Source organism: Lathyrus oleraceus, chromosome 6, assembly GCF_024323335.1.
Source record: "Lathyrus oleraceus cultivar Zhongwan6 chromosome 6, CAAS_Psat_ZW6_1.0, whole genome shotgun sequence".
NCBI classification, from domain to species: Eukaryota; Viridiplantae; Streptophyta; class Magnoliopsida; order Fabales; family Fabaceae; genus Lathyrus; species Lathyrus oleraceus.
In genome coordinates, this window is record NC_066584.1 from 291,439,181 (window position 1) to 291,511,269 (window position 72,089).

The 72,089-nt window shown below is 37.2% G+C and overlaps 1 protein-coding gene across 2 annotated transcripts; it reads right to left on the reverse strand.

Annotated features, from left to right (window-relative positions):
- Positions 1–28,374: 28,374 nt before the first annotated feature.
- LOC127098243 (uncharacterized) lies at positions 28,375–53,145 on the reverse strand. Of its 2 annotated transcripts, XM_051036779.1 has the most exons (22): positions 52,532–53,144; positions 51,987–52,049; positions 50,346–50,445; positions 50,122–50,245; positions 49,902–50,001; positions 49,750–49,827; positions 49,591–49,650; positions 49,366–49,470; positions 49,081–49,191; positions 45,448–45,489; positions 45,235–45,348; positions 44,972–45,156; positions 39,116–39,402; positions 38,138–38,259; positions 37,974–38,016; positions 37,792–37,883; positions 36,630–36,678; positions 30,697–30,767; positions 30,452–30,571; positions 29,658–29,758; positions 29,062–29,107; positions 28,375–28,863 (listed from the first exon to the last, which is right to left on the reverse strand). In XM_051036779.1, the coding sequence occupies exons 1-22, from the start codon at positions 52,703–52,705 to the stop codon at positions 28,813–28,815; spliced, it is 2,238 nt and encodes a 745-aa protein (XP_050892736.1). In that variant the 5' UTR covers positions 52,706–53,144; the 3' UTR covers positions 28,375–28,812. The 2 variants fall into 2 exon arrangements, 1 of the variants encoding a protein (XP_050892736.1); XR_007793319.1 differs by lacking the exons at positions 28,375–28,863; positions 29,062–29,107 and having other exon boundaries at positions 30,687–30,767; positions 52,532–53,145.
- Between the last annotated feature and the right edge of the window lie 18,944 nt (positions 53,146–72,089).

The window sequence follows — 72,089 nt, forward strand, 5'->3', positions numbered from 1 at the left end:
TTGATTTGTGAAGTTTTGGTGAATGATGATGACATATTTGGAAAGAGGGGATCAAATGTGACTTGTAGGAAAAAACCCCACCCAAATTGGCCAAATGGTTTGAGAGATATGGCCTTTTGAAGTTCAAGAATTTTTGAAAATGACTCGATCATAACTTGCCAACCATACATGGGAATTGAGTGTTCTTGGACTTTTTGGAAATGGGAGAACAAGATCTTCAACTTTCATGTTGGAAAAAAATTCATTTGAAGCTTGTATCATGATGTAAGTTTGAGGATCAAGACTTTCCATTTTTGGTAAATTTCAGTTACAGGTCAAGTTTCCTTTTTTGGAAATTTCTGATCTGGCTTCAAATTCTTCCATGATGATGTTTGACATGATATATGAAGACTATATGGACATGAATGAGACCTCTCAAACCAAATCCAACCATCAAAACCATAAAATCAGACACAGTTGACCAAGTTTGACTTTTTAGGGTTTCTGGCAAACCGTGCATTGACTGATGACTTCTGAACATCCAATCCTTGACCAAAACACTTCAAATGGATCCCCAAGTCATGTGAACATGTTGGACCAACCCTAGGGCCTTGGCTCCTTGAGAAATGCACTTGCTTGCTTGACTGACTGATCTCTTGACCAGTTTGACCTAATTTCTTGATTGGCTTGCACTTGAGGCAAATGGGACAATGCAATGCTATGCAGTGGACCATGTTATGCTATGACCTAATATGAAAATGTATGTACAATGATAGGTGCAAATTTGAGGTGCTACACTCGCCACCCGCGATCACTAATTTTCCATTCTTTACAAACTTTAACTTTTGGTGTAGAGTTGATGTAACTTCCCCAGCCTCATGAATCCACGGACGTCCTAAGAGACAACTGTAGGCGGGATGAATATCCATCACTTCAAAAGTGATCTGAAAAAAGCACAGACCTATCTTTATTGGGAGGTCAACCTCCCCAATTGCAGTCTTCCCCGAGCCATCGAATGCCTTCATAATAACTCCACTGAATCTTATTGGAGCACCTTAGTTTAGACAGTGTAGACTTAGGCAAAACATTCAGAGAGGATCAAGTATCCACCAGCACATTGGATGAGGCATCTTTTTGACGGTCCATAGAGATATGCAGGGCTAAATTGTGGTTCCTCCCCTGCTCGGGCAGCTCTTCATCACTGAAGCTCAAATTGTTACATGCGGTAATATTTTCCACAATGCCATCAAATTGATCAATCGTCACGTCATGGTCCAGATAGGCCTGATCTAGGACTTTCTACAAAGCTTCTCGGTGTGCTTCTGAACTCATCAGTAGGGATAATACGAATATCTTGGATGGAGTATGCAACAAATGGTCCACCATATTGAAATCACTTTTCTTTATCAATTTCAGCACTTCATCTTAATCAACATTCTGGTTCATAATACTGGATTGGTCGGTTTGTACAACAGGAGTTTTCTCTTGACTTGATTTCTCTATCACCACATCTCCAGTCCTCTTAGGAGCTGCAGTAGCGAATACCCTACCACTTCGGTGTTGGTGTAAGCCCTAGAGGCCAATACATTTTGGTACTTGTATCGAATAATAAAAGGCATTCTCTTTATTATGGTTGATTAATAAAGTCCCTGGAATAGATAGTCCGTTTAATGTATTAAGTGTGACTTAATCATGAGAACACATTAAACATAAGGACACTATTCCTAAAGTATCCGTAGTCGAGCTTTAGTGTGAAGTGGGATAACATTAAAGCATTAAGACTATTATGTTTGTAGACTGATGATCACATCTCATGGATCATGGATAAAGAGTTATCAAGTCTTAAACATAGGTATGAATATTAGGAGTAATATTTATACCGGATTGACCCGCTATGAGAATACTATATAGAAAGTTATGCAAGGTGTCATAAGTTATTCTCATGGTGATAATAGTGTATTCCACTCTTCGACCTGAAACCACTATGGATCCTAGATGTAGAGCCGAGTGCTTTATTGCTGATCCAACGTTATCCGTAACTGGATAACCATAAAGGCAGTTGATGGGTACTCCACAAAGCATGCTGAGGTAGATGGAATTTGCCCATCCTGCATAACAGGATAAATGTCTATGGGCCCAATATTGAACTGGACAAGGATGACACGGTCTATGCCTTGTGTTCAATATAGACATAAGGGCAAAAGGGTAATTATACACATAAGTATTATCACAAAAGGAATTGTCAGATCACATGACATTTTCGTGTCTTGGGTAGCAGTGATGTGTTGCTAGATACCGCTCACTGTTTATTATGTTAAATGCGTGATTTAATATAATTGCCAACGTCACGAAAACCTACAGGGTCACACACAAAGGACGGATTGATGAGAGATAGACTAACTAAGGAATGCCGTAAGGTACGGTGCCCTTAAGTGAGTTATAGAACATCGTAAGGTACGGTGTACTTGAGTAGAATACGAAATATAGTAAGGTACCATGGGCTTAAGTGATTTTGGGCATATTATAAGATATGGGCCAAAATACACTTAAGTGGGCTTTTAGCTTGAAGCCCACACAAGTGGTTCTATAAATAGAACCCTTGTGCAGAAGCAAAATTTTTGCGGTTGCATTATTTTCGTTTTTCTATCACTCTCTCTCTCTCACTCAAAGCCTTCATTCGTACCAGCTAGCACTGAGATTGAAGGAAACCGTTCGTGTGGACTGAGTAGAGACGTTGTCATCGTTCAACGTTCGTGATCGCTTCGTGGATTTGCATCAAAGGTTTTGATCGTCACAAGAGATCTGCACCAAAGGTTTCAACCGTCACAAGAGGTAAATATTCTATCACTGATCATGACCATTCGTAAGGATCTCTAAAGGAGAAATTTTTAATTTCCGCTGCGCTTTGGGTCGCAATTCTCCTTCATTCGGGTCACACCATTTACATCGGCGATGTTTAGAATAGACGAAAAAGAAAGAATAGGCACTTCTTTACCGTCTTCTACCATAGTAGCATTATACTTGTAAGGCACAGCTTTATCAGACTCGTAAGGCGTAGGGCCCGCCAAACGAATAACCAACGGAGAAACAATAGTCTTCTGACCACCATATGAAATCACACCTGGTTCTGGGATATTAAAATGGGGAACAATGACATTCACTTCATGCTCATCTTCATTTATGTCCCTCGTGACCTGAATAAGATTTTGTTCCAGCATCTCTTGTAAGTCTCTTTTCACAATAACATATCCTCGAGGATCTCTGGAACACACTTGAAAAGAAGCATGGCCATGCTCGTAATAACTCAACTCTCATAAAGTAGTGTGCATTTCAACCAAGGATCTTCTGATTAGATTGACGTCAAAAACTCGGTACTTTCTTGGGCATCCTTCGACCATATTTACAGTTGCACCCACATGTTTTTCTTAACGAATTAGCTTGTACATTGGGATTAGAATCTTCAAATGAAAATCCAAATCCCTCCAATCTTCGAAGATGATAATTGGCATGAACCATACCAAAATGACAGTCTAAGCGAATGCTTAGTACTTACACCCAACCACATGCCATGCCCGAAGAAACCAGACTTAGAGTTAAAAACACTACCAAAGAACCTAAGATATGAATTCCTAGACACTGAACTCAAAAGACCAGTAATAGTTAACGTTGACTTAGGACAGATGGAAACTGAAAACTTACTAGATGTCTTAAGAAAATATCCAACTGAGTTAGGCTATAGCATCGCTAACCTAAAAGGAATAAGTCCTTCTATCTGTATGCATCGCATTATGCTAGAGGAAGATTGCAAAACCTCTAGAGAACACCAGAGAAGGATCAACCCAATCTTAAGTACTGTAGTCAAAGGATGAAGTAAAGAAGTTATTAGATGCAGGAATCATATTACCGATCTTCGATAGTCAATGGGTTAGCCCCATTCATGTAGTACCAAGAAAGGGGGTGTTACAGTTGTTAAGAACGAGAAGGGTGAATCTATAGCACAAAGAGTTGTGACCGGAAGTAGAATGTGCATCGATTATAGAAAACTAAACAAAGCCACTCAAAAGGATCATTTTCCTCTACCTTTCATTGATCAAATGCTTGAACAATTGGCTAAGCATTCCCACTTCTGATATCTAGACGGTTATTCAGGATTCTTTCAAATTCCTATCCATCTTGACGACCAAGAGAAGACAACCTTCACATGCCCTTATGGTACATTCGCTTATCGACGAATGTCATTTGGACTATGCAACGCTCCCACAACATTCCAAAGATGCATGATGTCAATCTTCGCTGACTTTATAGACGACATTATGGAAGTCTTTATGGACGATTTTTCTATTTGTGGGCAGAGCTTTGAAGGATGTCTATCAAACCTTGAAATGGTACTTGAAATATGCGTAAAGGTGAATCTCGTCTTGAAATGGGAGAAATGCCATTTCATGGTCCAACAAGGAATCGTTTTAGGACACATAGTATCTGATAAAGGAATTGAAGTAGACAAAGCTAAGGTCGAAACCATAGAGAATCTTCAACCTCCGAAAACTGTACGAGAAATACGAAGCTTTTTAGGACACGCCGGTTTCTATCGACGATTTATCAAGGATTTCTTGAAAATTACCAAACCATTGACTGGTTTATTAATGAAAGACGCTGACTTTATCTTTGATGAGAAATGTTTAACAGTGTTTGAGCAATTAAAGACATCTTTAATCACCGTACCTATCATGCAACCACCTGACTGGAGATTACCTTTCGAAATCATGTGTGATGCGAGTGATTATGCCGTAGGCTTAGCGCTAGGACAAAGAAAGGATAAAAAACTTCATGTTATCTACTACGCAAGTAGAACATTAGATCCTTCTCAAATGAACTACGCCACCACTGAAAAGGAAATTCTAGCCGTTGTGTTCGCTTTAGACAAATTTCGTTCTTACTTAGTAAGAGCGAAAATCATCATCTATACTGATCACACTACTATTAGATATTTTCTAAGTAAGAAGGATGCCAAACCAAGACTCTTAAGATGGATCCTACTCTTACAAGAATTTGACTTAGAGATAAAAGATAAGAAGGGTACTGAGAACGTCGTAGCAGACCACTTATCACGAATCGAAGGGAATAAGCCTGAACAAATTCTAATCAATGATGATTTCCCTTACGAACGACTTATAGCCCAAATGGAAAGCGACATGTCTGAACTAATCTTAAATGATACCGAAACAGAAGAATCTGTGGAAGAAATTCATGCGAATGCAACTCTGCCATGGTATGCTGATTTTGTCAACTACCTAGCTGTTGGAGTACTTCCACCAGACTTATCATACCAACAAAAGAAGAAATTCTTTCATGATCTAAAGCAATACTACTGGGATGAACCTCTGCTTTTCAAAAGAGGTATCGACGGTATTTTTCGTCGATGTGTCCCTGAGGATGAAATAGACGACATAATCTTTCATTGTCATTCCGCCCCCTATGGTGGGCACGCAAGCACTTCAAAAACTTGTGCTAAGATCTTACAATCGGGCCTCTTTTGACCTACTCTATGGAAAGATGTCCATAATGCGGTTATAAAATGCTACCGGTGCCAACACACTGGTAACGTTTTAAGACGCGATGAAATGCCACAAACAGGCATCTTAGAAGTGGAAGTCTTTGATGTGTGGGGGATTGACTTCATGGGACCATTCCCATCTTCTTTTGGTAATAAGTACATACTCGTAGCTGTCGATTATGTTTCGAAATGGATCGAGGTTGTAGCTTCTTCGACAAATGACACACGAGTAGTGATTAAGTTGTTCAAGAACACAATCTTTCCTAGATTCGGTGTGCCAAAACTAGTCGTTAGTGACGGTGGCTCCCATTTCATATCGAATATCTTTGGAAAACTTCTTCTGAAGTATGGAGTCCGGCATCGTGTAGCAACATCTTATCACCCACAAACCAGTGGGCAAGTCGAAGTTTCGAATAGAGAAAATCAAACAAATTCTAGAAAAGACTGTCGGAATATCTAGAAAAGACTGGTCATCTAAACTAAACGAAGCTCTGTGGGCCTATAGGACAGTCTACAAGACCCCAATAGGGACCACCCCCTTTAAATTAGTTTATGGTAAATCATGTCATCTCCCTGTGGAATTAGAACACAAAGCTTATTGGGCAATTAAGACCCTAAATCTAAATTATACTTCCGCAGGCGAGAAGCGAATTTTGGACATTCACGAATTGGAAGAACTTCGACTAGACGCCTATGAGAATGCCAAGATATACAAAGAACGAACCAAAAAACGGCACGATAAACATATATCTAGGAAAGAGTTTAATGTATGTGACGTAGTGCTACTATTTAACTCAAGACTAAAGCTTTTTCAGGGAAAACTTAAATCTAGGTGGTCAGGCTCTTTCGAAATTACAAAAGTTTTTAAAAGCGGTGCGATAGAAATCAAAGGTAGAAATAGTGAACCGTTTATGGTAAACGGACAGCGATTAAAAAATTATCATAATATTGACAATAGAGACTATTCAAATAGCCTAAGACTTATAGAGTTGCTCGCTCAACCCCAAAACTAATATATCGCAACGTTATTGTCAAACTTACGACATTAAACAAAGTGCTTAGTGGGAGACAACCCGCCATTCTTTTTAATTTGTTATCTTTGTTTTTAAGCGTTTCCCTTCTTTGACTATTACTTGTATTTTGCTCCCTTTCATTGATTATATGCAATAATGTACTTGTTGCTTCTAGTTACTAACTTAGAAACATTGGATACTGATTAACAGGAGAATTTATAACTAGTTAGTAACTAACTTTCATCATGCAACCAGTAGATACAGTTTTCAGAGGCAGAGTTCAGAGAAGACACTATAACTATTTAGCTCAGAAGGATATGGCTTTATCCATATATTATGATGGACCTACCATGGATAGGTTAGGTATCCTAGATAGCATCTTGTTTATGTTTAACCAGCTAGGTTGGGAGAATGTTGCTATTAAGAGAAGGTTTGTCACATACCCTGAGCTTACCCTAGAATTCCTTAGCTCCCTAGTTTACAACCCCGAGCATGGTTACGAACTCAACAAAGGGTTGATTTCCTTTAGGATGTTTAGTATGGACTTCACTTATAACCATAGAGACCTTGCTGACCTCCTAGGATTTCCTAGTGGCCCATTTGTTTTCACTACCCGCCAGGAGGAATTAATTGATGACATCGACCTAGATTACTTTTGGGGTAGTTTAACTGGAGACTACCACCCTGGCCCACACGAGATGGACTCCCAAATGATACACAACCCTGCTATCCGCTACTTCCATAAAATACTAGCCCACACCCTATTTGGAAAAGAAGCGAACAACACCTTAGTGTCACGAGATGAACTTTTCATCTTACTGTGTGTCGACCAAGGTCGACATGTCAATGTTGTGACATTTATGATGGAAAGATTTGTTCACCTTGCAAAGAACAATCGCACCCCAATCATAATAGGCGGCCTAGTAACCATGATAGCTGATGCCATTGGACTTAGACGCCCACTTTACGAGCATACACCTTTTGAACACATCCGACCCATGGATATTGAATTTTGCTTCGATCGAAGAATCATAGGAAACCTTGGGCCGGATACTTTTGACTACCTAATTAATAACGAAGTTGTCCAGCTATTTACCTTACCAAACCATGAGAGAACAAGTGTTCATAACCGAAATAATTGGCTTTATCATTTAGATGAACACCACATTGCTCCACCATCACTTCCTGAGACACCGCCTATTTATGAGTATTTAGATGACCTTATCTCTGTTGATGAATCTGACCCTGAAACCCCTCCAAACTACTATAACCTAGATGAACCGGAACTTCCATCCTATGCCGAAAATCTGACCATAATCCTTACCCGTTTGGATGGTTTCCACACTGACATTACTAATGTGAAAGATGAAATAAAGAGCACGCGCCTTGATGTCTTAGGCTTAATGGATGTCGCCGTCGAACAGTTTGATCACTTGAACCGGGTTGTAGCTGCTTTGGGACAGAACCGTGGCTGATTACATCGACTGCTGAATTCTCCTACTCAGATTAAAGCAATGAGGACACTGTTATGTTTTAGTGTGGGGAGGGAGCACTTTTATTACTATTATTTCTTTTAATGTTACATTTAACTTTAGTCTTTTAATTTAATTTAAATAACATTGTTATTTCTTTTTGCTTCTACAATAAATTTAATTTACCTCCGTCAGTTTATTTTTACTTCTGTTAATTCCATACTGCTTTTATTTCCGTACTGTGTTTCTGCTATCGTTACTATTGTGTTACTGCTATTAAATTTTTTTATTTTTTGGCCTTTTTGAAAAAATTGTGACCGTTGCATGTGACGACCGTCACATGCAGTGTTACGCCCGTCACAGAGGCGTGACACCCATCACAGGAACGTCATGCCCGTCACACATTAAGTATATGACCGTTACACACGACTGTTGTATATAACCGTTACGCAAGATCGTTACGCGTTACGACCGTAACAACCCTGTGATGATCGTCACGGATCCAGAAGGTGGGCCTATAAAAACAGGCGCACTTCCCTTCTTCTTCCTCATATAATCAGTCTATTTTCCTTAACCATCCCACTCACACCACTATTTTCTCCATTAACCCTTTCATCACATCCTTTTAAGCGAGAAACGTGTGAGTGCCTTATAACTCACGAAATCCATCTCTTCCATCAAAACCTATATTTACAAATTCGCACACTAAATGGCCCGTCAAGAGTGAGCTGCTCCCGACCTTTCAAATATCGTATTCAGAGAGGGAGAGGCCGGTGAGTGACAGAGAGACAACTACCTCAGGTTCTATCAACGTTCAGTCCAAGCTACGAGGTATGTTGATAACGACTGTCTGGCGGAGTTGGGACTTTCAGATGGCGTGGAATGGATGCTGAACAACTCTAGTTTGACGCAGCTTTGCACCAACCCACAACCAACTTATGAGGCGCTGACCTTGGAATTCCTGAGTTCATTCTCCTATATTACCCCTCCTGGTGCAACTCAGTTTCTCACCGAAGCCTCCACATTTAGAATGTTCGGTACCGAGTATTCCCTAAACCAAACTCAAATAGCAAGAATACTTAGTTTCCGTCATGGAGAGGGAGTTCACTGCTGTATCCCGGACGGATGGTCGGGAATAGCATTTGGAGTGTGGCACAACCTCACCAACATGAACGTCACAAGCTGGGATACGCTCAACGCAACGTACATCCACAACCCGGCTATAAGATATTTCCACCAAGTATTAGGGCACACGGTTTTCGGAAGAGTCAACAATCACAAGGTAAACTCTAAGGAGCTCTTCTTTCTTCATTTTGTGTTCACCCCGGTGGCGTTCAATGCCACCCCATTCCTATTAGCCAACATACAGGTTGCATGCATGAGAGGCAGCACGGCGTTCTGTTTTGGAGGAATCATCACCTCCATAGCATTAGGCCTGAATCTGGGGGATAGGCTCGCCAACTTACCTGCCTTGCCAGCCGTGTTCCTCGACATCGACTATTGCCATTCCTCACACCTCATCAAGGTCAGAGACGACGGGAAATACCACCATGTGGTTCGGAACAAGATAGTTCGAAGCATCATTATGCCCAACAGGAACCGTACCGATCCGCGGAATATGGCGAATTGGATTTTTGATCTGAACGCTCCTGAGCCCAATGCAGAAGATCCTAATAATGGAGCGGATGAAGTTGAAGAGGAACTTGACCGACAAATGCCTCAGCCACCTCCTGAGTATGCTGTAGAGACAGAGCGCCGACCCGCCACCATGGAAGACATTTATGCTGAGATGTTACGACACAACCAGAGGATGGAGGAGCGCCAGGCAGAAATGATGCAAACAATCCAGTAGATACATAGGGATCAGCATGACTATGCGAACTGGCACGACCAGGGGATGGCGGAACTTTCCGAAGAGATGAGTGCCTTGACGCATCGCGTTGATGCCATCCAAGAGTACACTCAACATGTGGGGTTGGATCCTACCTAGTGTGGTAGAAGTGAGCGTGCACGAGCAAAAGTTAGAGCACGCAGAGCCCAACGTCATGACGAGGAGTATTGATCTTCATGTTTCTTCCCTTTTCATTCTTTATATTGTCGCATTAAGGACAATGCTTTGTTTAAATGTGGGAGGAAATCCTTGTCTTTTCTTTACTTGTTTCTATTTTTAGCCATAACAAAAAAAAACTGTCTTTATCTAATCGTTCATTCATTCATATCTAATTTTCCATAACAAAATTTTTGTTTTTAAGTTAAATGCATACCCTACGAGTATATAGGTTGTCCTACAGAGGTCATGTTAGGAAACTGAGAAAAATCTAACAGGATTGATACCGTCCTAACACCTTAGATCTCTCACTTTTGCGAGATCAATTTGAATACCCATTATACTGATACCTTAAGTCTCATTTCTAAATTAACCCCTAGTAGTTTATACTAGTAGTCACCACCGTCTTAAACACGAACCATGTGAAGAGCCGATGAATATAAGTGATTGATGCCTACGAATTAAGAAGATCCTTCATACTTTTGCTATCGACAAATTGAAAAATGCACCATATAAACGGTTGCAAGATGTACAAAAGGAAGGAACAGAAAAACCCAGTTGGTTGGTTCAGAGGTACCTGGTACTGGACTCGGTAGGGCGAACTACGGTTCGATCCCCCACAACCTTCAAATGTGATATATAAAGGGTTACCACACTAGTGTACCAGACCCCGTGCTAAAAAGGGATCAAAGTCACTAACCGGCTACTTCACTAAGTGCGTGTAAAGGAAAAGGGCTTAATGTGATTGTGCTAGAATGAAATCGGGTGAAATAGGAACGAGAAGCATTAGGTTGAGCTATAATAGCATGATTCGAACTGGTTTATACAAAGGAGAGATCTACGTTAATGCTTATTGCTTGTGTCGTCACTGTATCTTTAGTGTTTTACTTGAGTATCTGTCATCTTAACGAAGTACCTAGCAACCACGTACGAATTGGAAATGTGTTATGTATTCGCGTTTAACTAGTGTTTTCAAATTTTATTTGCTTGAGGACAAGCAAATATTCAAGTTTAGGGGAGTTTGATAATGCGAAAATACATCGTATATTTGCCTTGATTTGCACTCAAAAATCGTACCACTTTCATTTATATTCTGATTACTCCGTAAGTGTTCGAGTTGTTTTTGCAGGTATTTCAATTCCCATGCTTAAATGAGCAAAGTATAGAAAAGTAAGGAAAAGAAGAAGAAACAGAAGAGAAAACAGCAGAAAAGCAGAGAATACAAATCATGTGCATGTGACGACCGTCACAAAGCCTGTCACGACCGTCACGCCCTGGGTGTCACTACCGTCACAAGCCCATCACGACCGTCACAAGGCCAAAATCAGCGCATTGAATTTGTCAACAGAAGTGATCCACACGCCCTTATTTCTCGTTCCTTAGCCATTTTCCCGTGGATTTCTCACTCAACCAAGTCACCGTTATTTCTCTCAACTGCCAAGACCAAATGGAGAATATAAAAGGATGGAAGTTGGAAACCTACGGGGACGCTTAATTTTTCCTCTCCGAAGCCAGCTTTCAAGACCTTTTTCTCTGCATTTTATTTTACACAGCAATTCTGTTTTTCTTTTATTTTTCTTCAGCAACATTGTTTTCTTTTACCGTTCAGAGTTTCTATTTTTCCTTTCCCTTTCCGTTTTTCATTTAGCCAAAGTAGTAGTTTCCTACACTGGGGAACTACTGCAATTTATTTAATTTAGTTTAAGCAATTATTTCGAAGAAGCAGAATTCTACCGACCTGTAGAGGACTGCTCAAGTACTTCAAGATTTGGCATATTCTATTAATCCAATTTCCAGGTTTTTATTCAGTTATTATTATTATTGCTTTATTATTATTATTATCATGTTTTCTTTATTGTTGATCTGTTTATGCTCGTTTGTGTTTGCGTTATTTAACATGTCCAGCTAAACGACCGGTATCGGTATGTAAACAATTTAATTAAACAAGACTTAATAATAATCGATGTAAAACTTATTTTCTCAAACAATCTTTTTGGCTGTGTTTTTAAATTTAAATTTAATTAACTTTGTCACAAGAGTGAGAAGTTATTTAATACGATTTTGCCACGAGAGTGGGAAATTAACTAAGGCGAGAACCGACAATCGCGAGAGCGTGAGGGTCGAACTAGATAGTAAAAACTAAGCATTGATTTTAAAAACAGCGAGAGCACTTTAAAAGCAATTAGAACTTATTTATTTTCAAATAGTATTTTTAACTTCAAATGGGACAACGAGAGCGTACACTCTAACTTAAAGGTATAGTCCGAATCAACAATCACGAGAGTGTGAGATAAAGCCTTTTAAATAAGTATTTTCTACTGAAAGATATTTGGTACTTAAAATATACACCGGTGACTTATCGAATCCCTGATGATTAATGCGTTGCATACTGATATCCCCTTATTAATGTTTTCTTAAAACTTAACTTCCCTTAGATTTAATTTTTGTTCAACCAAACCTCTAAAAATCATCTCCTTAGCTAAACATAGTAATGTCGGTAGCATTAGTTTGACCATCGGTCCCTGTGAGTTCGATATCTTTTAAAACTAAAACGACTAGACTGTGCACTTGCGGTCAAGTACCCGATAGACTATATTCTATATACAGTCACGAACCTATCACATACTCCTCCATGGTAGGAAACAGTTGATAATCAGGGAAAGAGAAGCATCGGTAAACAGGATCATAGAACTAAACCAAAGTACAGAGAAGACAATCCTTAACATCGGTAGATAGAATAGATAAAAGTCTTCCAAAACGGTCTCTGAAACCCTTAGGATCATCCACAAAAGATGCTAGCTTCCTTAACTCCATAAGACTGGGACATCTGAAATTGTATTTCCAAGTATTCCTCCTTCCAATATTCATGATCAAAATATCTGTGATGTTTGAAACAAGAGTCTCTAAGTTCCTTAAAAATTTAGAAAAAATCTTATGAATGTCATGAGTGTATGATGCAACAACCACAAACAAGATCATACAAAGCACACAAGCAAGGTCCAAAGGTTTGGAGTCACGAGCACGAATCCAAGGGTAAGAACCAACCCACAATGTATGTACTAAGGATATAATCACCTGCAGAACAAGGTTCTAAAAAGTTCCCAGAGTCATAATTCCATCTTTTGGATATTACCGGCTTAAACAACTATTCATCAACCAATAATATTCTCAAGAGACACTCGTCCGAGTGTAGTATCGCGTAACAACTAATTCAAGTCTACACCTGAATAGCCATTGCACTATGTCATAAAAGGCCAAGATAGGTTAAGGGTTCTAAGGTCCTCAGCTTCTCGGGCTTCCAGTTCAGAAAGAGTAATGCCAACTACGACTACTCGTGTGACATCAATAATCCCAAAGGGGCCTCCACTGAGTGGGGGATCTCAAGTCAGCTTATTAAGGATTAACTCCATGTAAGCTAAACATTACTATACCACCCTCTTATAAGAGCTCTCAACTTCGGGTATAAGACTTATCTCACCACACAGATATCACAAAGCACCAGACAGAATAACAAAATAGCAAACAACAGCAAACACAATATATACAAAAAAAACAAAGATAGCCACCCACTATGGACTACTCCCTAGCATAGTCATTATTTTTCTGTAGCGGTAAAAATTTTGAGATTAACCTAACTCACAAATCAAGAGTCCCCACCGCACTTTATTGTTTCCAAAGGAAAAGGGAAAAAGTATGAACAAAACCCGAAGAAAATGTAAATCAAAACTAATAAAAAGAGAACAAGGGTCCGGTTTAAATCTAATAAAATGTTGGAAATGAAGGAAAATGAAGGCAATTTCAAGTTGCAGCAGGAATTTCTTGGCTCTCCAAATCTTGCAATGAAGGCAATAGTTTCCTCTATTTATAGGGAATGTGATTGGATCCAAATACGTGTGAAATGATGCAGACTTTGTGCAAAATGAATTTGATCTGAATGTGTGAAAAGTGTGACTTGAAACTCATCAAAGCTTAGCCAAATGATGCGTTTTAAGGGTCAATTAACTTCTGGAGACTTGGTTAAACATGTTTAGGTCCAAAACACATGCTAATTTGGCTTGGAATTGGGATTAGTCATGTTCAAAATTCAGGAAATGGTGTTTTCTTCAGTTACAAGTCACCATGTTCAACCCAATGGGGCACCCTACTCAAGAGGCTTTTTGATCTCATTCTTTTTGCAATGTGTTAACATCATGTCCAAGATTATAATGTGACAAGAAAGGTTGCATTTGGATGCTTGAGCACAAATTTATGTCATGTTGAAGTTGGCATGAAAAATTGATCATATAACTTAGAAAATTCCGAGTGTTTCATGGTTGAAAATGACCTATAATATTTCAATGAATTCCATGGTCTTCCAAGCATATTCTGACCTTGATCCTTGAAGAAAACTTGTAGCGGACACAATTGACGTTATGCAAAAAGAATCAGCCTCAAATATTGAAATTTGAAGAATTTATGATCTTTGAAAGTTGAGAAAAAGTCACTTGAAAATAGATCAAATTTCATTAAGTCCACAAATGATCAATAATGTCTCCAATTCTTTGATGGTCCTCCAAGCATAATTGGATCTTGTAATATAAAGAGAAGTTGTAAAGGATGCTAAGAAGAGTCATATGAAAAAAGAAGCATTCAAAAATGTTGAGATTTGAAGGAGTTGTGATCCTTGGAACCTTGACTTCAAATTATTAACTTTTAGGTCAAAGCCCATTGGAACAAGCTTGTGTATTTGGAATTTTCTTGCATTTCAAAGCACATGGTGATCATATGAACTCAAAATAAAATTTCTTTGATTTCCTCTTGATTAAATTGCTCAAAGCTTGAAGTTGCTTATTCAAGAAGGCATAGAAATAAACACATGAACCTTTGACTTTCTTTGGGAAGTAAGCCACAAGACTTTGATGATGATCTTGATTGAAAAGCTTTTACCTTGCATAATAAACTTAAAGGAAACAAGACATATTTTTGATATTTTGATAAGTGGTTAGATAAGCAATTAATCATATAAACACAAAGGTAAAACAAATAAAAAAGGTACTTGGTGATCCCCACAAGAAGCAAACCCAAAGATGGATAGGGGAAGGGCCAAGATGTGATCTTGTTTATGTGTAAAGATACAAATGACATGTGGGATCTTAGGGTTAAAAATTAGGGTATGACAGACTTGACCTAGTGTTATTAGATTTTTAGTAAGAATATTTGCATTTAAATGGAATGTTGCCTCTTTAATGATTATGTAGAAATTAAACATGTCTTTTCTTTTTATCTTTTGTCTCTTTGGTTAAACCCTAACCTCTTGGTAGTAGCAAAACCCACATATCATTAATATTTTCATCTTATTCCTTAATGCCTCCAAAAATCACAAACCCCACACCCAAAGACCTTGATGATAATCTTTAAGGCATCAACCAGCATCTTGAAGATCTCATTACCCCTTACGAAAACTTTGAATATGCCATGAAGCTAACAATCATTCTATTGTTATGTAGTTGGGTCAAATGCACACCAACCACAACAACCATGAAATAGCCATGAATGATAACTTTGCATCACTCACATCTCTCATGACTCTACAGTTTGCTGCCATGAAAGCTTTTGCACCACAAAACAGATCTACAACAGGTGTACCATATTTACCCTTAAACCCCTAGTTATGAAAATGTGGTAATCAGCACCTCGCTTCCACGTATGCACATACCCATTCTCACCTCCCTTCCACGTACAATGGAAAACCTAACCTCTACTAAAATGTCCATTCCACCAACACAATCATCACTCCCTTTTTCTCAACCGCAACCAACTTTACACTTTGCTCAGTCAACTTTTAGAACTTTTACAGTTGCATCAACCACCCCATTCCCGTCATCTTACACCCAACAACATAACAATATTTTGCAACCATCTTTTAGAACCCCCAAAATTGAACTAGGGATTTTTTATGGGACTGGTGCTTTAGAATGGCTATTTCAAGCAGAATAATTATTTGCTTTTTTATAACATTCCTTATGCATGTCATTTTCCCGTGGCTCCATTTTATATTTTATATGAAAGGGGATGCCCTGGGATGGTATAAGTGGATGTTTTAAAATAATGAAATTTTTTATTTGCGTGCTTTTTTAGGGATCTTGAACTACGTTTTGGCCCCTCAACCTATGAAAACCACCAAGAACAAACTGCTCAAACTAAGACAACATGGCACAGTTCTGAATATCAAGCCAATTTTGAAAATTTAGGATATAAAGTGATCGGATTGCCATCAGATGCAATACTCAATTGTTTCATCTTAGTTTTAATTCTATAAATTCGCAATGAATTAGTGATACAGTGTCGTTACTCTATTTCACATGTTGGATTGGCCAAACTCATTTAGGTCAAGATTAAATATGCAAAACCTAAATTTACCAAACCCCGAAAATCCTTTTCCAAACTCCCCATATACCCAACAACCCTATCCAAAACCACCTTATACTAGCCCAACCACTACCTCACTACCCAAATCTCTAGCCACGCCACAACCCAACACATGCTCAAGTCGTCTACCTATACGACGAATTACTTCGGCCCAACAAGCAGAACGCAGAGCTCAAGGCTTATGTTTTAATTGCGATGAGAAATTTATTCCAGACCATAAATGTCTAGCCAGTAAATTCCTATTACTCATGGTAGAAGAGGATTATCCTATGCAAACTCAAGACACTGATGAAACAATTGATGAAGTGGACGTTGATTCAGAACCTCAAGAATCTGAAGAAATATATTTTCAACTTTCCCCACAAGCTGTTAGTGGTCAATTTCCCCCTAAAACATTAAAATTCAAATGATTGCTTGACGGTTTATTAGTAACCGTTCTCATTGATACGGGAAGCACTCACAACATCCTCCAACCTCGTACAGCTCACCATCTCAAAATTCCAAGCACCACAACCCAATTTTTCTGTTATGGTTGGAAATGACTCCAAATTACATTGCTTGGGCCTATATCCTCAAGTTCCTATCACACTACAAAACCATATATTTTTCATTCCATTTTATTTACTTCCAATTTAGGGTGTTGATATGATCTTGGGTATGGAATGGTTGAGAAGACTTGGTCCTCTTATGGCCCTCTTATGGCTGATTTTTTTATTTGACCGAGATCTCACTTCCATACTGGGCCTCGTGATTGAGTTTTTGTCCATGAATAACTGTCGGGATCATATTTCATCCACAAAATAAATGAGACAAGGATAGGATACTACTTTGATATGCGTCGATGACGATTGATATGTTTAAAGAAGAAAAAGTAATACTGTTAGTTGCTTTTGTCAGACTGTTCCCGTCCTATGACAAAACACTGTCTATAAAGGCTAATTTAAGTCTTTATATGAAAACTACTTCTACATGCAACAAACTAAAACACAGTATTAATACTATTTATTACATTTTCTTTTAAGTAATGTTAATTTGTATTTCAGGGATACAAATTAAAAATTAAATGTAAAAACTTTATATTAAAAATTGAGTATTGATTTAATTAAAATTTTATAATTAATATTTTTTATATTTTTTAAATATAAATTTATAATTTTTTTAACATGTACCTTTAAAATATAAGTTAGCATAATTCTTTCTTTTAATAGTTGTTATGTCGATAAAGTCAGATATGTTTTATGTGAATTTAATGCTTTAGATTCCTAACTTTTTTGACATGGTTTTGATTTGTTAAGCAATTATTTCATTCAAAATATATCGATGTCTTCTCACATTAAAAAAAAATATCAGTTAAAATTAATTTACTTAGTAGTAGTTGTTATGTCGATAAAGTTGGATATGTTTTATGTGAATTTAATGCTTTAGATTCCTAACTTTTTTTGACATGGTTTTGATTTGTTAAGCAATTATTTCATTCAAAATATATCGATGTCTTGTCACATTAAATAAATAAGTTAAAATTAATTTACTTGTATAAGAAAACATTCGAATGTTAGAATTGGATTGTGAATTTGTTTATGCGACATTTCATTTATTTAAATTTAAAAGATAAAATTATTGTTATTAATTTATTTAAAAAATTAAAATAACTTTTATTTTTCCATTATAATATTAATATTTATTTCAATTCTACCATAAATTCAAAAGAACTTCCTCTTTTCCTTATTTCAATTCTACCATAAATTCAAAAGAACTTCCTCTTTATTGAGTCGCAAAACGAATTGATTTCTCTCTCATTTAGTCGCATCTCATTTAAGCCAGTCAAAAAATAGAGTAAGTCGAACCAAGTCAACTAAAGAAGTCGAGCCTAAAATCTCACGAGCATTTAATTTATCACCCACCAATTGTATCCGGCAATCCTTTAGATTTTTACTGGAAATTTCTGAATTTTGGCATTTTCATATGCATTTTTTCTTGAAATTTCATAATTTCCGATATTTTTATTTAACACTGTACCAAAAATTTATGAATTTTCGGCAGTTCAAAATTTTGGTTTTTTTCCCAAAATTTCATAATTTTCGATGATATGTGAGAAATTTTAAAATTGGCGGTAGTTGACTGAGTTTTTTGCTTTTATTTGCTTTTTGTAGTGAAATCCAGAGAAAAGGACAACATCATTGCAGGCAGGGCCACAGATAGAATGCCAGCCCATGCTAGGGTTGTTAAGGCAGAGTCTTCCCATCTATGGGTTGGACGAGTAGTTCCAACCGATTCACACCCAAAACGGTTGGTTGAGTAGGGGCAGTTTCGCACACCCTATAGCACCCAACACGAGCGGTGAGATCAGAGGAGCCTCCAAGAGATGATGTTGAGGTTATTCATGTTCAAGAGGTGCAGGGTCGGGTTGTTCATGCCCTAGTGGTCGAGACACCTGTGATACTGGTTGCTAATGAGGTGGCCGATGATGTGGTCGAGATAGATGCCCCTGTTGCTGATAAGGTGGATAAGATGGATGCTCATGTTGCTGATGAGGTGGCTGTCACAAATCCAGTCCCTACTGCTACTGGTGATACATAGGTTACGGCTCCTGCTTCGAAAGAGATGTGTGTGCATACTATGAGTGTAATTTTCCGCTAAATGTATTTTGTATGATGTCAAAATTACGATACTTTAGCATTTATGTATATTGGACGATATCCTTTGAGTCTTAATGTGCATCTTAGCATTAGGAAGCATAAAAACCTTTTAAAATGAGTTAGAAAAAGTTTCATTCAATAAAAATAAGTCTTTATTGGGAAAATAGTTTATGTGTCAACACATACGTGTTATAGGTCGACACATAGAAGAAGAAAATTCCTATGTGTCAACACATATGAGTTACAAGTTGGCACATGTAAGTCATTTTTAAAGCTTGTAGCTTCTGTTTGATATGTCGCCTCTATAGGTCGATACATGCATCGAACAGGTCGACACGTGACTTACATAGGTCGACACAAGCAACGTATTTTTCAAAAATTCATGACTTTTTCAAATCTTTTGCATTCCTTTTGCCTCCAACTTGCATACAGATATATATTTCATGCATGCAATATTTCTAGTAAGGTTCTAGAGTAAACCTACACAAAACCGAAATTTCAAAGAGTTCTCATCATCTTCAACCTACATTCTATGCATACACACAAACAAACTACGCATGATCATTCTTTATTTGGGTGTCATCTAGAATCGATTAATAACGTCCAATTTAGGTTGTTGAATTGTAAATTGGGTTGAGATCTTTGAGGGTTTCAAATAAGAAAACTGATCAATGCAATTTGATGCGCATTCTTCTATAATTGTACTTAGGCATTTCCCTAATTTGTTTTGATTATTTTAATATTTTATTATGTTTTTAGATTTAAGTTCAAGTTTGTCTTTAATCTATTTCCATTTGTTGTTTTCAATTTTAGCGGTTATTTGATACTTGTTCACTGTTCAGATCATAACTGGATCTACAGGATGTCATTTTACGTGTTCTGATATGCGTTAAAAATCTAAGAGAAAGAGATACAACTTGCATGTTGAAGACAAAAGTTGATTCGAAGTGCAGGAATCTCACATAATTTGTTGAAGTTTCGTACTTTAGGAAATAACTTGTTTGGGGTCATTTTTGGATCGGGTTTATGTTTTCCGACCCAGTTTGAATTATAAGTGCAATCCTTATTTTGTTAAAAGGGATCAGCCGCGGTACTATAGCTTCACACATTATTGACGATAAACTTTTTACTTTATACGATTATGATGAGGAACTAATCTTCCAGAGTTGATCTGCTGTAATCGATTTTCCAATGCTTTGAGGTTTTTATTCTATCGATTCAATTTTGTTTCTGTTTCAATTCTATTCTATGAAAATTAATTTTCTTAATCTGTATTTTATGGAATGGTTTTGATTAAGTTCGTATGATTGTATTCCTAACTGTTAATCGCCGTTTATGTCGTTTTGTCGTTATATCGCGTTTGTAAATCATGTTTGCTTAATTCGCGATTGTATTAATCAGTTTGCTTAATTCAGAATATAGGAATACCAGCCTGTCTTATATCTATTGCGTTTGTCAATCGATATTGAATCGAATAGAGATCGAAGTCGCTTAGGGAATTGGTAGGTAAAAACCAGTGATTAGCCGAAAATCGAAAACAGTATATTGGCTTATTTTATAATCACTTATTTACTTCAAGATCAACTAGGGATTTTAAGGTTTTTGAAAAGATTACGCAATTTGGATCTGATCGAGTGAAGGCTTTAAAGAAAGCGAATTTCTTGCAAAGGAGTAGCATGAGACGGTGGATCATATTGGAAAATCTTGGGTTATAACAATTTTCAATTTGGATTCGATCGAGTGAAGTATTTAAAGAATTGAAGGTTCTTGTAAAGGAATAGTGTGAGATGGTGAATCAAATTGGCATTGTTAGGTTACTTGATCAAGCTCGGATCAAGGGAAGAAAAAGTGTTAGAATCAACATCAAACATAGGGTTTGTAAAGTTGGATTGCTACATTTCCCTTGTATACTACTTTTGCAAAGTAAAGTTAATTTAATTATCTCAATTCGAGTTTGAATTGAGGGCAGACGTACCCATAGCGAGGCCGATTGGGGAACTGCCCAAATAAATCCTTGTGTACTCTCTCTCTCTCTATCTCTTTTACATTTCATTTTCAAATTATTGAGTTCATCGATTGTGCGATCAATACGTTTGGTTAATCCTTTTGAAAATCATTTCAAAAAGGTTTTTTTGAGTTTATCACAATCCATTAGTTTGTGGCTGGATTTAAAGAGCAACAAAACCATATAAATTTCTAGACGAAGTCGATTGCACACAAAGTGTTTGATAATTTGTCTCCATTACAATTTTGTGTATTTTATCATTGGGAATAGACTTTACTTGTAGTATAGAATTCAATTGGTTCTGGTTGAAAGTATTTTGATCAAAATTGTGTTCATTATCGTATTTTGATTATAATTACGCATATCTGAGCTTTTCGATAGCGGTTCGGTTAGACGATTTGATCTGGGTCACTTCCGCTAGCCATAAAAAATTTCAAAACAATTTTTGTTAAAGTTTTTTACTTGGGAACTACTCACCCACCACCCTTCTAGATCGTTACTTATCGTCTAACACACACTGATGGAGATTTCCCAAAAGGACCCATTTACCAATTGGTGCTTACCGAGTATGTTGACCATGTAGTATACCGATTATGGCAGGGAGAGGTATATATATTTTATGTTTAACTTTAATTTATTTATCATTATTCCATGATGTGTTGAAAGCTAACTTATATTTTTTTTAACTTTGTTTGTTACATGATTGTCCCGTTGAAGGTGGCACTCCATGGGTCGAAGATGAAGAACTTCCCTAAGACTCAGATGCCTGAGCAAGTCAGGCGAATTGTACATGATTTTGGTCTCCTCTTATTTTCCGACTGTTCACTCGCCATGCTCGACGATTCACTTTTTACTGCTTTTGTTGAGCGATGGCAAAAGGAGACATCTTTCTTTCATCTTGTATTTAGGGAGATGACTATCACTTTAGGTTATGTCTCCTCCATGTTCCATATCCCCATCGGCGGTAGATTCTCCATCGCACATGTTATTATCCAATCGCTTGTATGTATGATGGATGTACGAGATTTGGGAGCTACTGAAGAGATCATTCTAGAGGAGTTTGATTCTAACAGAGGAGTTCACCTTCGGATGTCTTGGCTTCTAGATAGGTATGACGAGCTTGTGATGGCACATATGTATGAGGTTTCCACTAGGGTGTACATGCTACATCTAGTAGCATGTAATCTCTTTGTGGATTAGTCTCATGTCTATATTGATGCTCAATTTGTGTGGTTGTTCAGTAGACTTAACGATACCAATTCGGCTTAAGGGTGGGCTTCATTAAGTATCCTAAATACAACACTTGGAGTTGCGACTACCTTTGAGACCAGACAACTTACTGGTTATTTGAGTCTTTTCTAGGTACACTTGAAATTCTTATTTGTAGTTTGGTTCTTATTTTTAATTATTAAGAATAACATTTCTTAATTATTATTTGTTGTGTCTGTGTTCTTTTATCAGTGTTGGATATACGAGCATTTCCCCTCAATCTGTGACGGGAGAGTGCAGCATACCCTATGGGCTCCCCACAGGAGAGGAGATGGAATGTCAGACAAGCACATCCAGTGGTGTTGTGGAGTATAGGAGTACACCATACACAGGTCACATAGTCCAGCGTGAGTTTGATGAGTCTTCTTTATTTTCTGGTTATATGTGGTGGGAGACCTTAGTCGCTACATACTTGCTTGAGAGGTGTCTACGACACTACGGTTATAGGGCATCTCACGACCAGTTCCGGATGTTCCAACTACGGACATTTACAAGTGGTTTTAGAGTAACATCATCAGCTCTTCTCGTGCCATTATAGATAGCGTAATGAGGGTTCATCATGACTCATAGTGTGACGATGGTTACCTAGAGTGGCAATTCATTGTATCACACTCTCGTATCATCCCACATGTTGAGCATACGGATGATGTTGGGTCTTCCGATGTTATGGTACCAGCTGATGATGTGTCGTCGCCGCCACCTCCAGCTGATGTCGATGGCCAGCAGTGCCTGCAGATGGTTTCAATTATTATGAATAACCTCATGGGTTTGGTAATCCCAGATGGTGAGGTTCTTACTAGATTATCGCAGGCAACACACATAGCCCGTGGGGGACCTATTTAGACATTATTATTATTATATATTATTTGTATATTATGTGTAACATACTCAGACATTTTTACAACAATTTATATTATATAAAGTTTTGGAACTTCCATTGATGCATAATGAACATAACTTAACATTTGACAAGCAGTTACATAACTTAGACAAACAATTACATAACTTAAGAAAACAATAATAAATAAGAAAACTTAAACACTACTAGATGATTTTGGATGTTTCAGCATCTTAATTATGTCGTCGACGGATCTGGGAATTTTTGCATCTAACTCAATCGGCCCCTTAGTTAGTCTACAGCAAAATGATCTCCACATAACCGTCAAATCTTCTTCGATCTTCAACTGAATAAGGTTGTATTTCACTCTTCCAAAAGAATCAATCCAATCTTCACAAAACTCGATCTTTCTCGCCTTTCTATTGTCGATATCAAGTAACAATTCATTTAATTTCGATTTCAAGATGTCGAGAGATGTGGTGTCATTCGGAAGTTGGAACTCTACAAGAGGTGCAACTCCATTGAAGTACACTTCCGCCTTTATCAAAAATTGAGGAAGAGATATTTTGAGATATTTTTCTCAACAACGTGTGACCCATATTTATACAACTTTGAGTTCATTTTAGACCACACAAAATCGTCGGTGCGATCATAGTCGTCCAAAACTTTCGGTAAATCCTAGAAATCTTATGAAATTGAACTACTGGAATTTTCACATTTGTTGAAATTTTTTATATAACATGGCATTTTTTTAAAATACCGGTAAAATTGCAAGCGTACCGAATATTTTTGAAAATTTTGGTATTAGTTCATATCGAAAAATATGAATAAACTACCAGAAATTTTGATTGTACCGGAAACTTGTGAATTGCCTTTCAGAAATTTTGTGCGCAAATTTGATTCCAATTTTGACCAGGGGCACTTTTGGAATTATGAAATAATGTGGGGGTGTCATCTATAAAATAGGGGGTGGCAGGTTAAATCCTCCCCAAAATATCATCATCACTCTATCACTCTGTTTTTTACAAGCTACCGTGTTGAAGATGGATATATTCAAACAAAATATGTTTTAACACTACTTTGAAGATTTAACCCGTCACTCCTCCCCCAGTTAAACCTAACACACCAATATACTTTTAATATTCCCAAATTGTCCATTGACAAATTTGAGTCAAAAGTACAAACGAAATATCCGGTTGTTCGTTCAAAAATTTTGATAACAAACTAAATTTCTGGAAGTTCATTTTAAAATTTCTAGTATGAAAATTTTATCGTTTTTTGAAAAGTGTTATAGTTTATCGTAAATTTTGAAAAGTGTTGTAGTTTATCGAAAATTTTGAAGTTTTTGATAGTATAAGTCCTACCTTTATTTCAAGATTTCCAATCCCAACTCACTCAACTTATTACATTCAACATTTTTCTCACTTAACTTTTTTTTTAATTTTGATTAATGTATTAGGTAAAATACATTGTTTTAAATGCATTAGGTAGTTTTCACATTCAAAATAGACAGTTGTTAGAGACATGCACTTTTATTTGGTTTGTTAATGCAAGATTGATCTGAGTTTCTGTCATTGTTGAGAAATACGAGCTAATTCGGAGATGCATCTCTGAATTGTGTCATTACTAATTTTCGGAGATGCATATCCAAAAATGTTATGATTTGTCATTTCTTATTTTTTTTCAAGAAACATGGATACAAGCAACACTGAAAGATTAAGACTCGGTCGTGAAACCTAGCACGCGTCTATTCGATGTGAGAGGGATAGACTTCAGAATAAGCAGAGCATGGCTAGCTGGGGAACCGTCCCTGGGCCTCTTGATGAGGAAGCATCGACTTCTAAGAGCCTCCTGTCACAGGGGTCTCATCCTATGGGCACGTCTCCCTTGCTCACCAAGACCGTGAGGAAGCTCTTGTTGTACATGATGGTGTCCTTGCACCTGCAAACCCTTATCCAGAAGGCCCTTTGGCACCTCCTTATTGATATACTATATAGATCATGGGTTGGGCATGTTTGGGTCGAAGGTATATTTGTTAACGGTTGTTATTTATATGTTTTCCACAAATTCTCTGCGGTTGATATTGCTTTTTTTTAACATGAGCGTGAATGTTTGAAGTCTTTTAACCACAACTGGAAGATTTTGCACCTTTATCAGTCTGAGACTAAATGGTTTAAAATTGTCATTTGATACTCTGGTTTTTTCATTCTGTGTTGCTCCGAGTACAAGATCATTAGTCATGGCATGCAGTGGGCTTTTGTTGAGAGATGACATAAAAAATGTCATCTTTTCACTTTTACGTTGGCGAGATGACGATTACACTAGATGACGTTGCTTGCCTTCTACACCTTCCTATTAGGGGGAAGTTACTTGATAATTCCAGATGAAATGTGATAAAGCCCAGGAGATGATGGTCATTTATTTGGGAGTTGACCCAATGGATTCCCCGATGCAATGTGAGAGAGGGTGAGAGTTGGCCCATTTATGTGAACGGTTACATGATTTGGTTATATAATGTGTCACGTCTTATCATGACATCATACGCTCCTGGAAGTTCACTTAGGCATGTTCATGAGGAGATCCTGGAGAATGAGCAGGCCAAGGGTGACCATGTCATTGAGGTGTTATCGGTCTTTCAAAATACTATGTGAATTACATATGAGGGCATAGAGTTTGGGTTGTTTGACAGAGGTGGTGATTATGTGGTTGCCCTTGCACGTACCATTTTTACTGAGTCACATAATGCTTTGGGTTACAGACGGCAGAAGAGGAGCCAGGGGATTAGGTAAAGGCATGCGTAGTAGGTTATGTTTTTTTTGTATTTGGGGATGTTTTAGTTATATTTTCCATACTTTGAGAACAGTGTTTTTAATATTATGTGATGTTTTCTAACTAATGCAGTACCTTGTTCTATGATGTTTGTGTTTATTAATATTTGAATCAAATTATGGCACTGTTTGTCGATTAAAATGACTTTTGATTCAAAAAATATAAACTTAGGACAATGTTTATGTCCAAGATGCATGCAGATAAGATCTCGAAGATGCAGATCCGAAATAATGTTGTATAAATAGCTTAAAATGCACTCAGTGAAATTTTCGGAGATGCATCATCGAATACACTCTAGGAAGTCTCACAGATGTATCTCCGGACCAATTTTTGACAAAACTGGGGTGGCTGCGTGATTTACAAAGGGTAAGGTGATTAAAGGTGCGTCCGAAAATGCATCTCCGAAACACCTAAGGACAATTTGAGTTTTCAGAGATGTGAGGCACACTGTAAAGGTGAGAAAAAATTATTTTTTTAAAAGAAATGTTGACTCATTTATAATGTATTAAATGTTAAATTTCTTTTATAGCTTTATTATTGCGAGCGAAACTACTATAAATAATCAATCTGATTAAATTACTTATGGTTGGCAATAAACTGGATTAACTCGAACATAGTTCAAAATTTGATTTAACAATTAAATCGTTGAACTAAATTTATGAATCAAATGAACTGAATATGATAAAAAAAAATTGTTAACTAAATGAGTTGAACTTTAACTATGTATAGTTCGACTCGTTAGGTTCATGATTCAACTCGATTAAACATGAGAAGAGTTATATTTCTTCATAGCATTATGTTTTCTTTTAATCTAACGATTTTAATTAATCATTTATATTCTCAAGTGAGCAAAATATTTTTAAAAATAATTATACGAATAAAATATACAGTGATTAATATAAACTTTTTTATTTAATAAAATTCTTATATCAAATAAAAATATCAAAATTTTTTGAAAAAAAATAAATTTAAATTGTATAGTTTTTATTTATTTAATTACTTTTCTTTTTTAAAATATTAATTTTAAATATTAAATATATAAAAATAAAAAATAGACTTTATTATATTCATAAAACAAGTGAGTTGAAATTTACAAGATGAATCTAACAAATTGAACTAAATTTCTTATTAACTTAAAATGAATCAAACTCGAACTAAAAAATCAGATTGAAGTCGAATTAAATTTTAAGTTGAATCAATTCTTATCAAATCGAGTTGAAACAAGTTTGACTCGACTCATTTTCAACCCTAATATTACCTAAATTATCCTTTAAGAAAATATGTTCCTTTTTGTTTTCCTTTAAGAAAATATGTTCCTTAAGAAAATATGTTCCTTTTTGTTTTCTTATGTTAAATTTTAAAGTACTCCCTCCGTTTTTTATTAATTGTCGTTTTTGAGTAAAAAAATTATTTCTTTTTATTTGTCATTTTCAAAGTAACATTAATTGTTGGTTTGTCAAAATTACCCCTAATTATTTATTAAAGAGAGAAAAAAAATCAAATGAATTAATAAATAATTAAAGGTATTATAGATAAAAATTAATAATTTTATTGATATGCGAAAAAAGTTAAAAAGAGCCGATTAAAAAGAAAAAGAGGGAGTAGTAATTATAATTGTTCTCGTATTGAAACTACTTCTCACTTTTTACTAAAGAGAAATGTTAAATGAAATGATGAATAATTAAAATATTATAAATAATATTATTAATCATATTAAAATTTGAATTTAATTAAAATACATTATAAAAAAAATTTATCCCATCAGTTAATCATAGATTAGATATTTTAACTTTTATTTTAAAAATCTATAAAATAATACAAACGGATGATAGTGATGAATCGATACTGACATTACATAATAATTAATCCCTTAAAATTTACTATTTTATTTTATATTATTTATGTTTTAAATAAATAAAAAGATTTTATTTAGACTAAATAATAAATAGAAATGAGAGAGTTACAAAGAAAGAAGCTATGTGTTAAAATATATAATGGTTGGAATGATGAGTGCGTGCTATAAACGGTAGTATTTATATCATTTATAAAACCTGGCAAGTCAGAGAGACATCTTTCCAAATATTGTGATTATGTTATTATGTTAATTAAAGATACAAAAAGCATGCAGACTTTCAAAACATTTCATTGAAAATTCAAGATTTTTTAAAATATTTATGTTTTCATAATAACAAGGTAATTGAACTGTCAAATACAAATAATTAGGAGTATTTGTTATTGTGGCCAGAGATGTAGATCAGTGATATAAAATTGAACGCTAAAGAATACAAAGGAAGTATAGAATTCAATTCATGCCTTACACAAAATTTCCACCAAACCACTAACATTTGACCATATAAATAATTACTCATTACTTGTTATTCAAAAACAATATTTTGAATGTTATAGCAACATGATTCGCACATTCAAAACTTGCCTGAGACAGACAATCTGTACTAAAAAGAGTAGTTATTACCTGAGTCGGTTCTTCACAGATTGGATGGGGTTTTGACCCAAACCAATAAGCAGGTAATTTCCAGGTTAAGTAGCACAACACGGAAAATGGCTAAAAAGAATATAAAAAAATTTAAAAGAAATGATGGCATATAGAATCACAGTTACAGCTCAAGCTAATTCTGCCCTATGATAAAATAAGAAACTAGCAAAAATTTATGTAGCACACAAAACACAGCTCCCAGCCCCATCTATGATCAACACATTTCACTTGCAGCAGAGATTTTCTGCCAAGTAGAACCGATTTTCCCTTACTTGTTAAAGAACAATCCCTTCCTCCTCCCCCTCTTTCTGTCCCCTGCCTGCAGAATAAATTAAAAAAAACTTGAATATACTGCCCACTCACTGGAACAATTCTTGACAAAAAAATAGATTACTAATTATTCATAGCATAATCATATGCCAATGAAATAGAAGGTCCAAATGGAAAATGTATAGTATATACCCTTGTCATTAATATTAATCGGCAGCACATAAAGTAAAGGAGAAGATTTATATACCCTTCGGATAAATAATCTCAATGTGAGCACAATGGTGTCTCTAGCACTGCAAAAGGAACAACAAAAATAATCAGACAAGAATATATAAAAATTAAATAGACGGCGATTACAGAAATACCTAAAGGACACAAGTACAAAAAAGAAAAACATTAATCTTCAGCTCATATTTTTTTATTACATTTTAAATTAAAAGATAGAAGCAATCACAAACAAGAAGGCAGAGGAGAAAAGGCATTCGGACTACTGCCAAGCTTAGACTTTTTAATGTTTAGAAAGGTGATCAGCTTAGGCTTAATAACTAAGCCATTTTGATACGTCTTACGTCAAGTCATGTGCATTATTACTCGATTATAGTAGAACACCGTATCATTTAAGAGTTCCTTCCAAAAACAAGTTTATATCCATAAATTAATTTTAGCGCATACAAAAATAAAATAAAATAAATTGGCTTCCGTTTCATTGGAACATTTTTCATTTAAAAGGTAGATAATGAAGCATAGCACAACTAGAGAAGGGATCATTATTCTATTCAATGCTGTGCAACTTCATTCCTTTTGTTAGTCAGTTTGTAAAAATGAAACGGTAAGACTACTTACGCACTGACATCTGTTGAGTTGTTCTCTGCTCTTAACAGATGTTCCGCACCAGTGGAGCCAATTATAATAAATTCTGAAATATGACCATATGGAATTACAACCTGCAGAAGAGATTAAAAAAATTAGCTAATCAATAAAGACCAAATCTTCTTTAGAGTTCAAAACATGCAAACACACATGTTTTCATAAGAAACTGATTTATCAAACCCCAACACTGGTATTTTCTTTGAATGTCATAACAGATGTGTCCTATATGGATACTTGACCTCTAATACTTTGTAAAGAACTTTAAAATGACCACTAAAAAAGAATGGAGGGAGTAAAAGTGTCTCATAAAGTGTCTCATTTGCACTTTTTTCTTGTCAAAATAATTGTCCTTTTACAATATCAATGCAGCATTTATTATTATTTTTCCACTATCATACCCCTATTTATTAACTTTCACTTTATCCAACCACTCTTTTAACTACAATTAATAGCGGTATTCTAGTAAATAATATTAGTTTTATCATCAAAACCAACACATCCAATCATTTCCTTAAGAACCGTGAATTGTTCAAATAGGACATTTTTTATGAGTCGGAGAGAGTATTTTTTTTATCTATTATAAGTAACTTTAATATATTATAAAAAAAAAATAATCATATAGATAAACTAATGTTCAAAGGCAGAAAGATACAATTCACTTAATGATTCCCAGAATCTGTAACTTCATTTTCCTAAACCAATCAATAACTCCGCCACAGTTCCAACTAGACAAAATCTTAACAAATAATATCAAGGAATAGACATACGGTTGTCGATGGAGAAAACTTTTCTGTGATTACAACTCCATTTGGTCCGCTGCATTTGATACTGTAACCTTCCTTCTTAACTACCAATGTGGCTGGTTCCCATATATCAAGATATCCAGTCTGTAATATCAAGAGAGAGAAAAATATTAAACTGTAGGAAATCTTCATAAAGAAGACTGATAATAAAATAAAAATTTGATACAGGAAACTTATAACAATTAAGAAAACTACTTTCATTGAATTACCGAAAGGGAAACTTTATATGAAGCATGTCCGCTATAAAAACTCTTCTCTATGTGGCTCTGCATTTCATGATCTGAGAAAAAATAACAAAAGGGAACGACTCAAAAAACTATTTAGGAACTCCCAACACGTACAACCCAAAAATAAAATAGTAAGGGACTAGAGGAAACCTATATCAAATGGTTCAAACCAAGGAAACCAGTATGACACATCCAAGGAAGATAAGTTGGTAACTTGATTGTTTTTCACTTCTAACTCTTCTCTTAGATGATATTCAATTCTCCTTATTCATAATTTTTTCTTTCTGATAAACTTTTTAATTAAATTATTTACTTTTGATAACTTCAGCACAATGAATGCATAAAAAATGTTAAGACTATATCCCCTTCTTTTGTACATGTCTCAACTCTCAAGTACATACCAAGTTAATATGACAACTCATCATTTAAAATTATCTAACAATCTTAATAGGCTACATTCTACTAGAACATATGATACTTATGAATTAGAAAAAGTTCACATAAAATAAGTAAAAACACTGGCTGTTAATATATGCTTTGGTGGGTTAAATGTGATAGAATTAGGTAAAGAGAGAGAATGAAAAGAAACTCTCATTGTATTATCTGATGAACAGTAATACAAGAGGCTACAATATATATCCATGTAATCCAAAACAGAAAGGTGTGAGGCGCATAACAAGCTAACAGCACACCACTAACAAAGCTGACAGCTCAGCAAAACAGAATAGAAAAATAAAATGAAGGGCATATTAGTAAACTACTCTATTAGTCCCCCTTAGAAGCTGATGGCAGACTGGTCAAAGTAGCCTTATCATACACACGCAACTTGGAACGAAGAGGAACAAACTTGGCAGCAGAGAGGGGCTTAGTGAGAATGTCAGCCCATTGATCTTGAGCTGGTACATGAACAACAGTCAGACTTTTGCTGAGTACTTTCTCTCGCAGAAAGAAAATATCAAGCTCCATATGCTTAGTCCTGTTGTGAAGAATAGGATTGTGAGCCAAAGTAACAGTGCTCAAGTTATCACACAAGATCTTGGGAACTTGAGAGGAATAATGGAGTTCCTTAAGCAAGGACTGAATCCAAATGAGTTTAGCAGCTAGCTGAGCCATACTGCGATATTCCGCCTCAGCACTGGACCTTGCAACAACCTATTGCTTTTTGGACCACCAGGAAACAACATTAGGCCCAAGATATATGCAGGCCCCTGAAGTAGATCTCCGGTCATCAGGGTCTGATGCCCAGTCTGCATCACAGAACCCTAGCAACTGCATTGGTTGCTGAATAGGAGCAGGCTGAAGGAGAAGACCATGGTGCAGAGTACCACTTAGGTACCTTAAGATTCTTTTAACAGCCTTCCAATGATCCTCTAAAGGATTGGACAAAAACTGACAGACTTTGTTGACTGAAAAAGAGATCTCTGGCCTAGTTAAGGTAGCATATTGAAGGGCACCAACCACAGACCGAAACTGAGTAGGGTCATCAACCGCAGCAGACCCAACCTTGGACAATTTGCTGCTAGAGATCATGGGAGTAGGCATGCCATTGGCATTCAACATATTAAGCCTTGAAAGCAAATCTGTGATGTACTTAGTCTGAGATAAGAGAAGAGAACCATTAGGGAGATGAGTCACTTGAATCCCTAGAAAATAATCAAGGTGTCCCAGCTGTTTGAGAGAGAAAGAATTATTGAGATGCTTGATCAAGGAAGCTATAAAAGGAGCAGAACTACCCGTGATGATTATATCATCTACATAGACCAGAATTAGAATCTGAAGTTTACCTTGATGCAACAAAAACAAGCTAGGATCACATCTACTAGCCTTAAACCCGAGTTGAACCAAGGCACACTTTAGCTTATCAAACCAGGCCCTAGGAGCCTGTTTTAAACCATAAATAGCCTTATTTAACTTGCAAACAAGAGTGTTGTCAGCAACTTCAAAGCCAGGGGGCTGTTGCATAAAGACTTCTTCTTCAAGAGTGCCATTGAGGAAGGCATTGTTAACATCAATCTGCTGCAATGGCCACCTGTTTGTAACAGCAATAGAAAGAACAATTCTCACAGTGACAGGTTTAATGACAGGAGAGAAAGTCTCTTGAAAATCATTACCAGCCTTTTGATGGAACCCTTTAGCCACTAATCTGGCTTTATACCTGTTTATGGAACCATCAGGATTCTCCTTAGTCCTGAACACCCACTTACATCCAATAGGCTTCCTTCCAGCAGGAGCTTTCACCAAAGTCCAGGTCTGATTTCTCAGCAGTGCCTGATGTTCTTCCTTCATGGCCTGAAACCAGTTAGGAGCAGCCAAGGCTTGTTCAACAGATGTAGGTTCAAGGTGGGCTATTAATAGAGTAGGGTGAAGTCTAGGAAGGGTGATTCCTCTTTTGGCTCTAGTTTGCATAGGGTGAATGTTTTGAGGGTGAATGGAAGGTAAAGCTGTGGCAGCAGGGTGGGAAATAGGACTAGGGCCAGGGGAGGGACCAACTGAAGGAGAGGAATATGAAGAGGAGGGAGAAAGAGTGCTAGCTTCAGCTGGATCAGAGAGAATGAGGGCAGGAGAGGAAGAAGGAGAAGAGGTAATGGGAATGGCAGTGAGAGGTTGAGGGATAGGTTGCTGACCGGAAGAATAAGAGTAGTTAGAGGGAGCAGCAGAGGAAGAGGAAGAAGAGATTGGAGAAATATTAGGAATAGTGGGACTGCTAAGTTGAGAAAAGCAGAATTTGAGGAAGAAGAAGGCATAGAAGACAGATTAGAAGTAGAGGGAGTAGAGGGAACAGGAGGAAAACTGAGAGAGGGAGAGGAAGAGGATGGAGTGTTAGGAAGAGAGACAGATTTTGAAGAAGAAACCAAGGTGGAATAAGGAAAATTTGCTTCATTAAAAACAACATCCTTGGAAATAAAAATGCGACCATCTGAAGCAAGGCATTTATAGCCTTTGTGAGAGGTAGAGTATCCAAGGAAAATGCACAGTTGAGATCTAAAATCAAGTTTATGAGAATTATAGGGACGAAGGGAAGGATAACAAGCACAGCCAAAGACTTTAAGGGTAGTATAGTCAGGGTTTTTGTGAAGTAATTTAAAATAAGGTGAGACATTGTCAAGTATAGGTGTAGGAAGTCTGTTAATGAGATATGCAGCTGTGACAAATGCATGATCCCAGAATTTTAAGGGAAGGGTGGACTGAGCAAGGAGTGTGAGGCCAGTCTCAACAATGTGCCTGTGCTTACGTTCAACAAGGCCATTTTGGTGATGTGTATGGGGACAAGTGAATCTGTGAACAATCCCTAAATCTGTGAGATATTTGGTAAGAGGCCTAAACTCACCTCCCCCATCAGTTTGGACACATTTAATGGGACAATTGAACTGAAGTTCAACCATTTTCTTAAACTGAAGAAACTGAACCATGGTGTCAGACTTAAGTTTGAGAGGAAAAACCCAAACAAACCTAGAGAAGGCATCAATACAGGTTAGGAAATAGGTATAACCACTGGAAGATTGCATAGGGGCAGGACCCCAGAGATCACATACAACCAGCTCAAAAGGATGAGAGTAAACTGTGGTAGATAAAGAAGAAGGAAGTCTATGAGACTTGCCAATGCAGCAAGCATGACATAACTCAGCAGGGGGTTTAGATGGAAAGGACTGATTACACAGTTTGAAGATTTCAGTGAGGGCATGATGATTGGGGTGTCCCAGCCTAGTATGCCAAAGCACATATTTATTGGATGCAATAGAATTTGCAGCATTAAAGTGAGAGGAAGGTAAAACAGTACTGACAGAGTTTAGAGAAGGATTGAAAAAGGTACTTGTAACATTATAATTGCAAGATTCATTACAAGAAGACAAAGGATTTATAGGATGATTTGCAACAGATTCAGTACACTGAGATATAGAATCTATAACATCTGTCCTATAGGAACCATTACAATTGTATGCTGCAGGATAACTATGACTAGAACTATAAGAGGAAGAAGACTTGGACAACGGAGGAGCAGCTGGATTGGAGAATTTATAGAGGCCATCAGCACCAACAAGACCACTGAGTAAGACTTCAGAAGTAGCCTGAGATTTGACAACACAAAACTTAGGATGAAATTCAAAAAATACAGAATTATCTTGAGCAAATTTGCTCACACTCATAAGGTTTTTGGTGATGTGAGGGACATGTAAGAGATTGTTAAGAGTGAGAGATAGATGAGGTTTGTGAGGTAAGGGAAAAGACATAGAACCTACAGAGTTGATGGACAAACCTTGGCCGTTACCTATGAAAACTTGTTCAGTTCCAGGCACGGAGGCAGAGTCAGACACATTAGAGGCATCAGGAGTAACATGATGAGAAGCTCCTGAGTCAGGATACCACCACTGGTTTGCACTGCTAGCTTCAGTACCTGCATAAAAGGCTTGTGGTGCAGAAGATCTGGGAGGTGCAGCTCTGGGAGAAGCATAAGCAAGCGGCACAGGATAAACAGCACGAGGAGCCACGTGAAAAGGATTGAAGGGAGCTCGATGATGTGGATAACTAGCACCACTGGAATTGGCATAACGATAGTAGCATACAGAAGCATCATGACCAGGTTTGTGACAAATCTGACACGGTGATTTCCCAAAACGACCTCCTCCACGACCAAAACGACCACCACCGCGACCAGAACGACCACCACGTGCACCATAGGAATGATTTTCAGCATTAGCGGTGACGTGACTCGTTCCTTGAGGAAACGCCTCGGAGACGACTTGATCAGAAGCGCCTGGAGTAGGAGAAGGTGTTGCTTGAGTGAGATTGACCGTCGCCGTCGCAGGTTCTGTAATCGCAGCTTTGCGATGCTTCTCCAATCGCGACTCATGAGCAAGCAAGGAAGACTCCAACTCTTCCAAGGAGCTAACGTCATCTTTGCTGTTGACGGCAGCGACAATAGAATCATAATCCTCAGGTAACGAATCGAGAACAATCTCAATTAGGTTACGAAGAGGAACGGGATCACCGATGGAGGTTAGCGACTCACTGATGTCACGAGAACGCGTCATAAGCTCAGTAATCGTTAGTGAACCCTTCGTAAGACGCCGGAGTTCTGAACGAAGTTGACGAGCCTTGGTGGAGAGAAGAACATCAAAGTAGCGATGAACTTCTGTCCACACCTGCCACGCATGCTTGCAGTCAACGAGCTTAGGAAGGAGAGCATCGGAGATAGTAGAGAGAAGCCAGGTGCAGATGAGAGCATCCTGCTGTTCCCACTCAAGAAACGCACTGTGAGATGCAGGATCTGAGGGAGACGGTGACGGAATCACCGGAACAGTGACAAAGCGTTGAAGACGATGACCACGGACGACGCCATCAATCTGCTGCTTCCATTGTTTGAAGTTCTTGTCGTCAAGCTTAACAGAAATTAGGTGAGAAAGTTTCACCTGAGAGGAAGGGAATAAAGATTCCATGGATCGGAAAAAAATTTAAGCTCTGTATACCATGATAGAATTAGGTAAAGAGAGAGAATGAAAAGAAACTCTCATTGTATTATCTGATGAACAGTAATACAAGAGGCTACAATATATATCCATGTAATCCAAAACAGAAAGGTGTGAGGCGCATAACAAGCTAACAGCACACCACTAACAAAGCTGACAGCTCAGCAAAACAGAATAGAAAAATAAAATGAAGGGCATATTAGTAAACTACTCTATTAAATGGCACCAATTTCTTTCCTCAAAATAACAATCATGCCCTTTTATATATTTTTTCTTGCAAACATGACAAGTAATAGAATCTTAGTTTCAAATAGACTACCGCAGATACACAAACACTTGCTGATTACTGAAAATCCACTGGAACTGGTAATCCTTAGAGTCTATCTCATAAGTTACATGGAATGAAGCAACTACTATTTCAAAAACATTAATTATGATACAGGAGCTCACCGCAAGTGATCTTCTTGTTATCATTTGCAAAAACTTGCACAGGTTCTCCCTACAGTAACAAGTAATGGATGAGATTTTGAGAGGGGGGAAAGATAACCATAATCAGAAAACCAAACTTATACCAACTCAATTTACAAAGTACACATTATGAATTATGTTTTAGCTTCTCTCTTTGCATCTGAAGTTACTGAATAGCATAGAGCACTATTGCGCAAAGGGCTCAATGATCTGAGCCATTGCATTGCAGGAAATATTTTTAAAATATTAAATACAGTACTTTTTCATGAGAAAAAAAACAGCATATATAACATTAAAAATATTTAATGTAATTCCAACATAAAAAAATATTTAAAAATTGAAAAATTAAGTTAGCGACAAATATGTAAGTATACAACTCTATACACCAGCACCCAAAAGTAAGAAAACTGAATGTGCACATTTCAAAGCACCATATAGGAAGGGCTAAGTGAAACTATATGCCATGTTAAAGACAAGCATGGGTTGAACCTTGACTCTTGAGTTAAATCCTCATTGAATCCAGAGTCACACAATTCAGCAACATCACTTTTGGACAAAACAATGGGTTTGCATAGGGAAACAGAGGTTCTTGACAAAGAGAACATCAGTGCAGTGAAACAAAGAGATGTGATTATATGCTGTTTTTGAGTATGCAAGAGAATTTTCAATCTAATTAATTACAGTCACAGATGTTACCGATGCTAGCATTGGTGAAAGATTTTCTTATGTCAGCCGTTGGATAAAGTTAATTTGTATGACCTTACACTAACATGATGCAATTTGATGTTAAAAATTCACACAAAAAAAATAATAAAGCACTCATGGACAACGAGAATAAAATACGCAGAATTGGATGTTGAAAAATAAGTTACTATGACTAACAAAGTGAAGATTAAAAGCAGTCACTCAATGCACAAACACAAGTTCCAACATATATTAATCCTCAGTATGATCACTTATGAGTAATTCCAAATCACATAACATCAATCCTTCAAATTCATAACTCTTCAATGAACTGCTTGTTTTATAAGCTGGTTGCATATCAGAGAAAGTCCATAACTAAATAAAAGCCACTTTATAATAACTCCAATCATCTTACACACACAGGTAAAAGACTGCCATTATGGTAAGTTCCAAAAAATACCTTTCGCTTCCTGTTATCTAGAGGCTGAACTTCAATGGCAAGTGATGTATCAACATCATCAGCACTGATAAGATAGTTGGGTTGCTTTGCCCCTATATTTTGGACAACGGCTATGGTTGAGTTTATCATATAAGGATGCATGAAAGGAAGGGGAAAAAATACAAATATAAGCATAAAAACACCTTCAATATAATTAAAAGAACCATCTTCGAGATGCCGAATCCACTGGAAGGGACAAAAAAAGAAAATGTTATTTGATTGGAAGAGATGTCTAACATTGATATCAAACAGAAAAACAACTCAAAAGAAATAAAGCATCAAGAAAAAAGTTCCAAATTATATGCACCTCAAAATTACAACTAGTGGTGCCATGGATGGAGTATCCGCATGCCTGAAGTTCCCTTCCTGGAAAGGCTTCTCCTGAAATTTGAAGGCCCTCTATAGCTGGTAATGGATCGTCATCCGCCGCTGCAGAATGATATGTTTGCTGAAGTTATGTGTTATAGATAAAAGAGTTTGAATATTATTGATGAATAACTTGATAGTAACTTGATACAAAATATTTAACACTAATCCCTACATATAGGACACGTAGACTCGGTAAATAAATATGGAAATCAGAAAACAAATCACAATATTAATAAGCAAAATAAAAAGTAACCCTAAGAGATCATCTAAGATTCTCTAAGATTACAAACTGATCCTAAAAACTAAACTAAGATACTCTGTCTGTCCCACAATGACTGACCTACTTAAATAAATTTATAAAAAAAAAATCCCAAAATGAATGACTTTTTTTAATCAAAAGACGAATGACCTTTTCAATTTTGAATACAACGTTAATTACTTTTTTCCAATAGTACCCTCTAACTAATATTAGAGGCATCACTTCCAAGTCAATATTTTCCAGTTGGCATATATGGATAATTTTGTAAAATTATTATTCTCTCTTTCATCTATACATTTTTCTTGATGTGTGTCAAAATGCTGAAATAGCTCACTCATTTTGGGATGGAGGAAGTATATTATAAGATATTTATTTCTTTATATTCTAACAACAGCTTTATTTTGCCAACAGCAAAGCTTCAACAAGTATTTAGTATAGCTTTAAAAGAAAATAAGGGCCCACTTGTTCATGCTGAAAAAATTATTGTACACTCCAGCTTTGTCTGGAGTTATCTCAAGATACTGTTACTTTAGCTTCCAAAAAAGGCAGAAGACAACATTTTCAAGGATTTTGTCTTTCGGAAAAAAAAACTGAATTGTATAATAACCAAATTAAAAGTGTTTTGGCATACAAAAAGCAAATAGACCAAAATCTAACCTTCGGAAAATGAAGAAGAAGGTTCTTCAAGAACTGGCGGTAGATAAGGAGAATATGATGAGCCGGGATCATCAACAGAGGTTGTATAAGAAGGGTTGCCTGAGCTCCAGTTAGCAGGTGCCTCTCTCTCACTATGGTCCCCATCACCCTCCAGATCTTCCACTTCATTGTTGCTGACAGGTTCACGAAATGTGACTTGTTTGTTAGACAACTCTCCATAGTACTCATTCTGACTATCACCCTGAGTAACTACCTGGTGGTTGGGTACATCATGGGCTGAAGAATTCCTGTATAATGAGCAATATATTTGAGCAAACATGACATTGTCTAACAGCCCATAAAAAGTCCTACTTTTTTCACTCTACCATTTTTAGATGAAATATGACAAAGCTCAACATGAGGAACTAATGACATTGCAGATAAATTAAGAGAGAGAAATCATGCCAATTAGCACTTGTTCTTTTATGAAAAGCCCACTAATGGAGTATACCACTTCTCAATTTGTAATATAGAAAAACCAAGAGATAATTTATAATTTGATGACAAACTTAAACAACAAGCTATGAGAGACCAGTCAGACTTTAGCTGCTATGAAATAAACTAAGGTAGATAAATATTGTTAATCAATCAAGACAGAATTCATTTCATTTATAACAGAACACCCAAGCAATTACAATTTATAATAATATTCCTACTTAAGCACCAACTGCAATTGAAAGACAGTATCATTGGAAAGTGAGATTCTTTATAAAAGTTATTGCCAATTTGGAATTTGGATATTACTACTCCTAGGGAAGAATTGAAAACAATTAATATTGGAACTTGACACCGGTACAGAGGTAACATACACCTTAAATTACTTTATACTATAATATATATATATATATATATATATATATATAAAATTTATATCCAAATAATTTTTTGCCATATCCAAGTATTTTTGTTTCTACTTTCTTTTAAATATTTTTCCATTTTGTTTTAATAACAGATTTATCTTTTTCATGAAGCATGTACAGCTTTTTTCTCTCTTACCCACTACCTTCAACCTCCCTGTCTGTTGTGCCCCTACTTCTTTTCATCCTCATGCTTTGTTACTTATTGGATGTTCTTTTTTACTTCATCTTCATATTTCCTCTACCTCAGTTGGGTTCGAAACAGGAAAAACTAAAAAGTGATCTGTTCGCCAAAATAGTGAAGAATTTCATCTTTAAAATCCCGACATGAATGCGGCCGCTACTTTCATATGCACCACGTGTCAACCCATCTAAGGGAGGACACACTTTCTGGAAAAGTAACTTGGAAGACAATAGAAGAGACTTACTATAAAGCCAAAGATGCTGCTTGGATATATGAGGTGAATGTGAAAACAGTGGTTTCAAAACAGGGATACAAGACTATTACCGCGTATGCAAATCACCTCAAAATTTTGTCCATGGAGTTGGATCTGTTGAAGTTGTGGGATTTTTGGTAAAAGATGAGAAAAAAATATTATTGGCAGAAGCTTAATATTGACTTGATACAAAAGACTCAATATCAATCTCTATTTATAGGGATAGACCTAATCGTAAATTAAGAGCTAATCGTGATAATAATAACTAATACAAAATCTGATATTAGATATTCCATTCTATAGGGATCAAATTTCCCTCTCATCGGCAATTCCATTTTGTCGGGGGCGTTTTGATGCATGAAGACTCCTGTATATATAACACCTTATTTTTGACAAAAGGAATTAGGCAAATGATTAAAATAAGCTTTGGCATTATTAGAACCAACCCTCTAAATTGTTTTTTTACCAATGAGAAGACTCGCAAAACGCCCCCAACAAAATGGAATAACCGAGAACAAACCATGATAATAATAACTAATACAATCCATGGACTTGGAAATGGAAGCTCTGGAAAAGAATATAATACTTGGAAAATGGTCTATCTACCAAATGGAAAGAAACCAGTAGGATGCAAGTGGGTATGTATTGTAAAATACATATGGAGTGGATTACTCGGAAACATTTGCTCCAATTGAAAAATGAATACAATTAGGGTAATATCTCCCTAGCAGCTAATTGTGGTTGGAACTTACAACAACTTGGTGTAGAAAATGTCTTCCTCCATGAAGAACTTGAAGAAAAGATTTACATGGAATTGCCCTCTGAATATGGTGAACAAACTATTGCAATATTGTAAGCTACAGGTGTTATATGGGCTAAAACAATCACCAAGAGCGCGGTTTGGAAGGTCTACTAAAGTTATGGTAGGTTGGGGGAAGTAACAATGTTATTAGTGTACGAAAGCAAGCACCAAGCCAAGGACTTTGAGAACAAGACTAGAGTTGGACAAAGACCCAAGGTCCAACCAAAATCATACTATCTAAAGTCTTCTAAACCAAGTTGGACGGGTGAAAACGGGCTAAACTGGTAACTGGGCCCATTTACAGGTTTGAAACAGACTTGATTGGGCGGGTTCGGTCCAGGTAAATGTCATTGTTGATGTCCAACCCAACCAAAAATAGACCAGGCCCAACTCAACCCAAGTTCAGTCTCCCTAGCCCACTTGGGCAATCAAATCTAAGTTAGGAAATTCAGAAGAAGATAGTGTAGTTGTTAAGGAAATGTCATTGTTGCTGGTTCGGTCCAGGTAAATGTCATCGTTGCTGTCCAAACCCGACGAAAACTCGACCAGGCCCACTTAACCAATCAAATCTTAGTTAGGAAATTCAGAAGAAGATAGTGTAGTTGACAAGGAAATGTATCAAAGAGACTCATATATTTATCACATACTAGACTTGATGTTGTCTATGATGTAAGATTAGTCCGCCAATTCATGCACTAATCATAGGAGATTCACTTACAAGTTGCGCTCAAAATTGTGGAATATTTGAAAGAACCCAAAGTAGAGGAATTGTGTTCAAACGAAATGTAAGTATGGGTTTTGAAGCATATAGTGATGTTGACTATGCAAGGTTGATTGTGAATAGTAGATCAACCACTCCCTCCGTCTCATATAAAGTGTCTCATTTGCACTTACTCAAAATAATTGTCCTTTTATAATATCAATGCAGCAATTATTATTATTTTCCACTATCATACCCCTATTTATTAACTATTACTTTATCCAACTACTCTTTTAACTATAATTAATAAAGATATTCTAATAAATGGTATTAGTTTTATCCTCAAAACCAACACATCCAATCATTTCCTTAAGAATCGTTCAAATAGGACATTTTTTATGAGACGGAGGGAGTACTAAATATTTCACTTTTTTGGGTGGGAGTCTGTTAGACTTCTCATTAAGAATCAAGGAAAATTGACTTTTCAGTTTTGTAGCAGTTATGCTTATTTTAGTGACAACTATTTATATTATTAGCAATTTAGTGACAGTTATTATAAGGAGAAGTTACATTTTTATTAATTTTTGTAGTTTTATGTTTAGAATAAATAGGGGAAGATGGAGGGGGACTCGTTAATTTTGGAATTTAAGTAGAAAGGGGTCATTTTGGCATTAGGGGAAGCCCAGACCCTAGAAGTTCTGTGGTATTATTCTTTAAATTAAAGGGATTTTCCCTATTTCCTTCTGAGTATCAGTTGGTTTCTATCAACTGGAATAAGAGTGGCAAGAAATTCACAGTAGGGGAAAATGGAAATGCCGCAGTTTGACAGCAGCAGTGATGCCTATTGGTGGTTGAATTGTATTGAGGAACACTTCGATGTTGTGGTAAACTGGAGAGTGAGAAGTTGCAAGAGGCAGTGAAAACCACTTTGGAATTTTAAGCCAAAGTATAGAGACCTTATATCTGTATCTGATGAAGAAGAGCCTGAATTGGAATCGATGTTGTTGACGCCTCACATGTTCAACCTTCAACAAGAAGAATATGACCAAGGAAATACAGTTCTCATTCAGACAACTGAAGGGAAAAATGAGAAAAAGGAAGAAGACTCACTACCGCCAACAAAACCTTCAGAGGTTGGCCTGGCGATTAACTCAAAGGAAAAGTCGGTGATGATGGCAGAAATAAAAAAGAAGGACCTCCTGAGAGGGATGGGGGTCAAGGAAGGAAGAGAACAGTGTACAAATGTCGTGCAGATACTGGTCCAGTGCATGTTTGACTATCCATCGATGGCACCGTTGTCATCACACTTAAAGGAATTCTGCAACAGGGAAAATTAGGCCAAATAAGTTAAGACTCATTAGGCCAAAGATTTCAGAAATGGACCAAATAAGTGGCCAATGCCACAACGATTAGGCCAACAGCCACCGTTGCAGAAACCGCCAGATGTTGGGTCACACCGGTGGTTGATGCTATTCTTAAGATAAAGTCTAGGATCAAGAAAGATCCACTATCGGTGTTGTCATCATCCCAACAACCAATCATGAGTACTAACAACAGCGAGCAGATTTGATCCAGGAGGAAGTTATCCTATTTCCTGTACAACTCAATCTCTATGCTTCAAGTTATTGGATCCAGAATGATGCATGTTTCTACTGTGTATTTCTTTCACCTTGAGGACAAGGTGAAACTTTAATGGGGAGTATTGTTAGACCTTTCACTAAGGAAAACTAATGACATAGCAATAATGTTTTTAAGTGGCAATTATTATATTATTAAGGAGTAGTTATTGGAAAATTATTACATTAATAAGGGCAGTTACGATTTACTAATCTTGTGTTTATGTTTGGAATAAATAAAGACAGGGGAGGTTTATTATCTTGGAATTTAACTTGAAAAGGGTCATTTAGGCATTAGGGGAGTCTCAAAGTTTTGCGGTACTATTCTGTAATTCAAATGGATTTTGCCTATTTCCTTTTGTATATCAGATGGTTTCTATCAACTGATACTAGAACAGTTCTGATCCAGTAAGATTCTATAGGTGTGCTAATAGAGTCTTGTGACTTGAAATAGTAAAAAACAAAATGTGGTATCCAGATATATTGCAGAAGCAAAGTTCAGAGCAATGGCACAGGGGACATGTGAACTACTATGGTTAAAGACCACCGTAGAAGACTTGGGGATAAAGTGGGGTGAACCAGTGAGACTTTATTGTGATAATAAATATGTTGTTCGCATAGCCCATAATTTGAAGTTAACATGCACTTCATCAAAGAGAAATTAGATAGTGGCCTAATTTGTACTCCATATATCTCCTCCCAAGGCATCCTTGCAAATCTTCTAATTAAGGGGTTGAACAGCAACAACTTTGAAAGGATTATTTCTAAGTTAGGAATGGAAAATTGTTAATCACCAGCTCGAAGGGGAGTGTCAAAACCGTGTATATTTTGTTATGTTAGTATATTGAGAATATCCCTCAACTATAGGAATTTGATTGTGTAGAAGTCTTTATTATATTTCTTAAATTAGCTTTTGCAAGCCTTATATATATATATATATATATATATATATATATATATATATATATATATATATATATATATATATATAACTGGTGTATTCTCACCATAATTATTCAATACAACTCAATTCCACCCTAATTCTTGAGAGCAAAGTGCAAACCACAAGTTTCCCTTTTTAAGAATGTAATTTCATAAAAAGGAAATATAGTAAACCTAATTATTCTCATTGACGGCAAGACAATAATATCGTTAAGATAGTACAAACGCACATCACATTAAGCAACGGATTATAGAGATGAGGCCCTAATTTTAATAATGTTACTTCCCATTTGTTAAGAATAGTGCCCGACACATTGCCTAATAAGAATAGTTTATTCATTTGAGTCTTAACGGAAGGGAACAACATTGCATGCATCAGAACCACTTTAACAAAGATTTCATGAAAACAGAACCCACCAATACATTCAGTTCAGAGTAGCAGTCTTCATTTGATCAGGCTCACCTGCTTCCAATAGGTGAATATCTCCCCAAGTCATCAGCATCAACATTTGCTGCCAGCCCACCACCCATGCCGCTTTGGTAGCGATTCATTGCATCCCAACCAGTGCCTGTCTGAGCATCAACGGGGGCCTGAGTCATAACTTGAGAGTACCTATGCTGAGGTACCAGCTCAAGGCTATTTTTATTCTGATAAAAAAAATGCAATACTTAGAATTTTATTTAAGGATAAGAATAAAAAATGACAAATTGACAAAGTAAGCCTACTGAAGTTTCCAAAGGTGCACCAATGGAGTTCAATGGTGATTGTGTAGCAACACTTGCATGGTTCATATCTGAACGCCAAGGTGTCAGTTGATACTGTGACTCCTTTAGCTTTGACTGTAACACGGCAATAAAGAACAGATATAACTAATACAACCAATTTCTTTAGAAAAACTGTAAATACAAAAGGACCACCCATGTATCTGCCCGGCGTACCTCAGTGCGAAAAAGTTTTTCCTGCAAATGTTTAAACAAAACCTGCCAAAAGCAAAATCACTGTGAATTCAAGATGGGCGAGGTCCTATAATTTGGATGTAAACAGAGGGACAGGTTTCAGTATTGCTAATATGACATTTTCTTCAGAGAAATATAGATTTTCCAAGTCAAAATGGTTGAAGTTGTAGGGATATAGATAAAATAAGAGAAAGAATCAAGTCTTTGGATTTTGATAAATGATAATGGTTGATTATTCAAAAGACTGAATACTGAGCGTGGATTATAATAACAGCAGACTCCTAATCCTATTCCTATAAGAAAATAAACCATGAAATATAAAAAAATATGGAAGCCAATCCTAAGAAATAATATAAGATTTACAAGATGTTTCCTAATCATATTCCATCACTATTTTCCTCCCTATCAATTCTATTACCCGCCCCTTTTTATATTCATTCAGGCTTCTTTCTTCATCACTTCCCAATAAATAATAATAGAATCTTCCCACTCATTCACTCTCTGCCATGTGTCCCATTCTGTTAATTGCAGCCCATTATGGATGGATAATATCTATATTTCCAATCCTATCCTCCTGACAACCCCGTGGATCTAACATAAGGTTTGTCAGACGAAAATAAATTTCAAACTTGGTTATAAATTACGCTCTAGTACCCTTTTCTTTTTCTTTTAATAAATGTAGATTTAGCACGATTAAGAAAATCAAGAAAAAAATTCACCAGCTATTAATACTACTGATCACTATAGTAAAAAAGAGAGGAAAAAAACTCATTTATTTATCACAAAACCATTACCTTGAAAAACTAACACCGTGTCTCAACAATCGCGGAGTGTATTACAAAACCATTTCCTCTATGATGGTTCCTTTTTGCATTTCACACAGATTATTTTTAAAAAAGTAACGAAATAATGTTTTCTTCATCTCGAACCTAGTTAGTTATCCTTGCTTACTGTTAGAATATTATAAAATTCATCTTGTCATTTTAGAGTAGCTTAGAGTATATCGTAGGGTTATATTTTATACTAATTATTATAATTTATTCTTGATTTTCCTATTTATTTATGATTAAATCTATGTATCACTATATATAGAAATTAGAGTTTAGTCTTATTCAATATCAAACATATTTCACTATTATAATATTTCTATTTTTCTCTCCTCGTTTTATCAAAAATCTCATAACTTCAACATGGTATCTAGAGCTTTGTTCTATTCTCCTTGAATTGTCTCATCGCTATTCCAAGTTCCCAAAAGGCTTGCAATATAATACTTTCCTCTTTTTCGGCAGTTTCCTTTCCTACCTCAGTTGCTGCCACAGGCGGTCACCAAAAAAAATTATGGAGTTAACCATCGTAACCACCTCCGTTGTGTGCCAAATCTTCTGCTATAGATTTTCAACTCTAAAAACAGCCATGTGCATTTTCACATGTCTTCACCGTTTGTCGTGTTTTTACCCACACGTCACTGCAACAGGGCATCTGGCAGCCTTTAGGCATGATTTGCGGTGCCTGAGTTGATTGCTTCTTTCGTCAGGCCACGAGTACTTAGGTTTCTGTTTTGGTTAAAAACACTATTTTGAACTTTTTTTATTTTACATGTTTTATGTTATGATTTCCAAGAGACTTGCCAATTGATTTCCTATTCCATTTTACTACTGGATTATTATATATCACAATGATATTGGGTCTTTAAGTCTTGAATTATTCTAATTTATACTCTTCTTTTATTCATATATGTATATAATCATATATTAACAAAAGAACAAACAGTACAGGAAACAATATTTAAAAAAGAGTGGTAGACCTTTTATTTTTGACATTAGAGAGGCAGATGATAGCTTCTAAACAGAGTTATGAATCACGGCCGCTATTGCCGCTAACCCGGGATTCCCGGCCGGGGCGGCCACCATGCGCGACAGAACACAGGCGCGGATCCCAGTTTCGGATAGCGGGCGCAAACAGCGCGATTTCTCGGAGCGGGCCACGTCCCGCATGGAGCGGTTTGGTGGTTTCTTTTTTCCTTGCACGATTACGATTTTACCCTTAGGTTTTAAAGGTCAATATAAGTACCAATTGACTTTCCATTCCACGATACTTTCTCCTCTTCGTCTTCTCTCAACGGCTCTGTTTTTGTTTGCCCTAGCATCATCATCTTCAACCGGCGCTCCTCCTCCAGCCACCTCCGATACTTTCTCTTTTCTGAAGATGCTTTTTCTATTCTCTTCTCACTTTTTTGATTCTTCACTTGCCCTAGCTTTTCTCAGTTCGGCGTTTTCTGTTGGCATTTTTGGATTTCGATTCCCTTGCCCTTCAACTCATCAACCACTTCCTCCTTCCTCCTTACTTGGATTTTCACTCAGGTTAGTCTTTCTCTATTATTCTTCTCTTTTCTTCTTTTTGAAAACGTGTTCTCTGTTTTCTGAAAACTTGTTTTCTATTCTTCTTCTCTTTTCTTCTTTGATACTAGTATTTGATTTTTATAAAACTTTTATGGGTGTTGTGTTATTTGTATAGATTATTCATATATTTAGTCCAAAAAATAGTCAATTCTAAAAAGTCAACAAAAAGATATCCCGCTATCCCACTTTTGGGGTCGGCCGCTCCGCTCCGCTATCCGGAATTAATGAATGGTCTATGGTCTGAACCAATTAGGTGGTTATTATGTTATTGGGCAGCAATTATAATATTAAATAAATAGGGAAACTGATGGGAAAGTCAGTGGACAATTAATTGGGATAAGATACTGGTTGGGAAACACAAGGCTCTCAAATTCTTGGGAGGGAGAGACTAGAGAGTTTCTTGGATAGAAATTGCTTTGCAACCGCATACTATTGTCTTTCTAAATTTCTATGTTTTTTCCTAGTGAATTTTATTGTAAAATAACTTACCCTCTGTTCTGAGACAGCGTCCAGAGACTGTTGCAATTAATTATTGCTACCTTTTAAGTTAATCAATTATCAATATACTTTTTAAGCAAAAACATGAAGAGTCAGAAAGGGGGAAATCATCCCAACTAGATACCAGTTTCTATCAAAAAATAAGTACCGGAATGTTGCTGTATAATATTGGTTAACATTGCCAGAGAGCGAGACAGTGGCTAGAAAGGGAGAAGGCCAGCCTTTACTGTGCGCATTGGCTTAAAGTTTCAGCTCTCACATGTGTATCGGTTTGAAGTTTCAACTCTCACATGAGTGTAAAAGAAAGGTGGTTTTAGCCTCAAATAAGAAATACATAGGCTTTCTGACTCAACCTGAAAAAAATTAAAATACCCCCTTCCCCCAAAAAAAAACCTCAATAAAGCACAAAACAGGACAGAAAGAGCTTTGATTTTCTGGGATGCCGGCTGCATCTCTGCTACTTTAAAATGCTCCAAAAATGTGAAACAAAAGTTAGCTGGTGCCACTCTGCGGTGCTCTTCTGCAACAATGGCACTATAAGCACTAATGCTGACAACTATGTTTCCTTTTCGAAGCACACTCGGGAGTGAGAAAGATAGGTGTGGAAGATTTCAAATACATACAGGTGTCACATTTTGAGGTTATACTTGAACTTGAAAGTCCTTATGCAAGGGCAACAGCATTACTTATTTCACGAAAGGAACGGCCTAAAACTGACCTTGACATTGCTAACAATTGACTGGGCATCAGGAACAGGTGGCTGCAAGGAGTATTCTGCAAGAAGAGGCAGCAACGATGAAACAAATGTTGACCTTTCTTGCTGTGCATCCTGATAAGAAAAAGAAAAGGCAAAAAACTTAAATATTTATTATGAAACACACAGCAAAAGAAGGTACTACCCATGGATATTTGTTGAAAAATAGTAAGTTAGAACAGCCAAGTTATCACGCAAATTTCAACATATACCACCCAATAACAAGAAAAAACATGTAGGAAAAATAACCTGCAATGCATAGGTAAGACGTATATTTTCTTCAATTATGTCTTGTCGGTATGATAAAGCCTTTGATGCGGCATCTACAAGGTCTTGTTGCTGTTGATCAAAGGCCTGGAAACAACATTACAAATATTTCAAACAAGCATAATAGAAAAATCAAATATAGAGGAGGGAAACATATAAGGATGTTTAAGGAGGAATATCAGAGGACTTCAAAAATTCTATGCATACCAGACGCATATATGCTATGCGCTTTTCCAAGACATATTTTTCATTGCGTATTTGTGCTTCCTGTCATGGAAAAATCATCAGTCGACATAATGGATATCAGACAAAACATAATCTAAAGATATGTGCATCACCACTTTAAAAACATAGTTACATCTTTACCTTAGCAGAATAATCTGCTAGATGTTTCCTTAATAGAATGATCTCTTCTTCGTGTTCCCGGACCTTAATGGTCAGATCCTAAATAGATACACATATGGCTCCATAAACATCATGTCTGATTTAAGATGAAATATTAGAGCTGAAGTTAGTACCTGCTTCAGCAAAGAATTCGAATTATTTGTTTCAGGCATTGGCATCAAGCCTTGCCGGGGTGAACTGAGTCGAGAATCGTTATCTCCTTCTGGTAGATGCCTACGATAAAGACAGGTTTCTTAAATTACACAAATCCTTCTTCAAAACTACCTATATATAAAATTAATATAATACCACATTATAACTATGGCATTGTAACTGATATTTGACATCACATACCTGCTTGGAGAGATCGACCTCGTAAATGGTGAAGACAGCTGAGAGTGGCCAACATTATCCACGGGCAGCTGATAATTTGGCATTTTTGGTGTTCCATTTATTTGACTGTTCTCAAAATGGTTACCTGTGTGTATAATTTTAACAACATTGTTGAGCAACTAGTTTACTAGTTAGATCACCGAAAAACGAGGTTCCAGTAGCATTGAGCATACAGAATCAATTACCTGAAGATGGAAATGATAGACGGGCTTCATAAGATCCATGACCCGGCTCCTTCCATGCAGCAACTGGGTGTGATTTTTTCTCCAATGATCCATATAACCGCTGTCAAAACGTGTAAGTTAAAATTGCACAACTAGATTTTACTAGTTTTTTTTTAAATTAATTTTTAAGAGCAAATTCTAGTACTACTCTAGGTTGTCAACCCCAGACAACAGCCAACCCCGAAACTGAGATAGCAGTATAGCATGTCGCTGAATGACTCTTTGTAACTCTAATAAATTTATATTTATTAAATAATCAATACATGAAAGTATTAAGAACAAACAATTGTTGACCACGGTTTTCAAATAGTGTCACTAAAGCATAACCAATGGCAAAGCTTGTCGTTTATATGAGGGGACCAAATACATGTATATATAAATATTGTCACTTTAGTTCCACATTGAGGAGCAATGGTAAAACTAGTTTCTGTTAAAATATTCAGTGTACAAATGAAAAGAGATCCCACAAGAGTCGATACCAAGAGTTATTATCACTTGCCACAGTAAAGTTTAACCGCTGCGCCATAAGAAATTATATATATATATATATATATATATATATATATATATATATATATATATATATATATATATATATATATAGACACACACACACACACAGAGAGAGCATAGAGAAATTTGAACAAGGCACTATAGTCTCTTTTTTCTTAGCATCAACAAGCCACTATAGTCCATGATCCAGGATTGACAATCCTGTAATTACTACAGTTCATTAAATAATTAAGACTAAAAAATAATACTATGTCTATATATAGTATGTATAGACATATAGATACATTATATTTATTTTCATATGGTTGTTATTACTACATATTTCAAATTAATATCAGAGTAGTCAATAGCGGCCAATGGCGGCTTATCCCGTTAAAGCGGAGCGGAGGCCAACCACTATGGGAACAGTGTTGTCCATGGCGGAGAGCCAAAACCCCGCCATATTGGCCGCTTTGCGGCGCCGTTATAGCAGATTATGGCGGAAAAACCCACAATATCGGCCAATGTTTATCATTGCGGCGAGCGCAATAACCGCCATGTATATCCACCATGGCAGCCATGACGCCACAATTTGATAACACTGTATGGGAAGAGCCTTGGCAGTGCAAAACACTATAGCGGCCACTAAGGGTAAATAGTGCCTTTTGATGGATTAAGAAGCTTGGCTCCATTGAAGGCTCTTTCCTTTTGTTATTTATGCTCTCTTTTTCAATAAGGAGGTCCGCTTACCCTCTAAAGCCTTTGTAATTATCTTCTTTCCTTTTTCACATGCACGTGACATATATACAACCTTGACGCTATTCTCACGTTCCAAACCCCATTTCCAAATACTAGTAGTCTAAGATTGTCCTAGAATGTAGATCATGGACACGTAGATAACAAACAATGTCCTTAGTTCTATTAGATATGCTCCAGTAAGTAACTCCTACCTTAGTAAGACAAAACTTCAATTCAAATAATAGAGAATCACAAAAAAATGGGCAAACAACATAGCAATCACTTGTATAAAAATAAGTATAAAAAAAGTTCATATTTTAAAATCGAAAATATCAATATGTTAAATTGGACATGCACCATTACAGAACTTACATAGTTTTCCAGTTCCTGAATTTTACTCAGAAGCTCGGACCTAAGCTGGTTGTTCTCATCTACCTGTCAAAAGCAACATATTGCATCCTTACTATCCAATTTAAAAGAATATGACAAGAAAAAAGCTGTCGTTGGACTAGAAAGTGAACCCACAACTGCAACTTTGTGCAGGCCAGTGTAACATTTTTGCTCAAGGACATTAGTTAAACCCCATTGACGACAGCAGGTAAACCAAAAGAATGGAATGGAGGGACAAATATGCAGTATTAACATAAGAAGTAACATATCCTACTCCCTATCTCAACTAATAAAGGTTTATATAAGTTCCAAATATTTCATTGACCTAAATTCAAGGACAGAAGTAAGTTTTCTATAGCATTTACATTAGCCAGGCTACTGCCACATAAGGTATCATATCATATTCAATAAGCCAAGATCAAACAAAACAGAAATTTCCAAACATACAAGCATTAATCATACATCATACAACTTAACCAATCACTGTTGAAATGGAACAGCATGTGTTGAAACCAGAGCTAAAGTACCTGTTGCTTAATGGTGGCTTCGGCAGCTTCAACGGCCTTCATAACCTGAAACAAGTTATCGTTGTTGCTGTTATCAGATGAATAACCAGGTTGATCACGCACATGTTGACCGTTCTGGTTAATATCCAATCCTGAAAATTTCCCGGCCAATTTTTCATCGTAACCATTCTCCATACCCTACTTCTACAATCAACTCACTCCCCTCAAATATCAAAATCAGAACAACAACAAAAAATCCCAAATCAATCACTAAAAGGGCTCAAAACTTAACCTTCAGAGTACTTCCCAGTAACTGAAAACACTCCCAAGAAAAATCCACCATCGATTTCAACCCTCGCAAACACCAATCAAACTGAAATTAATATATCAACCGATCGGTTAAAGAGTTGGAATCGAGGGGGATAAGGTGAGAAAATCGAATTGGAGATAAAGGAGAAGGGGTTGGTGTTGATGAAATTTGAAGAAATGGGTGAATTTGAAACCCTAAGTGAGAAAAAAAGAAAAGAGAAACAGAAAGAAAGAAAAGATGTTTGAGGAAGAGGAAGAGAAGAGTGATGAAAAATGTGAAGAAGAGAGAGTGGTGAGTGTTGATGTGGTCAAGTGCGCGTGGTGTGTTTTTCATTTGTAGGATCGAGTTGGCATTGTCCTCTCTTTACAAAAATAATAAATAATTATTATACTATATTAAAAAAATTATATATATATATATTATATATTACCTCTGTTTCTTTTTAAATATTATTCTTGTTTCTATTATTTTTAATTATCACTATAAAGTTTAAAATAATATTACTAATTTTTTTGTCAAAATTATCTTTAAATAATTATTATATAGAAAAATATATATATAATATTATAATTAAGAATATTTTAAATAAAAAAAGAATTATTCTTTAAAAAGTTTAAAAAAATGACACATAAAAAAATATTGAATAATATAAGAAAATAGATGAATAGTGTAAATTAATTTTACACCGTTAATCAATCAATAACAATTATGTATCCGGTCAAATTTACATAAATTTAACACTTTCGATCAATAACAATCTTTCAATCAATAACAATTATGTATCGTGCCAATTTAAATAAAAAAAATATTTTTAAATTACTTTTTATGGTATGACATAGTATTTTGGTGCATATATAGAGAGAGATATTGATTTAAAATAATTATCAAAAATAAGAGATTGAATTAATTGTTGGAGTATGAAACTCTTTAAAGAATATTAAATTAAACTTAGAAATAAAATCATAATTAAATCTTTTTCTATATTAAAAGCTTCTTTTTACTCTATATTTTCTATAATAATAAAAACTCATATTTAAAATATATTTACAAGCCGGAAAATTTATATTTTTGTATGGAAATATATCTAAAGAACGCAAAAAATAATATTTTTTAATGTTTTTTTAAGTGAATGTGTGGATGAACATTACAAGAATTTGCTTGATTAGTCAGGGCATTTGCGAGGTGAAAACTCATTCACTAAATTTCTGCATTGTTTAGGATTTATTTTCTCGCAATGTATAAAATTAAATAATAATAATAATAATAATAATAATAATAATAATAAAGTAAATGGTGTGGGACAACCCCTCGCAAATGTTAAGGAGAGAGATTTTGAATTTTAAAATTGACCATTAGCGAGAGGACACTCCTAGCTAATGGTTTCAGACAAATTTGCGAGGGACAACCTCACACAAGTTTTGAGACCAGTCTGCCACTTGTCATATCACACCTACCTCGTGTCAGTCATTTTCGTAAATGTATTTACATTTGCGATGGGCATACCATAGTCATATGTTTTCGTTACATTTGCGATGGGCAACCCCTCGTAATGTTTGAGATGGGTATGTGCATTATGTCATCACCTGGGTGTGTGTCAGCCGCTTTAATAAAGTCATTATAATTTGCAAGGGGCTTCCTCTAGCTAATTATGACTGTTTAGTTGGCGTGGGGAGACCCCTCGCAAAATGCTTCCATATATTTACATTGTCCCTTCCATTTTCCCATTCATCGTTTCAGTGCAAACATCTCTTTCTCTTTCTCTGATTTTTCATTTTTCCTCAAATTCACTTCATTAACCTCAGTCTTCCACCACCAAACTCAAAATTTTCATCAAAAAATCTTCAACAAACTTGTCATTTGGAAGGAAATTTCATAACTTTTTTATTTTTTTTCTTCTAAATTTCAGATTATATGAAACTCCTAATTTTAATTTATTTTGTTCATTTTCTATTTTTTTTCTATAAAGGTTTAAACTTTTCCAAGGTATACATTTCTCCTTCTTTTTTTTAAATCTGAATATTTGTTGTTATTTATTTATATTTATTGGATATTAGTTGATATTTATTAATATTTGTTAATAGTTGGTAGAAATAATATATTGTGTATTATTTAGTATTCGAATAAATATTATATATTATGTATTATGGTAATATTATTTTAGAAATAATATATTATTTATGTATATACTTCTTTTTTATATTAGTGGTATATTATATATTTAGTATTATTCATTAATATACTATTTTGTTTAGTATTATTTAACATAATGTTTTTATATATTTGTTTGTACTGCCTTTATAACCTATATATTTGTTTATACTGCTGGCATACCCTCAATTTTACCCTACCCCCACATCATTTTCTTGAATCTTAATTTATGAGCATACATCCCCCATACATGCCACCCAATATGCATTTGTACTCAATGACTCTCAATAATCCACAAGCTCAAGGCACTGGGATTCATCTGCAAAGCCTCAAGACCCTTTGATCATGGTAAGGTGTGCCCAAGCCACCTTAACTCTAATCTCATCCCCGAGCCTCCAACAAAGCTTGGAGGATCATTCAAGACATCTCACTCACTCTCCAAACCCAATTTGGATGGTGAGTTCCCTTCGAAGATGCCTCGAGATTCATTAGGTTATTCAAGGACCCTAACCCTGGCTCCTGACCCTCATTTGACTTGTACAAGTCTTAATTCCCCATGGATCTTGATCATATCATTGAGAACCCCTCAAATCCAAAGTTTTTCCATGCCCTACACCTTTGAAATATCTCAATATGACTCTTGTAACATAAACCCTAATTCATCTGACCTTGGTTCTTAACAAAACTCATGGCTCAAGAAACCCTAATTTAGGGATCCTTCTACCATTGACCTTACTTCATTTTGATCATCCAATCACCCTACCATTCATTCAACATAATTTTATGCTCATTACAATCAAAATCCATCATTTAAACATCCTTTCAATCCATGTTACAAGTACTTGTCTTGTTCATGTTTTTTCAACTTTCAATGCCTTGATCCACCTATCAACTTGGCAAAAAAATCATTCCATAAAGCTCCAAATCGTATTTCCCATCATGGTTTGATCATATGAGCTTAAGACATTCACCATTGTGCCTTGGAAATCAAGAAATCATAAAATCTCATTTTTAGGTCATGTTGGTTGGTCACAGTTTGGCAAGAATGGCCTATGGAAAGTTCCAAAGACAATAACTTTCTCATTTCATAAGCTTTTTAAATTCCACTTCGAGCCAAATGTCATAAGTGAGCCCCTTTCCAACTTTGTTTCAAGGTCCACCAACTTTGTGTCAAGCTCCAAGACCTAATTCATTGAGGAAGAACCTTAAATTCTGCATTGGCCAAGCTGGTACAACATGCCCACCATGCCCTAAACACATGACCAAGACCATTACATTGCCACATTTCCATTTCTAAACCACAACCCCTTTTGACCTGATTATTTTTTCATTCAATCAAGGATATGGCAATGAACATTTGGCACAAATTTTACATAAAATGCAAGAGCCAATTTCATTAGGCCTTAGTTCAAACATTGAGGTTCATCCTGATTGGCAAACCAGACATGCCCAACTCATAATTTGCATTTCCATGCCTTGCACTCAAAGCAATCCAATCTGATCCCAATGGTCCCCAAACATGTTGCATATGGTATTATGGTATAGTAGGAAGTCAACTTGCAAGACAAAACATTCACAAAGCAAAACTCGATTCCATGTGCAAAAACATATTTTTCCCAAATTGGCAAAAAGGGAAATCCATAGCAGGCCAAATCAAGTCCCTTGTTTGTTCCAACCAAGGTCAGAAAACAATTATTCCATGTTCCCCCAAGTTCATCCAAAGCATGCTTCGAGCCACTCACCAATCTGAAGTAAACATCCATTGTTTTCCCTTCAAACCATCCATACACCTTCCCTATAAATAGGGGAAGATGTTCCCTTCATTTTCCACGCTTGAAAAGCCCTCAAACCTCTACTGCACATTTGAGTTGAACCTCCAAAATAGATAATCATGTTTTCATTTCCAGAGCATTTTAATCCAAAATAATCAGCCAAAAACCTTCACCAACCTTCACTTAAACTTTCCAAAGCCCTAACTCATCCTCCCGAAGCCTCATCTGAGTTGAGCTCAGTCGTCAGAATACCTCTCTGAGTTTGATTTTAATCAGGTATTTTTACTCACTCCCATCTCTGAAACAAGTTACCAATCACCTCGAAATGTTCTTCTGATCATTAACCCTAAGCATTCAGCTTCGATTATTCCATTTCCAACATTTAATTTTTAGATTATGTTAAGTTTGTTCATCTGAGTCATGGCAAAATACTCCACACTCATAGTCAATTAATGGCTAATAAGCTTGGAGGATAGTTTGTTTATGTGTTTGCAACATGAATCCATGAAAAAATCTAGTTAAAGACACTGATTTCTGGACTTTGATTTTTGAAGTTCCAAGGTTGAAGACGACCGTTCGCGCAAAAATTTGAATTCAGACACAAGTAGTGTCCTACTCTTATTGGTGGGTCAGCGCGTGTATTCCATTTTAGTTTTCTTTTTATTATTTATTCATTTATGCGTATCTTGTGTCACAATTAGCCCCTTAGCCCAGTGGTAGAGGGGGTTGATCGTTCAACCCCCAACGTGTGCATTTCTTTTGTTTCTCTTTTTATTTATTTCACTTATGTTTATTTATTTCTAACTTTGTATTATTTCTTACCCCTATTTATTTTATCATTCTGAAAATATTTTGAACATGGACCCCAATTATTTTTATCTCTAGAATTCATTGGTGCCTTGTTTTTAGTTATTTGAATTTTTTTTAGGGACTTATGGATTCTTGAATCCATAAGCTAATGAAATCTACTTTGGTCATGATATTGGTTGGTTTAAGATTGATTGAATCTTCCATACTTCAAGCCTACTAATGGATGATCAAGTGTTCATCCATGGTTTCAAGCTTGGATAGGTTTCACTTATTTCTCAAAGGTAAAATCAACTAACACATAAATATTTTCTACTCCGAACTACGGAGCTCTGATTCCTCATCCCCGATGAGTGATACGTAGGCACAAGGGTCATAATCCTTAGCGAGCACAATAAACAAAAACTCTTATAGCCCAATCATTTTTTATACACTCTTTTGAAAATAAAAATAAAAAACATGATAAATACTCACATACGTAAACAACCCAAATGGTTCCCATGGAGTACCATGGACGTGAGGTTCCTCTTGTGTAACCGACTTCCGAACCCAAATCTCGATTGCGAGACTGATTCCTTATCTTTACGCTACCCATGTGCATCTATTTTTCGAGGGTTTTATCGATTATTTTCCCTCGCCTCTCCTATAGAGGCATACAAATAAAATTCGGTGGTGACTCTCATGTTCTTTAATCCAAACTTAATGAAGACGGATGTCCCGATTTCGCTATCATGGAAAATCACGATGGCGGCAACTGCTTTTATAACCAATTATTTAACATGGAAGGATATCAATTGTGTGACTAAGATGGAAGCATATGAGTATGCAGTTTCTAGAAGTTGAAAAGTACCAATGGATGGGAAACCTATGTTTGTCTTGTGGAACACGTTGAAGAGACTTCAACATGTGTTGAGGACTTTGAGAAAACCCATTGCATATGTGCAATAGAGCATAGCCAAAGTCAGATCAGATCTTGAGCAAACATAAACTGATCTCATTCATGATAGAATGAATAGTCATATGATTGAAAAGGTAAAACACTGCATAGAGGAAGTCATAATATGGAATGAAATATAAGAAGATATTCTTAAGAAAAAGGCCAAGATTGAGTGGTTAAGATTGGGGGATGGAAACAATTCTTACTTTCATGCCTCCATTAAGACCAAAAATAATGCTAAGAGCATGAAAATTCTTTATAGGGACGATGATACTATTGTGACTACTCAAGCAGAGATTGAAAAGGTCATTTTGAAATATTATGGAGATTTAATGGAAATAGGGAAAAACAACTTGCAACACATAGATATTGAATCTATGAAGGTTGGAGCTCAATGTTAGGGACCAATTAGTACTACTTTTTATATAATTTTATTGGTACCTTTTACCAATTTTTGATGTAATTACACACTTTTATTCTCACTATTTTGTATAAATGCAATTAGGTTTAATTGATGTTGTTTTGAGTAGTTATTTCACGTATTTGTTAGTTTTGTAGAATTTTTGGGCAAGAGAGCTTCGGAATGCATAATCATAATTTGGAAGAAGTGTTGAATGCAAATTGGAGGCCTATTTTTGAAGATTAACACTTGGAAGAATCATTGGATGAAACTTGCAAGGCAAGGAAGCTGAAGTAGCTTCAGTTCGTGCCGCGATCTCCCTTCGCGCCGCGAACCTTGCGAATCCAGCAAGCTGTTTTTGGCCAAGTGTTCTGTTTTCAATGCCAGCTGTGTATGACAATTTTGTATCTGTTTTAGGGGGCTTTTCAATTTTAGATGAAAATGAGCATTTTAGGAAAGATCAACCCTTTAAGAAAACATAATGGAAAATGTTCATGGATTCATTCATAGTTTAATATTTTGGAAGAGAAAAACAGAGTTCTTACCATTGCCTTGGGCTTTCCAAAATGATGATGAGGAGCTAAACCCCGTTTTGTCAAGATTGGAGGTAGTAGTTATTCTTATTTGTTTATGTACTTCATTTGACTCTTATATGATAAAAGATTGTTGATGTATTGAATGATATTTTTGCCCTAAGTTGAATATTAGATTTGAGTAGTTGTTGAAAGAGATTATTTAAGTCTTGACATAAAATATATTTTCAAGTAGTGAATAAGTTGTAGAAATAGATTTATTCACTACTCTTCTTTTGTATCAACCATTAAAGATTGCTATATTGATAGTTAGGTGGAGAAATCGTCTAAAGATTAATATAGTGATTATCACAATATCATTTGGACATAAATGATATTGAGAGGATACTTGAATATCATCAATAATCTTAAATCTATATAGTTGTCATAAGGAATCATAAGCAATTTGAATAGTGAACTCCAATCTTGCCAAGTCTTTCACATTTGATTAAAACCATTTTATTATTTTAGTGACACTTTACTTAAAAGATAACTTTTCAAACAAAACAACTTGGTTACATTTTAAACTTATAACAATTTGGATTATAGAATGGCGGTAATAACAACCAATCTCTGTGGATACGATATTAAAATATTTGCCGAAAATATACTTTTCAACAAATTGGCGTCGTTGCCGGGGATTGGTGTTCGATATTACAAGCATTGCAATAATTCATTGTTCTAGGTTTTGTACTTACTATCACTCTTGTGTTTCACTTGGTTTGTTAGTTTTGTAGATTCTAGTGCATGCGAGGAAAAGCTACCGAGGAGCAATTTCAATTCGATCCCGAAATTGAAAGAACACTTCGAAAGCTCAATAGCAAAACACGAAGAAGAAGGAAACTAGCCGAAGAGAGGAACCGGAGAGAAGAAGCATCTACTTCTTCACTTGTTCAAATCGAAGAAGTGGTTGTAGAGGCTTGTGAAGGAAACATGGCGGATGATACCCCTACCGAAATGTCCGCTAATAGTCCAAGAAGGAATGCTCAATTTGCTTGTGGAGGAAGGAATACGGAGATGAAGACCGGAATCCTCCAACTTCTTTTTGCAAATCCATTCACCGGAATGGACCATGAGGATCCGTATACCCATCTCATCAAATTCTATGAGATTGCGGGTTCTACGGGAATTGATGAAACGGGTGAAGAAACATTATTCAAGAGGATGTTCGCACACTTCTTAGTGGGAAAGGCAAAAGAGTGGTACCTTGATCAAGCACCAAGAGTGATGACGGATTGGAATTTGCTAGAAGAAAAGTTTTTAGAAAGATATTTTCCTCAATCCCGATTCATGGAAGCCAAAACGGCTATTGCGGTATTCACTCAAGGAAGCAACGAGTCTCTAAATGAGGCTTGAAAGATTCAAGTCAATATTGAGAAAATGCAAAGGTCATGGTTTTGATGAGTTCACTTAAATCCATATTTTTCTAAATGGGCTCCAATCAACTCACAAGACACTTTTGGATGCTACCGCGGGTGGTTCTCTTATGTCAAAGAATGCGGAAGAAGCTAAAGTCATTATTGACCGGATGTCACTCAATGATTGTCAAAGTCAACATGACCGTAGTCCTTCACAACGTAAACCGGGAGTTCTTGAGTTAAATATCAATGATGTTATTCTTGCTCAAAACAAGCTACTTTCTCAACAAGTGGAATTGCTTACTCAACAAATGACCAAGCTTCCACAATAAATGAAGGAAATTCAAGGGTCTCAAGTTCGACATCAAGTAGCATGTTACGAATTATGTCAAGGAGATCATCCAACCGGTTTTTGCTCTCCACTAGAAGAAGTGAGCTATGTGAACAATCAAAATCAAGGCTATCAAAGACAACCTCCCAACAACTCATATCCAAGAAACAATTAAGGTTATCAACCATCAAGGTTCAATAACCAAAATTTTCAGCAACAAAGTCCTTATCAACACCCAAACTCTTAAGGATAACAAGCGCAAGGAGGAAACTCAAAGCTAGAGGACACTCTTCCACAATTCATGCAAGCCTCCATGGCAAATCAGAAGAGTAACGAGGCAACAATTAAGAATCTGGAAAATCAAGTAGGCCAACTTGCGAAGCAATTGTCGGAACAAACCGCGGGATCTTCATTTTCCGTTAACACTCAAACTAATCCAAAGGAGCATGTAATACCCCAAAATTTACCCTTCATTTTTCCTGGAAGCATACGCTTTACACCTCATGCATGCATTCATTTTTAGGTCATTCAGCATTTGCATTTCATCATGGCAATCAGAATCGGATCCAAGAAGCTTGAACATCATCCAGGACACTTTGTGGGTTCTATTTAGATGATCAGTCAACACAAGGGAAAGACTTGAGATACTTCCAACAGGGGTCTATTCGTCAGTCAAAACGTTAATCTTGACGGAGCAAAGGTTTGTTCATGAGCTGTCATGCTCGCTAGGCGAAGCCCACGTGTTTTGAAAAAAAAACGAAAAAAAAAATGAAAAATGAAAAAAAAAAAAAAAAATATATATATATATATATATATATATATATTATATATATATATATATATATATATATATATATATATATATATATATATATATATATAGAAATAAATAAATAAATAAATAAAAGAAAAAATCTCGGACTTGGACCTCTCTCAATTGAGCCCACAGGTCCACAAAAATCAGGTTATAAATTCAGAGTTTCAGTGAAACAAAAGGCATTTTATTCCTATCACCTTGTCTAGGAAAAAGATAGTGAGAGAAGAACCCTGGACAAAACCTGAAGAGACTACCTGACAGAGAACTCAGAGCAACCTCCAGGCAACTCTGAAAGGTTCATTCTGACTCACACACTTTCAGCTCAAGCAAACCCTAACATTGGTTTGCAAATCCAGCCGTGCCATTTGATTTCAATCGATCTCTCCAATCAGGTTTGCCCTTATTCTCATTACCTTTGTGCTTTGAAGTTGAATACTCTGAATGTTTGAGGTATGATGGATGAATTTCATTAGGTTTTTGCCCACGGGTTCATAATTATGTATGAATGTATAAATAATGCCTTGAATGCTTAATTGTTTAATTTCTGAAGTGTATGCCACAGGGTTTGAGGTTTCTGAAACCATACTATTATCCATGAAAAACCATATTGTTTTGCTCTAATCTGACTTACGTTTGTCATAGCATGTTTTCTCATAATCCTTATCTTGTTTCACTAACCCTTTTGTTGAGTTTTTGTGAAGGCTCACATGACTTTTGCAGGGATAGCTCGCTAGATATTCCACTTTGCTTGTGGGATACCATTTGGGAGATTTATTCTGATTGCCTTGTTGCCACATTTACTTTATACATGTTTGTTTTGTATGTGTTCGTATCCCCGCAGGTAGCGCGGTTCCTTCGTCAAGGACTGCCTTTTTGCATGAGCATCCCAAACCCTAACTCTTCATTGATTTTTCTTCTCCTAAACACATGTTTACTCCTTCTGCTACAGGTGAGTAAGTCTCCAAAGGTCAAGCATCCGGTAGATTGTGTAGTAACGTCGTCCGCCCCCAAAACATAATCCTTAACCCCGTAGTTAGCCGAACTACGGCTTGCTCTGATTCTCATTTCAGATGAGATACGTAGGCATAAGACGCGATGTCTTAGCGAGCACACATCCCCCAAACCCATAGGTCAGCCGAGCTACGGAGACTCTGATTCTCATATTCATATGAGATACGTATGCAGTGGATGCGACATCCGTGCGAGTCATTTTCTTTTGACCCTTTTTTTTAGTAAATAACAGCACAAGATAAACTCACACCCTTTAGACAAGAACTACAAAAGTGGATCCCGTAGAGTACTACGGATGCGTAGGGGTGTTAATACCTTCCCTTCGCATAACTGACTCCTGAACCCAAGATTTGGTTGCGAGACCTTGTCTTTTCCTTTCTTCTTTTCAGGTTTACTTCGAGCGTTTCCTTTCCCTCCTTTGAGATAAATAACGCACGGTGGCGACTCTTCTGTCATTTTCTTTCGCCGGTTGTTTTTTTCGCACACTATATTTTTCAGGTTGCGATAGCTGGCGACTCTGCTGGGGACCCGGTTTCCCTAAGCGAGTCCCTTCTAGCTTTTGTAGTTTGTTTGTTTATTGGGTGTTCATGCTTTTGTACAGTTATTTATTTACCTGCTTTACCTTATTGCATTGTGTACATATCATTGTTGTATTTGTTGGCTGGCTATGGCTGCTTGGTGATCTTTGTGAGATGAGTTTTATACCTGAACTCGAGTGCACTTAGGATAGGAGAATGACATAGTCTTGTTTACTTGTGTGGAGTTATTCCTTAGCAAGTTGACTTGCAAGCCCATTCACTTGGTGGGGGTCATGTTGAGATCAATAATGTCACACAAGTAAGTTGTGGTTAGACATTACTTTTTCCAATATAGACCTTAGAAGTCGAGGATCTTAGTTTACCAAACCCATCTTGGCCTATTCGTAGGACGTAGTGCGAAAGTCATTCAAGTGTAAGATTTGATACGATTGTTACACGATACTACACTCATAAGAGTCTCTCTTGAGAATATTTTTGGAATACGAGTAGTCGTTCCTCCGATAATATCCGAAAGATGGGATTATGACTATGGGAACCTTTTGTAGAACATGTTTGGCAGGTTTAAACCTTAGTACACTCCTTTTGGGTGGTTCTTAACCTAAACTCCATGCTCGTGACTTGCAACAAACCCTTGATTCACGGTTGATCCGGTCAGGTATCCTTAATATCAATGAAACTTGGGTGTTGATAAGGTGTAAACCATAATCCACCAAAATGGGTGGTTGATATTAAGGATAACATGATCCATCCCATGACCTTTGTTTGGTGTGCTCTTAATTTCTCTCTAGACAGTGCAACCTGACAGATGTTCAAGCAGATACAGCGATCCTGATTCCCATGCCACTGCACTACATTCACATAATTTTGCATCACATCATTTTGCATTCATAATCATTCACACATGTTTATCCATTTCTGTGGGGTTTATATCTTCTACTTGATTCAAGTCGGAATTTTCTTGGTTCTCATCAACGGCTTAGTCTTTTTTTTACATCATTTATCTATTGAGAGACTGGAATCAAGGGGGTAGAATACCTTTAGAATTGATAAACATGTCATTGCATTTACATATTCATTAGCATGTCTTGCATAACAGGTACCGCCACAGTGTTCTCAGTTTGTTTGGTGTTCCATCAGCAGGATAGCTGACCTAGGCATTCACCGGTACGGTACCCGCAGAAACCAACAGAGAGTAATGGAAAGCCTGCAGGCAGAGTTCTCCGAGATGAAAATCCGCATGAATCAATTCATGGATGCGGTTCAAGGGGTGGCTCATGGACAGCAAGAGCTCAGGCAGATGATACAGAGGAATCCCCCTGCTCAACCAGAGACGGTGACTGATCCTCCAGCTGGAGAGGCTAATGGAGCCAATGGACCGGGGCCTATCCCAATCCTACATGTCACCTCCCGTCAACAGCCCGTTCATGATGATCAGGACAATCAGTTCCCCCTGCTGTAGGAAGACTTTGGTATGGGTCATGGTGTGGACCCCATGTTTAGAAGATTGGAAGAGAGGTTGAAGGCAGTGGAAGGACATAATCCTCTGGGAGTAGATGTTGTTGATTTGGGTTGGTCCTAGGTGTGAGAGTGCCACCGAAATTCAAGGTCCCAATATTTGACAAATACAATGGCAACTCTTGCCCGAAGACCCACGTGCAAGCCTATTTCCGTAAAATGGTTGCATACTCCGATGACGAAAAGTTGCTTATGTACTTTTTCTAGGACAGCCTAGCTGGGGCATCCTTGGAATGGTATATGAGGCTGGACAGAGCCCATATCCGTTGCTGGAGGGATTTGGCTGAGGCTTTCGTGAACCAGTATCAGTATAATGCAGACATGGCTCCGGACAGAACTCAACTTCAAAATCTGTCTCTTAAAAGCAGTGAGTGCTTCAGAGAATACGCTCAACGCTGGAGAGAAACAACTTCCCATGTTCAACCTCCTATGTTGGAGAAGGAAATGGCTAACATGTTCATGAACACTCTGCCAGGACCTTATTTGGAGCGCCTGGTGGGTTGCAATGCCTCCAATTTTGCTGATGTAGTCTCTACCAGAGAGAGGGTGGAGAATTACCTGAGGACATACAAGACCCAGAGTGGAGGTGGATCCTCATCAGGGGTGAAGAAGTCGTTCATTCAGGGATAGAAGAGGATAGAAGGGGATGCAAGTGCCATATCTTCATATTAGAACAGGGATAATCGAAGGAATAACTTTCAGAACTATCATCAGCAACCGTATGTTGTGGCTGTGACCATTCCAGCTGCAGCACCACTACAATAACAACCACAACATCAACCAGCTCAGTACCAACCACAACAATCGGGTAACAGACCCGTCTATCAACCGAGGCCAAGGACGATGGACCGGCATTTCGACACTCTTCCAATGTCGTACGCTCAGTTGCTTTCTAGTCTTCAACAACTACAACTTGTGCAGTTGCACACTCTGGCTCCTCCTGTTGGTAGGCTTCCGGTGGGTTATGACGCCAACGCTAGGTGTAGCTTTCACTCTGGGGCACCTGGCCACAATATTGAGAACTGCAAAGCTCTTAAGCACGTAGTTCAGGACCTCATTGATTCAAAGGCCGTTAACTTTGCACCAGCTCCTAATGTCGTCAACAATCCCATGCCCCAGCATGGTGGAGCCAACGTTAACCTGGTTGAAGGAGAAGTCAAATTAGTCTTTGCAGTCAACAATGAAGATGGGGATAGTGATTGCGACATCGATAACTGGGTGCGTCCGAGGGTCCCGGGTGAAGTTCTCAACAATTGGTCTTCTGAGGAGATTGTCCAAGCCACTTGTCTGGAGGAGTAATTTTCTTTGATTATTCATGCATATCCAAGTCTTACGTTCCGCCAGGGCGTAATGACTCATTGTATGGCTCATCTATGTGACACTTGCATTTTTTATCATAAATAAAGGACGTCTTTTTACATTCAAATATTTCGTTCCCTGTCTTTCTATTTTTGCAGTTTTTCAAAAAAAAATGGCAATGTTTTGTTTAGTTTCCACTTTTTTTTCACACTCATAAGCACATACCATCACTCATGCAGATGCATATCACCGGATCCTATTGATAACGGTTCTGCTATGGCTCGCTTCGACTTTGAAAATTCAATCTTTCAAGCTGAAGAAGAGGGTGGTGAAGACTGTGAACTCTCTGAAGAACTTACCAGGTTATTAAAACAAGAGGAAAGGGTCATTCAACCGCATCAAGAGTCTGTTGAAGTGATTAATCTCGGCACCAAAGACGCCAAGAGAGAAATCAAGATATGGGCTGCTTTGGAAGACAATGTGAAGAAGGGGTTGATTGAATTGCTGCAAGAGTATGTTGACATCTTCGCTTGGTCTTATCAGGACATGCCAGGGCTTGACATAGACATCGTGGTACATCGCTTGCCGCTCAAAGAAGGTTGTCCTCCGGTCAAGCAGAAGCTCAGAAGAACAAGACCAGAGATGGCTGTCAAGATAAAGGAAGAAGTGCAAAAACAGTTGGATGCAGGGTTTCTAGCAGTCACAAATTATCTGCCATGGGTTGCAAATATCGTTCCGGTACCTAAGAAGGATGGAAAGGTACGGATGTGTGTTGACTACCGGGATCTGAACAGGGCTAGTCCTAAAGATGATTTCCCCTTACCTCACATTGACGTTTTGGTGGATAACACGGCTCAGTTCTCGGTATTCTCCTTCATGGATGGCTTTTCTGGCTATAATCAAATTAAGATGGCACCAAAAGACATGGAGAAGACAACATTCATAACCCCATGGGGCACCTTCTGCTACAAGGTAATGCCGTTTGGTCTGAAAAATGCCGGAGCAACATATCAGCGAGCGATGGTGACTCTGTTCCATGATATGATTCATCATGAAATCGAGGTTTATGTTGATGATATTATTGCCAAATCTCAGACAGAAGAAGAACATTTGGTGAATTTGCAGAAATTGTTTGAGCGTTTGAGGAAATTCAAGCTAAGGCTTAAGCCGAACAAGTGTACTTTTAGGGTGAGATCTGGAAAACTACTGGGTTTTGTTGTTAGCGGAAAAGGGATTGAGGTGGATCCGGCCAAAGTGAAAGCGATACAGGAAATGCCTGAGCCAAGAAGAGAGAAACAAGTCTGTGGTTTCTTAGGGAGGTTGAACTACATTGCAAGGTTCATCTCTCACCTGACAGCCACGTGTGAGCCAATATTCAAATTGTTGAGAAAAGTTCAGGCTATCAGGTGGAATGATGATTGTCAAAGGGCGTTCGAGAAGATAAAAGAGTATTTGCAGAATCCTCATATCCTTGTGCCTCCGGTCCTAGGGAGACCGCTGATTATGTATTTGACAGTACTAGACAATTCCATGGGTTGTGTTCTCGGTCAACACGACGAGACAGGTAGGAAAGAACATGCCATCTACTACCTGAGTAAGAAATTCACAGATTGCGAGTCGAGATACTTAATGCTTGAAAAAACATGTTGTGCACTTGCATGGGCTGCTAAGCGATTGAGACAATACATGCTGTCTCACACAACCTTACTGATCTCCAAAATGGATCCAGTCAAGTATATATTTGAGAAGCCAGCTCTCACCGGAAGAGTTGCTCGTTGGCAAATGGTACTGACAGAGTACGACATCCAATATACTTCCCAGAAAGCCATCAAGGGGAGTATTCTGTCAGACTATCTTGCTCAACAGCCGGTTGAAGATTATGAGCCGATGAAGTTTGATTTTCCAGATGAAGACATCATGTTCCTCAAGATGAAAGACTGTGAAGAGTCAGTTGTTGAAGAGGGACCTGATCCAGACAAAAAGTGGACTTTAATGTTTGATGGGGCCGTTAACGCTAGAGGAAGTGGAATTGGTGTCGTCATTACAGCTCCGAAAGGTGCCCACATGCCTTTCATCGCTCGTCTAACTTTCGAGTGCACCAATAATGAAGCTGAGTATGAAGCCTGTATCTTGGGTATTGAGCAAGCCATTGATTTGAGAATCAAGACTTTGGACATCTTCGGAGATTCAGCTCTGGTAATCAATCAAGTGAATGGTGATTGGAACACTCTCCAGCCTAATTTGGTCCCTTACAGAGATTACACGAGAAGACTATTGACTTTCTTCACAATAGTAAAGTTGTATCATATACCTCGTGATAAGAACCAGATGGCAGATGCTCTTGCTACTCTATCCTCCATGATCAAGGTGATTCGGTGGAACCACGCTCCCAAGATTGACGTAATGCGCCTTGATAGGGCCGCGTATGTGTTTGCTGCTGAACTGGTAGTTGACGACAAGCCTTGGTATCACGACATCAAGTGCTTTTTGAAGAATCAAGAGTACCCTGCAGGGGCATCCAACAATGATAGAAAGACTTTGAGAAGATTGGCAGGCAGTTTCTTCTTGAACAAAGATGATGTTCTGTATAAGAGGAACTTCGACATGGTTTTGCTCAGATGCGTGGATAGACACGAAGCAGACATGTTGATGCAGGAAGTTCATGAAGGCTCCTTCGGTACTCATGCCGGCGGACATGCAATGGCTAAGAAATTGTTGAGAGCGGGATATTACTGGATGACCATGGAATCTGATTGTTTCAAGTATGCTCGGAAGTGTCATAAATGCCGGATTTATGCTGATAAGGTGCATGTGCCGCCGAATCCTTTGAATATGATGTCTTCGCCATGGCCCTTTGCTATGTGGGGCATTGATATGATTGGAAAGATTGAGCCGACCGCTTCCAATGGGCATCGCTTCATCCTTGTTGCCATCGACTATTTCACCAAGTGGGTCGAAGCAACGTCGTTTGCGAATGTCACCAGACATGTGGTTGCCCGTTTCATCAAGAAAGAAACCATTTGTCGCTATGGGATTCCCGAAAGAATCATTACTGATAATGGTTCTAATCTCAACAACAAAATGATGAAGGAGTTGTGCCAGAACTTCAACATTCAGCATCACAATTCTTCCCCTTACCGCCCTAAGATGAACGGTGTTGTTGAAGCGGCAAATAAGAACATAAAGAAGATTGTGCAGAAGATGGTCGTTACGTACAGAGATTGGCATGAGATGCTACCCTTCGCCTTGTATGGGTACCGTACTTCAGTACGTACATCGACCGGGGCAACCCCTTACTCCCTTGTGTATGGTATGGAAGTAGTCCTACCTGTTGAAGTGGAGATTCCTTCTCTAAGAGTCTTGTTGGATGTCAAGTTAGACGAAGTTGAATGGATTCGGACAAGGTTCAATGAGTTGAGTCTTATCGAAGAGAAGTGTCGCATCCGCGAAAAAAACAACCGGCGGGCTAAAACAAAAAAACAAACAGAGCCGCCACTGCGCGTTATTTATCCCAAGATAGGGAAAGGAAACGCTCAGAGAAACCTGGAAAAAGCATGGTCTCGCGACCAAAGAGAAAGGGTAAGGGAGTCGGTTACGCAAGGGGAAGGTATTAGCACCCCTCACGTCCGTCGTACTCGACGGGATCCACGCTCTAAGAAAAGAAAAGGTTGCTAAAACACCACACACACACACACCGAAGACAACACAGGTGGGGTTAAGAGGAAGAGAGCTCGATAGGACATCGCATCCTATGCCTACGTATCTCGTCTGGAACGAGAATCAGAGCTGCCGTAGTTCGGCTCACGCACGCCAAACAAGACACACACACCGACAGGCAAACCTGGAACCCGAATGCCAATCGCTGGACTTACATCGGCTTCCGAACCAAAACACACGCACACTGGAACACGAATGCCACTCGATGGACTTACATCAGCTTCCAAGCACACAACAACCAACAAGTTAATAGGGAGTCGGGAACTCGAGCCTATAACTGTCAAGCACACACACAAAAAGAAAGAAAAGTGCCCGGAGAGACCTTGCACGGTCTCCTGCCTACATACCTCGTCTGGAACGAGGATCAGGGCGATGTAGTTCCCCTGAAAGGGAAAGAAAGAACATGCAAACTAGTAGGGAGTCGGGAACTCGAGCCTACAAGTCATCAAGCAAGCCAGAAGAGACGCTGAGACGTCAGAAGAAACGGCACACACAGACTAACAGGGAGTCGGGGACTCGAGCCTGATAGCTGCCAAACAAAACACACGCAAAAAAGAAAAGGGTGCCCGGAGAGACCTCGCACGGTCTCTTGCCTACGTACCTCATCTGGCATGAGGATCAGGGCGACGTAGTTCCCCTCAAAGGGAAAGAAAACCTAGCCAGAAACCAAGGGAAGACACACTACCAGGGAGCTGTACTCGAGCCTAGTGTTGTCATGCATCATTGCCCTACGTTGTGGTTTCTACCTACTTGCACAACTGCAAGCTAATCCTATCCAGGAAAACAAGCATGCAAGCATCAACAGATCAAAACAAGCATTTCAAGCAAATATTCACATAACACACACTATAACCAGTCAAGTGAGGCTCAAACAATGGGTTTGACTGCCGAAGCAAGTCATCTGTACATGGGTAGTATTCGCTCTTAACCTTGCCATTGCGGGGCTAAGGTGAAGCAGATGAAAGGTGAGTGAAGATTAGACTTCACAGCTCTTATCCCTGACCAGGGAGAGCTTCAGACAAAGGAGCGTGGGTCCAGAATGGAGGGACCCTTCTACGCTCAAAGACTCTGACTCGATTGTGCAACAACACAAGATCTTGGGTTTGTGTCCCAATGCCTCAACACACAGCCGTGTGAGCAGAGGGACGACTCAACAGAATAGCGGGGGATAGATTGCATATCCCTATGATCCTCCAATTGCCTCATAGAGGTCTTTACCTGCTTGGGCACAAATGTAAACAACCACAAACATCGCCTCTTAAGGAGGACTTCAGACAGTTGCCTGGCTAAATAACAAGCCAGGTCTTCCAGACTACATGAAGAATAGAAGTCCTACCTCAACTGGTTTAAAAACCAAGCAGCAGCAAGCAAGTTCTTAAAGAACTGTAAGCGACTAAATGTACCTGAAATCAATCAAGTATCATCAGTACTCAGACAAACAAACAGTAAACAGCAAATGGTTAATCAGTTAATCTGTACAAGCAACACAAGTTAATGCACACAAGTGCAAGCTATAAGCTCAAGCTCAAGCTTTAATCCTTACAACACAAAGTCAAGTTAGTTCATAAACATCAACCAAACTCAATTCAAATTGCCTTGAAGCAATCTCCTTAAGCATTATGCATTTCATCCTGAAAATCCAAACCAAATGTGAGAAACTAGACCACTAGGCCAAGCCTAGGGTCCAAAAGGGATAAAAAAATCAAAACAGCAAGTACAAACCAACCAAAATCACATTCAAACAAATTAAAAGCAAATTCAATTGGTCCCATGCTCATATCCTTCACCATTATCATTTCATGCACAATTTAACCTTAATCATGCAATTTGCAACTTCAAATAACCAAACAGAACTATCTCACTCAAAAGCATACCAAATCAATTCAATTAATTCCACAAAAATTCACACCTAAACAGGACATATTCAATGTATGGCATGTCAATTTTCAGCTCAATTGGACAAACGAAAGTAGGTCAATGAAAATCAAGAAGTCCAGACACAATTATACAAGCCAATTCAAGGCATCAACACAAGCATCATCTTCA

Excerpts from the sequence above, each read along its gene's own strand:
- LOC127098243 (XM_051036779.1), bottom strand. The coding sequence starts at position 52,705 with ATGGAGAATGGTTACGATGAAAAATTGGCCGGGAAATTTTCAGGATTG. Across the intron at positions 50,446-51,986 it reads TTCAGGAACTGGAAAACTAT|CGGTTATATGGATCATTGGA; the intron begins GTAAGTTCTGTA and ends ACGTTTTGACAG. Across the intron at positions 38,260-39,115 it reads TTCTTCTTCATTTTCCGAAG|CGGCGGATGACGATCCATTA; the intron begins GTTAGATTTTGG and ends ATCATTCTGCAG.